At 54.7% G+C, this 60,948-nt stretch overlaps 1 protein-coding gene across 1 annotated transcript; it reads right to left on the bottom strand.

Annotated features, from left to right (window-relative positions):
- Nucleotides 1–1,834: 1,834 nt before the first annotated feature.
- FLT4 (fms related receptor tyrosine kinase 4) lies at nt 1,835–36,172 on the bottom strand. The gene is made up of 30 exons (XM_032197158.1): nt 36,121–36,172; nt 35,221–35,317; nt 28,744–29,018; nt 24,642–24,754; nt 23,592–23,754; nt 23,157–23,296; nt 22,446–22,614; nt 21,629–21,746; nt 20,841–20,992; nt 19,928–20,090; nt 17,993–18,137; nt 15,242–15,350; nt 14,172–14,531; nt 13,842–13,988; nt 13,048–13,179; nt 12,632–12,738; nt 12,340–12,475; nt 11,431–11,535; nt 9,834–9,947; nt 9,515–9,603; nt 9,078–9,225; nt 8,428–8,522; nt 7,817–7,939; nt 7,365–7,476; nt 6,898–6,997; nt 6,364–6,469; nt 5,297–5,436; nt 4,506–4,626; nt 3,621–3,706; nt 1,835–2,206 (listed from the first exon to the last, which is right to left on the bottom strand). Exons 1-30 carry the CDS (start codon nt 36,170–36,172, stop codon nt 1,987–1,989), a joined length of 4,137 nt encoding a protein of 1,378 aa, XP_032053049.1. The 3' UTR covers nt 1,835–1,986.
- Nucleotides 36,173–60,948: the final 24,776 nt, after the last annotated feature.

The following is a 60,948-nucleotide window of genomic DNA, read 5'->3' as shown; positions in this document are numbered from 1 at the left end:
CTGAGACAGCTTGGCTCAAGCCGGTCCAGTTCTGTGCCTCTTTTTGCCATGGAAATCACAGCCATGTCATCCTGCTGACATGAAATGGGAGGGGAACATCGGGTGCTCTGCACAGGCTTAGGGAATCTGAATGACAGCCATGCTTTTCCCCTGTGCTAAATAAATTTTCCCCATTACACTTGTGCAGACAACTATAATTAAGACTTGGGAAAGTCATCCATAAGGACTCACAGGCTCATGTCAGGAAATACCTTCTGCTGTAAGAGAAGTACAGTTTGGGAAAACAGTGTGTCTGGCAGGAAACACAAGTTTTAGAAGTCCAAACCCTTGCCTATATGCACAGAGGTGTGGCCTGCAGGCAGAAACTCCCCGGTGCTGAGATGCCCTGGTGCAAGGAGCTCTGCCAGCCCCTGGCGTGTGGGAGAAGGGAAGATGACAAGCTGTTCAGCCGAGCCTCTTCGCCCAGACTCCTGGTGGTGATGTAACCGTGCTCTGTGGCTGAGCTCTTGCATTATGAGCAGGATGGAAAGAAGTAGGTGGAAAGTAGTGAGGCAGCAGCACAGAAATCTGTTGAGAGGGGCTGTGGAGGTTCCCCAGAGCTCTGATTCATGTGGCATCTTTCAGAAATAAAGGGCCCGAGCGATGAGATGCTTCCTCAGTAAATAAATGTTTGTCAGTCCTCCAGAGGCAGGTACACTGCGCTGGTGGCTCTGCAATGGAAACTGGAGAGGAGCCCATGGGGCAGAGCGTGCATCCGTAGAGCCAGGGGAACCAGGGTGGCAGGGAAGGTCATGGTGCAGAACTGTCCATCCAGAAGGGTTAGGGCTTGGGCCCTGGCCAGGCACTGCCCTCTGGTGCTCAGCGATGCCAGCACACGAGGAGATGCAGCCCAGAGCACCGCGTTGCTGGAGCTGTGTTCCTGCCATTGTTTCAAAACCCCTTGCAGCAACTTGAAAATAAACATTTCACTCCCTACCACTTACATGCTTTTCCTTTCAGCAAACAACCCGTTTTCGCTCTATGTTTAGAAGCCAGCTGAAATTAACACAGCTTTGCTTTAATTTCTCACTCCAGCAACAAATGATTTCAGCGCTGCTCTAGAAGGGGAAGGCAAGAGCAGGAGACCTGTGAGCAACCTGCTCTCGGCACAGAGAATATAAAACCCCATCTCACACACGGCCTGCAAAGACAGTGGCTATTTATCTCACTGGGAGGCCTCCAGCCATCAGCTGGTGACCTACTCAGCACTGGCTGTGTTGAGATGGCTGAAGAAAAAAAACTGGTAAGGCAGATTGACAGGTCGCCAGCAGCTGAAATGAGAGGGGTGTGGGTGTTGCTTGCAGAGGATCTGGAGGCTGGGTGTACGCTGGTGCCTCCCCAGAGTGAACAGCGTGCACGAACATTTACAAAGATCCCGTGGGATCTCTCTGTACCCCTCTTCAAAACGTCCTGCTCTTGCCGCTAACACCTCTAGGGATTTCTTCCCTTTGATTCTGCTCTGCGACTCAGCAGCTGACATCATGAGGAGAGGAGGAGGAAGCAATCCAAGGAAAAACATTCAGGCTGCACACCAGGAAGAAACTCGAGACTAAGGCAGATCTATTTATATCTGACCTGAAACGGGCTTTCTGAATGGGAAGCTGATCTGAGCGGAGGCTGGATGCTAGGCAGAAGGTGCTGTAGTGCTGAACACAGGCACCCACTCGCCAGGAGAATGCATCTGTCTGAGCCACAGAAATAAGAAAAGAAACCCGAGGAATCAGCAAGGTGCTCTCTCCAGTTCCGGCACAGAGAAGTTGCAGCTGGAGGTGCTGCGTGGGCCGTCAAGCTGCGGTTCCAAGGACATCAGTGTTCCCCAGCTGGTTTTGGGTGGGTTCCCTGCTGGGGCTGGGTGTAGGTTGGAGGGGAAGCTCTGAGTGACCCCGATGATGTGCCTGGAGGGTGGAAGGGGATGCCTCAGCAGGGCGTCTCCGGGGCCTGATGCCGTTAGTACTGCTCGGAGAAGAAGGAAGCGTGGAGAGCAGGGGGACTGGCCCCCTCTCCAGGCGGGGTGCAGCTGCCATCCTCAGAGTGTTCTGACAGCTCCCCGTATTCACTGTTGTAAAAAGTCTGGCCTCCGACCTGGGACCCGTACAACGGCCGACATCTGCCCCGCAGGTCTGACTGTTCCCCCGGCAGCTCTGCAGTTCCTCTGGGCCCTTTACTGCTGCGAGGGAGAGAGACAAAGGCGGTCAGTCTGAGCCCTCCTGCAAAGCCTCTGTCCTGCTTAGAGAGATCCCAGGTTCAGGAAATATCATCTGTTAATACACGGGGCAGCAGTGGGGTCAGAAACGGACACACACCTTCACTTCAAAGCACACCACCAGGTCTTGCTCTAAACTTCAGCACAGCCCATACGCGTTATAAAAACCCTGTTTGTAACCCAACCACAGAGTTATTTCACCTCCTCTAGATAGCTCTGGGAAGCCCAGGGAAGGGTTGGGACCCCAATGAGCAGGGAGAGGCAAGAGACATTACCTCAATTGCTCCTAGGCCTGGCAGGAGTAAGAGAAGCTGATATATGCCAACAGCTAGGATGGGGGAAAAGAAACAAAGGAAGACAACAAAGAGGATGTGGGAGGAAAGCAGCAACCACATCTCTGCGCCTGCCAACACCAGGTGACTGACAAGAGGTCACAAGAGCAAAGGAAGGGACACACTCAAGGGGAGGTTTAAGGGCAGTGTTTGCTAGGGGATGGGCCCTCAGGAAGCCTGTGGTGTAGGAGACAACAGGAAGGTGCCTTAGGGAAAAGAGGACAAGGACAAGAAGCAGGAGACAGTCTGATACAGCAGCAGAGAGGCCACAGGACTATGGCTAAGGGCAAGGACAATGACCAGCCTGGTCTGATGTTGGGAGGGAGAGGAGGAGAGGCTTGGGGCTGGCCTTGTCTATGCATGTGCTGACATGGCTCACTCAATACAGTCACAGAGATAAAGTCTCAGCCTGCTCTGGCACCGAGCAGAGATGAGCAGGGCATGTTCTCACTCAGGCTCCAAGCGTGGGGCAAGGACATAACCACCCGTAACATCTTCAGCCCTGAGAGCGCCAGCTTGACCTGCCAGCCTCAGTACCAGCATGGTCCTAAGGCCTGGACCATCCCTGCCATGCCATCAGGGCCCTGTAGCACATGGGTCAGGGCTGAAGGAAACTTGGCAGGGCTGGGGTGAACCCCAAGGAGGTGGCAGCCACGAAGTTTCCATCCACCCCACCTGCCACTGCTTCAAGAAGCCCTGATACACTTCACCAGAAAATGCCAATTATTACTGGCAAAATAAAGAGCCTTGATAACACTGTCATGCCACTGTGCTTCATCATCTTAGTCTCATGCCTTATGGAACCTGTTTTGGTCTGTTGAAGGCATAGTTTATATTTTTAAAACCTAAGAAGCAGCATGCAGGTCTGTTATTGGTGCACTTTGCCTCTTGTTAACGTGTGCATGGACTTCTCTGGCTCAGAGCCCACAGCTCTGCTGCTGCGGAGAGCCCCACGAGGCATACCCTACAGAGAGCTGCCAAGAGCTCCTTCTTGTCTCAGGGCATTTGGCAGCAGGGAGATCTGAGTGGCTAGACTTAAGGAGTACCTGAATCCACCTTCTTTTCTGTGTCGGTTTTCTATCCTCTCAAATTCCTCAGATGCCAGAACCATCCCACTGTCTGTCTGATTGTCCTGGAAGGAAGCAACAGGAGTTATCAGTAACATCCCTGTCAACTGGTCAAACTGGGAAGGGAGGAGGAATCGTTTGGGAGATGAGATCATGTGTATCTGTGATGGGAAAAAGGGGTGGGGGCATTTTACTTCCAGAAAGACCAAGGAGCATGCTGGTGATGTTCTTAGGTGACTTCTTAGGTGCTTTTAAGCCACACGTTCAAATGTAGGATTTGTGTGGGAAATTCAATGCTACTTTTGGGGTAAAAAAGAAAAAAAAAAAAAAAAGATTGCTCCCTGCCTGGAAGATGCACTACCATGAAACCAGTGAGAGGTGAGATTAATGGTATGATTTAAGTTTTGCAGCCACAGGAGATGTAAGTAAGCCTCAGTTCACAGAGGCCAGGAGGGCTCCTACTGCACACTGCTGTGTAAATCAGGATAGGGGAGCTCCAGGTGCAGACGAGCACCCTGAATTTCTCTAGTCGTGGCTGGATTTCAGTCTGCTTAACCAGGCTGTGATTACAGATTTGAGAAGGGTGAAGAGCAGGCTCTTCTCTGAGATTCTTTGTAGTCCTTGCTTGCAGATCTAAGCCTCCCTATTTCACAGTCAGAGTAGGATCTGTGCTACTGAAAAAGCCCTATGTGCCAGGTGGAGAAATGAATGTGCATAGGGCTGGACAGACTGAACAGGAATGACGCAGACAGACTGACATTAGATAGAAGTGATTTTCCTTCCATGATCTTAAAAGCGAATGTGTAAGGAAACAGCTGAACATTTCTTTGCCCCTCTGCTCAGCCTCACTCAGGTGCTACTCACCGGGTGTGCCTTGTACATTGTGTGTGTCATGGGAAACTCTTCAAATGTCTTTATCCTGGATGGACACCTGATCTGATTTCCTCCCGTCAAACAACCAGGGAACGAGACGCAGTTGTAATATCTGCCAACAGAAGCGTACAGCATTCAGTAAAACCAACAGAGCCAACGTCCTGAACAAACAGGAGCTGAATTCAACTTCCTCTCCCTGCAACCAAAGTATGCAGGGAGGCAAATGACCCAAATGGTGTGGTTTTGGAGGAGAATATGGTCACCTTAGGCCTCTTGTCCCCCTCCTTATACAATAGGGAGCACCCAGACTTCCTGACTGCATCAGGCACTGATTACCTCTCCACTCTGGATAAGCAGAGTAATGGCACATAGATCTCAGGTGAAAACCATCACAGCTCCCTGGAGATAGGAAGCCTAGGCCTAACTGTCTGGGTTAGTTAGGAACAGACTGGTTAGGATAATAACAGAAGGGCAGAGACTCATCTGACACCTTCTTTCCTCATCTACCTGATGGGCTGGGATGCCTTTGGCAGGTAGGATGTGATGCTCTGTAGTTCAAAGCAAGAGAAAGAATGTCAGCCTCAGATGCTGGCGACTCTTGTTCCTCAGCAAAGGAAGGTGATTTTGTTTTTATGAGCAAGATACCATGGCCTAAGTGCTTGGATCACACCTGATCACCCCAGATTTTTCCAACCTCTCACTACTGGGTTCTCCTCAAGCTTCCTTACAGCTCTGGTCACTGGCTGCCTGCTGGCCTCCCTCAGCCCTTTTCAGGGGCTCACCTTGCTGCTAGGCTGTGGCAACGTATCCTCATGTCAAAGTCCTCTTCGTCTGAGTTTTGCTGGGCAGAGGAAGGCACCTGGCAGAAACCGTCATCTTCGGAGCTGTGAGAGTCGTTCAGTGGGATGTAATCCTTCCCTTCCTGGGGGGGAAGAACAGTGAGTGGCTTCACAAGAAGGGGAGGCCTTTCCTGCTAGAAAGGGCTCTACAAACAGAAACTATCAGAGCTGGGAAAGAACATGCCTATTTTATGTCTTTTTTTTTTTTTCCTCTCAGACAAAATATCTGCCTGGAGATTTCTGTGCCCACTGAGTTATGTGGCTGTGAGTGTTGCAGGTCCACGGAGGTGTGTGTGTGAGCAGGAAAACAACACAGTCCGCGGGCACCTACACTTTTCCAGCCTACATGGACAAAGCACCGTGACTTAGTCATGCCTGTGCTGGGATCCAGTGCTGAAAGGCTAAAATCAGAGGGGCAGGATAGGTCAGTACTCGTTTTTAAGCATTTAGCTCTCATCTTCAGATAACTTCTGATAACATCAAGAAAAAGTTAATAGCAGAGCTGCACATTCATTGCAGTTAAAAGTGCTGGTGAGTTACTGCATGGCAGTGATTAGTAATAGTTTCAGAGAACTGTGGATATCTGACTGCTGTAATGGAACAGTTGTTTAGTTCACATGGCCCTGACATTTAGATCTGAAGATAGAGTTTCAGAAACCTTGGTGAAGTCCCGGTTTTCATTATGCAGTCATGTGGGAGGCAGGAGTGCCAGGGCCTTGAGTCAGCTGAAAAATTTCAAATAATCATCTGGGGATTAGGATGGAAATGCTGGAATGACGACTGAGAGGGCACACGCCCTGCAAGGAGTGGGGCTATTTTAGGATTCAGTGAGAAGGCTACTGCAGAAATCCTGTCTCCAGTACCCCTGGGGGACAGACTTGTCTGATCCAGGAAACACTGCCTCATCCCCTGGCCTATGCAAAGGCTTTGCATTGTCTGGGGCGTCAGAGGAGGGCACAGTGGGGGAGCTAGCAGTCTGGAGCTGTATGGGGACACAGAGAGATTTTCACCTGCTGGACGTTTTCCTGAAGAAGGTTCCCCAGGATCTCCACCAGGTCGGAGAAAGTTGGTCTCTCCTTGGGATCACCGTGCCAGCAGCTCAGCATGATACGGTAACTGCCGAGAAGAAACACTGGTCTTACACCACAGAAATCCCCTCCTACCTGGCCCCGCAGCTCCTACCCATGTGGTGCCTGCTGGCACAGTGTGTGCTTGCGGTGTGAAGAAAAGCTCGGTACCCAGCACATTTTGTGCCATGGACGTACAGGAAGGGGGCTGCAATGGGGCTGGATCATTTTGTGTTGAATATAACTGTTAGCTCAGACAGAGCCAGCTTGGTTACACCTCAGATACCATCCGGACAAAGCACATTGTCCGCTTACAGAACCATCCCAGTGTGGGTATGCAAGGGGCTTGGTGTTCCTAGATAGCTCTGTCCTGCATTCAAACCCTGGAGAGGAGACGTTGGCTCAAACCCTGGCTGAAAGGTCTCTGCATCCCACAAAGGGGCCTACTCTGCCCTATCCATGGGGTGTCTGACTCACATTTCTGCTGTGGCGTACTCTGGGGCTCTCATCCTGGTACCATCTTTGAGCCTCTGGCAGAACTCCTCGTTGATCTGGACTCCAGGGTACGGAGATGCCCCTAAAGGAGGTTTGAAAAGGGGTGAGAAGCGGGAACATGAAGCGTGCCAGCAGAAAACAGTCCGTGTCCTGAGACTGCCCTTCCTCCCAAAACACACGGGAGCTGTGGTCACTTCTCATGCACAGCCCATGTCTTTGATGCTGCTTGAGACAGGCCCCTCTGCCTCAGCGGGGAGGAGGCTGCCTCCCGTCACCCTGTTCACAGTTATGACCTTCATATTTCATTTGCCCACACTGATGTCTTCCCCATCACTCCTCAGACATGCTGCAGAGTGCCAGAGGCTCCTGCACAGACTGACCCACCAAGGTGCTATGTGGGAGGAAGGTCCTGCCTCCCTCAGCAGCACGTGTCCCTCATTAGCACTCACCGAGTGAGAAGATCTCCCAGAGGAGGACCCCAAAGGACCAGACGTCACTCTGGGTAGTGTAGACCTTGTCGAAGATGCTTTCTGGAGCCATCCACTTCAGGGGGAGGCGGGCCTGCAGGAGGGAGACAAGGGGCACAATTGCTCATTCAGGAACCAGATCCAACAGCCCTGAGCCTCCCTCCATGGAGGACTGGAGGCTTATTTAGGCCAGAGGGAGGGAAGAAGACACTGAAAGAGTACAAAGATTGAATAATGCTGGAGGGCTGAGGGGCAGAAGGAAGGAGACGGAAGTCTGGTGGTGGTGGAGGGCTGCACCTCCATCACCGGGCCAATGGTCCCTGGTCCCAGCCACACAAGTGGTTCCACTTCTCCCTTTTTATCTTTTCCTCAGTTTATTCTATCCCCAGAGTAGTTTATGAACACCTCAGAAGAGGTACAGTAATGGCACTCACACTGCCCTTCCTGACATAATCAGGGTCCTTGTAGATGTCCCGGGCCAGGCCAAAGTCGCAGATCTTTACCACGTTGTTCTCTGACAGCAGGATATTGCGAGCTGCCAGGTCTCTGTGGATGCACTGAAGGCACACAAAGAAGAAGGGGCAAAATCAGAGGGACAGGAACCACCATCATAAAGAGCAAAGCACCCCCCACCCCTATCCTTCCCTTGCCAGCCTGAGCTGTAATAGGGGAATAGAGGAAACAGGGAGGTGCTCCAGACAAAAAAAAATTAAAATGAGATAATTAAGGAGAAAATGAAATGCAAGAGGACTAAGTTCCCATCTCTGCACTGCCTGAGACTTCTTGAGGGGCATGAGGCAGATCACTGAATCTTTCTGTTTGTCCCTTATAAAGTGGCTGCAGGCAGTCCCCCTGAGTGCAAGGCTTTGCACAGACAAATCACAAAACAAGTTCACACCGCAATGCTAGAGACTGGGACACAGCCTGTCAAAGAGCCTGGTTGTTCATGGGAGAGGCTCTGTGATTACAGGGACAGACCTCACCAGGCCTCTTCTAGTCAGGCATGCACAAAAGAAGAAAGGAGCAGGGGAAATGCTGAGCTCACCTTTCGGGATGCCAGGAACTCCATGCCACGTGCTACCTGGAAGCTGTAGCAGATCAGGTCTTCCATAGTCAAGGGACTTTGCCACAAGTCATCCACTGCCCAGGAACACAAGAAAATGGTTAGACAGTGAGTGGTCTCTTGTCCTCCTTGCCCCTCTCTAGGACTGCAGGATACAAATAGCCCCTGCTGAGATACAGCTAGTGCTTGGTGCTAACTGGAGAAAGTGGCTCCCATCTAGGATTTTCTGCCTGGGTGGCAGAAAGCACACAGCAGGAACCTGTTCAAGTGTGAGGAGAATGAATCCAACTTCCAGAATACTTCAGTAAAATGTCTGGAAGGGACTTTGAAGGTCAGCTCATCATTCCTGCCCTAGGTAGGACCCACTGAGGAAACCCTTCAATTTTTCTTTCTTTAGGGTAAAGAACAAATTTTAAGTGACTTAATCCTCCCTTTAGGGTTTCCAAAGACACAACAGGTGAATATAATAGCCCTGTTCAGGGAATTGACACATAATAGTGGAGTGATTGGTGTTGAAGCTGGGTCCCAGCTGCCCACTGTTTTGCTCTCCCCATTCCCAAGTTAGGCAAGTCTGGCATTTCCTTGGTGAGGAAATACTAGGTGAGGAGCCACTGCCAAGGCAGGGGTATTACCTTCCTGGATCGGCTGTGCTGTCTGGCTCTTGTGCATCAGAAAGCGGTTGAAGATAGCACTGTCACTAGTCCTGGAACGACTCCTCCTGTCTGCTCTCACTGCCTCCACGATGGACTGGACCTGAATACGCAGCCTGGGAGACTTCTCCTAGCAAGAAGACCAAAACAAAAACCTCAGCAGGCAACACACACTGCAGTCCCTGCACTCACAAGCTATACATCCTGCTCTTAGATTGTAACTCTGGTCTGGAAGCACCCATTCCCCACTTCAGACAGAAATTTCTTCCCTGATGTCACCCATGAGCCAACATCACTGTGTAAAGTTGACCTGCTGCTAGACAGTGGGTGTTTGTCTCATTGTCGGGTTAATTTCCTGGCTGCATGTCTTCTTTCCCTAGCCATGGAACAAGTCCCTAGGGACAAAGGAGGTTACTTACCCTGTAAGGACTGAACCCTTCCCGCTTGGTCCGCAGGTAGTTGGAGAGGTTGCCATACTTGCAGAACTCAACAATAACCATGAGAGGACCTGAGGAGAAGAAATCAAATGTCAGAAAGAGGCAAGGACTTGGAATAGTCAGAATTTGCCCCGATTCACATTATATGCAGTGCTGCTATGCTGCAGCAACAAGGCTAAGCGCACACCTACACACTGATAACGTCCCCACATGTCCCTGCAGTCACTCTTGTGGCCAGCAGAAATGGCACGGGGGACAAGCACTGATCTCTGGGAGCAGCCTGTCACCCTGGGATATTTACCATTGGGTTTGGTGCAGGCACCCAGCAAATTCACCACGTTGAGGTGATTCCCGATGTGAATGAGGATCTTCAGCTCTGACATCAGTGCCTTGTGCTCACTTGCAGTAGCTCCCTCTGGAAACACACAAACCATGTCATGATGATGCCTCCTTGCAGCTTTTTTTGCACCCTTTCTTAGCACAGCGTTAATGTGAGCCTTTCTGGGGAGGTTGTGACCCCAAAGCCTTGGTACATTTTGTTATTGTATGTTTCCAAATGAAATGGCAGAGCCTCCCAGGATCTCTGCTGTAACGCACAGGGTGCTTCCTGCAGGTGCAGGGACCCAAGCAAACACAACCTGCGTCCAACAGTTTTTTTCCTTATGATAGTTGTGCAGGAAAAAAAGATTACTCGAGGCTTACATACAGATGCGCATTTTTGAATCTCTGCCCTTTTAGCCTCCAAGCAGAGATAACGAGCTATAAAACAGTTTTAAGGAAAATTAGAAACAAAAAGACATTTGAGTCTTCTGATTGTGACTGAAGATAGGAGCTGCCTCAGAAGATCTTTTTATAATTCCTCTCCAACAGCAAACAGCAGCATTGTGCCCCTGCCAGCCCTCTGTACTGCATTTTCTCTCTGACTGCCTAATTTGCTACAATTCTTGCTTATCTGTTTTACTCTAAAGGTGCATTCTCTGGTTTTGTGTGCATTTTTCATACTTCTCTGCCTTCCCCACATGCATTTTGCCTTACTTGGGAGTTTGCAATTTTAGTTTGAGATAGAGAACCATCCTCCTGAGCTGCAGCTGATGGGCCAGGTAAGAGCCATGCCTCAAAGGATTGTAAAAAACCTTGTATGGCCAGGCTTTGCTCTGCAATTGTCATGCAGATCACCTGTCCACCTGCAGTGGTAAGTGCTGCCGAGACAAGCCACGGTTCAGTTTCTATGTACAGGCCAGTGCTGACCGGGGACTGCCTTGATATTTTGTTGGTTGCCAAATCACAGGATAATGTTCTGGATGCCTGTTTGAAAGTGCGGCTTAGAATCTCACTGTGGATTGAGCAAGCTTTGGATGCAAAGCCAATTCAACCCTCCTAAGCTCCGGAGCTGTAGCGTACTTTACCCAGCTCTGAACCTGGCCCATAAACATGAAATACAGGAATGTTTTGAGGAAGGCAATTAGGAGCAACATTTTCTTTGGTGACCTGCCAGAGAGGGGCTCTGGATTCTTGTTCTTCCTTTGAGACAGATCTTACTCTTTGCCTTTGCAGACAGTTAACTTTCCTTGAAAGCTGAGTTCCCCAGGTCCCTGCTGTCTGCTCCACCACTTGCCTCCCAGTGCAGCTGAGTGGGGCTAAAGCATTCACGAGGGAAAGCCAAGAAGATCAGATGTGTAGAGGCCAAGAAGCCATAAATTAAAAGACTGGCTCCAGCTCCTCTCCCCTAGCTCAGCGCTGGCTCAGGCAGAAGCACCCAGGAGTGCTTAAGGGAGATAAGGCATTTGTTAAGGCCCTGGAAAATGTTTTATGCAAAAGTCAGTTATTTACAAGGTAGGCTGTCTCTGGCACCCTTTATATCCACAAGGACTATGCATTCTGCTTTGCTGTCCACATACCTTTCAGCATTTTGACTGCTACAGTCTCACAGCTGTTACTTTTATTGATTCCAAACGCTGATGCTTCCACCACCTTCCCAAATGCACCATGACCCAGGACTTTACCTATGGGCAGAGAGAGAGGCAGTGTGAAAGAAGGCAGGTGCAGCACATGGAGAATGGGACGAAAAAACAAAAAAACCCTACAGGAAACCATGGGATGAAGAAAGAAAAAGGGTTATAAAGGAAAAGGAAGGAGTGCAACATATGCCCTTTCCAGGTGGCTGCTTGCTTTGGTGGTGAGAATAAGAGAGAGGATGAGGGGAGGAACTGAGACAGAGCTGGCATGGACAAAGTGGAGGAAGGAAATGGCCCTGCAGAAGCGAGAGGCTGTTTGTTGCCCTCAAACGGGCCGTGTGGGAAAGGTAACTGTGACACCTTGCAGCAGAACAGCCAGGGCTAACGTCACTGCTCAGTGCATCAAAGGCAGTCTGCAGCCCTTTTAACCCTCCCAGACAGAGGGAAGGGACTGCAGGTGGGTGTCTCAGCATGAGGAGAATAATGGCTGCGTTCCTGGGCCTGAACTCAGGGTACCTCCTGTGAACTGGGCTGCTGTGCCCTGATCACCAGCTGGAGAACATAGGGGTGTGATTTAAAGCATGCACAGAGGTCTCATGGTCTCAGAGATGCCTGTGTGGCTATGCTGGGAGAGTCTGGGCTTACAGTTGGCTCAGACCTGCCCGAAGTCAGACCCAAAGAGATTTTCTCAGGCACAACTGGGCTTCAGGGACAGTACGGAGAAGAAAACAAGAAGCCTGAGGCAGAGAGGAGGCATTAATTACACAGAATTGTGTGAGAAACCTGGAGGGTGAGTTTGAAGGGCTGGTGGGAAGCCCTGGGTGCAGGATGCAGCGATGGGGCTCAGCTCACCTAGGCGCAGGCGGTCTCGTGGGAATTCCCACTTGCTGGAGTCATAGGGCAGGTACTCGCACTGCTCCTCCAAGGGCACCTCGCCGGGGTCCATGATGATGGAGAGGTAGCCAGTCTTGATGTCTGCATGGGCAGGCTGTGGGGATCAGCCAACACAGCAGGTGAGGAGATGCCTCCTTCGCCTGCCTCAACCTGCTGTCGCCTGGCAAAGGCCATTCTCTGTCCCTTCTCTGTCCCCGTCTTTACTACGGCCCTTACATGCCCTGGGACAGAGACAACCACAACCACGTACCCTTTTGATGTTACAGAAGATGAGGATAAGGAGGATCCAGAAGAAAACAGCGATGACCCCAGTCCCGATCAGGATGACAATCTCCACATTGGTCCTGTCATCAGAGCCTGTGGGACGGGAGTGAATTGCAGATTCAGAGATGCCTGTTCCCTGCCCCAGCTCGGCTGTCCCCTTCTTTAGGATGTGGAGAGACCAGGGAGGTATTTCCCCTCATGCTAAGCCTGTCTGAGCAGGCTGACTTTGAGAAGAGCAAAGTAGCCTGACACTTCCCAAGCTAAATATTCCCTGGACTACAGATGCTCTAAGGGACTTTTATTGTCCCACTGCTGCCTGGTATCTCAGGGAAGAGGCATGGGACCTTGGACACACTCCTGTCAGATGGTTTCATCCCCAAGGGGTGTTGTGGCTGCTGGTACCTTCTACGGAGACACTGGCCGAGGAGTTCACACAGCCCTTGGCGTTGCAGACGCTGCAGAGGTAGAGCCCAGCATCCTCCTCCCTCACCCTCTGGATGCTCAGCCGCTGGTTGAAGTCCGCCAGGTCGATCCCTGTAAGGCATGGAGGGTTATGGTGGTCACTCACAGGAAAGGGAGATTTGTACATGAACTCATTCAGACTGAAAATAAAGCTTCTATTTGTTGGCTGTTTTATTTTAGATGACAGAATGAAATCACGCCAGCTGGCAGAGGATCTCCTCTGGGGCCTTACAGACCAAAAACTACCCTAGAGGGGCCTTCCTCAGGCAGTGTATGGAGGGAACGAAACCCCTACAGACACTGCTGGATGGCAACAGTGCTCAGGCCATCCAGATGGTGTGTCAAGCTCTGCTTCACCTCCAGGGCCTGCTCCTTTCCCTCTGCTATGTGCGTGAATACCTCCTATGTTCCCTCCATGGGTTATGGGTTGGTCTCCGCCTTAGCAGAGATGCCCAGAACTGAGCTGAGCGTAAGAAGAAAAATGATGCATCTCCCTTTGCTCTCCACCTGAACGTACATGTGCACAGACAGTGCTGAGCCAGGCCCTAGGGCAAAGACTCGGGCAGCGAGCATGCACCAAACCAGGGCAGAACATGATTAAAACCAGAGCTCAGACAATTCAGAGAACCAGGTGCCTTTGCCTGGGCACAGCAGCTCCCAGAACCCAGCAGTGCTGAGCTCTCTGGCCACCAGCCACGATGCCCTGCCTTTGGTTCATCCCCACCTCACTGTACCTGACACTTCTTCCACCAGCTTCTCGTCTTTGTACCAGCTGATGTCAGGAACGTGGTTGCCGTCCACCTTGCAGCGCATCTCTATGGAGTCGCTGACATTCACCCAAATGTCTGTCAGGTTCTGCTTGAGGCGGGGGATCTCCAGGGCTGGAGGAGCAGCACAAAAAGAGGAGGGGAAAATGGGAAACGGGTTGATCAAAAGAATTCATTGTGGGTTTTGGGTGTCTAACCCCTGCTTGCATGGCTTCTCCCAGGGATGGACTGGGAAGCTGACTGCAGCAAGAGCTCCAGCTCTCCTCCATCACTCCCACCCGTCCTGCTGGCCCTCACCCTGCACAGAGATGTACTTCTTGTGGCAGTGCTTCTCCCGGGTCTTGCGGTTCTGCACCTCACACACGTAGTCTCCCTCCTCGCCCAGGGAGATGTTGGGGATGGTGAGCAGCAAGGTCGCGTCGTTGGAGTCAGGCTGAAAGCGCAGCTCCCCTTGCATCTTGGTGGCATAGTGGTGGACGTTCTTGCAGTCCAGCACGAGGGGATTGCCCTCCTCATCGTGGAGCTTGGAGAGGTTCAGCCGATACCACTGCAGGTTCTCGTAGGTGTAGTTGTCTGCGTTGCAGCTCAGCTGTAGGTCCTGTCCCTCTATGGGCTCTTCTGAGGGCTGGGATTCAATCTCGAACCCATCTGGAATAGCTTTTGGGAAGGAAATGAACATGTGGATGAGTTTTCTTGGCTCAGCTACCAGGCACATTGAAATTGTCTCCTTGGGCTCAGCTGTCTAAGACCCTGCTGTCCTCAGTGGTTGCAGGTATTCACCTGCCTCCACAAAGGCTGCTGACAGCACGGGTACTGCCTACGAGGCTTCTGGGGTCTCTCTAGACAGGCCTGAAGATAAACCCCTGCCCACTGCTGTGCTCCTGCTGGGTTCCCTGTCCCCAGCAGGCACTACCAGGCTCCTGCCAGCACAGGGTACTGCTGGCAGGAAGCTCATGTGGCCCCATATGGGCCAAGACCCCAGCCCACGCTGCTGGGCTCCAGCTCCTACAAACTTGGCTTTCTCCCACCACCAAAATCCTGTGGGGACCGTGCCAAGGGCTGGGGCCAGAAGGACCCTGTCTGGGAGTGGTTCTGGCAGTGCCACTAGAGGATGCTCTCGGACCAGGCACATCCCTTAGCCATAGCCACACCAGCTCATCTCCAGATCTGATTGCGTTATCTGCTGCCAGGGCTCCAAGCTTTTGCTACTTGGCAGAGCTGTGGGGCACCCCTGCTCTCCTGCTGCCTTCCTGGTGGCTGTGTAAGGTGCTACGTGTGAAGGAGAGGATCTGGCAGGTTAAGGGACCTGCCTGTTCCAGGCAGAGAGCCCAGCCAACACGTGTGGAGGAGACATCTGTGGTACTCACTGGTCACGTAGAAGTAGATCAGTCGCTCGTCCCGACCCACTTTGTTAGAGGCGATGCACTTGTACATGGCTGAGACGTTGGCCTCCTGGATGGCCAGTTTGCTGACTGTCTGGTGGGGGAAGAGAGCATCAGAAGTTAGGAAGGATGAAGAGGAAGAGAAAAGTAGGATCAGCGCTGCTCTCTGGCAGACAGCAAAACACACAACAAGCCTGGACCCAGAGGGCAGCTGTACCTGGAAAAGGGTTAAGCAAAAATAGGCTTGTGTGTATTTCAAGCCTCATCTGCTGGCTCTAGCAACAGCAGTGTGGTTTTATCCCCAGTTTCTGCTCCTTTTCACAGAGCCCAGCCAGGGTGGATGCACCTCCATGGGAGCAAACTGCTTGCTATGCCCCTCTGGACACCACAGGGACAAGCCTGTGCCCAGTATGGGAGACGTGAACGTGATGAGGGGATGGCTAAGCTCCTGCCAACCTTTCTGACAGTGGGGAGAAAGGGAAGGGACACAGAGACCGGTTCCCTGAGCCCTCTGCAGTTGGTTAGGTGACTGCTCAGGGTCCCACAGAGCTCGGTGAGATTTACAGGTACTTACAGACCTGTTAGTCCTCCTTTTATCCATAAGTGGAAATCAGCCCTCTGGAAGCATCCCAGCTCTCACCACTTCAGGAAAAGCTATCATCCGTTTACATTCCAAGTGTGTATAGACGCAATCCTAAAAGCTTCCTCATCTGTCCTTCCAGCAAGACATGAGTAAGGCTGGGCAAACAGCCTGGCTGCTGTCCTGGGAGCTCGGTCCCAGGAGATGCTGCCTCCAAAGGAGCCAGGAAAGGCAGAGGGAGAGGAGGGCGGCTCTCCTCCTCCCGGCTCACACTGCACACATGTGAGCTGCCAAGTGTGTTACAAGCACTCCCCTTAGAGGAGATCTGCAGTTTGAAGCACAGGTTTCTCCTTCTCTCCCCCCCCCCCCAGTTAAATTACAAGGTAATTACATGCAATGATCCCTCTAACGAGACAATGCTTAAAATGCAAAAGATTTAGTTCCTATAGGGAAAGTGCTTTGTCTTTACTATTCACCCCATACACTTCGGAAGGGATTTTAATTCTGAGTGGCAATATATTAGCTTGTGTAAATCAGAAGGAGCAGACATTCACTCTGTGCATATTCATTACAGCTCAAGTGACCTTATTACTAGCACTTTTGTACGCTGCCTTTTCTGTTTCCTGGGAATATTCACTACAGCTGAAGTGACCCTACTGGTGGCACTTCTGAGCGCAGCCTTTAATGCTTGGGGATTTTCCCTCTAATGGGTACCGTTACATTTAAGCTGGGTTTGTCTGCATTTGACATCATCCTGCCATCCAGAGTGCACGGCCATGCACTGCACGCATGGTGGCTCATTGTGGCCTTTATGGGCAGAATAAAAACCAGAGGAAGATGGTAAAAGAAGACAGTCAGAAAAGAGGAGGAGAGGGAGAGAAAGGAGCTCTGGGGATATACTGGAAGAGCTCTCCTCTCCTGGAGTTCTTGCATGTCCCTGGTCTGCACAACCTGAGTGGGACCTGCAGGGCGGTTAGCACCTAACAGACAGGGAATGAGGGCACTGCTGTGGAACAGGAGGAAGAGGGAAAAAAAAAAAGAGGGAAAATGAACGTGGGAAACAGCAAAAGGTCTAGAGAGACAGAAGAACCAAGATGAGAGTCACACTGGGAGGGGGACACAAGGTCATCTCACCCAGGAGCTCCCGGCACCCCTGCTCCCTTCCCCGGGGGACGCTGATCGCTGCCTTTCCCTTCGGCTGCTCTGGGAGGAGCAGCGTCTGCCCCTGCCACCCTTTTGGCAGAGTGACGAACTCCCGGCCAGGCCGGGGAACGGGAAGTGCCTTTGGAGGTGTGTAGGAAAACAGGAAGTGACTTTCGGAAACGGGGGCCCATTTGTTTGTTCTGCATCCCTCTGTGAGCAGCCGGTGCCCGACACCAGCGGGAACAGGAACCCTGCCGCGGCGCGGGGCACAGACCTGACACTTGCGGCTACCAGAGGGACAGAAAGAAACAGGCAGCGAGCACTGTCCAGCTGTTTGCAGGTCACACACTACAACGAGGGAGAGATGTTCCTTCCAGAGAGGAAACTGTGTGATGGAGAAGCGGGATCTGCAGGGCACGCGTGTGCTCTCCCCCTCACAAACCTGCTGCGGGTGGACGCCAGCGTCTCCATGCCACCCTCACCCCATGAGGAAGGGGGCAGCTAGATGAAATGCCCTCCACACACAGGGATGTTCCCGAGGCCAGAGATTTCTCGTTCATTGTGTGGCTCCTGCTCTCCCTTCCCATTTTCACAGGCTGCTCTTTGGGTTTGACTCCCCCAAAAAAGCGCCAGCAGGAGGACTCAGAAATGCCCCTGAGAGCCCCCTCAGCCTCACCCCCATGCTCTCCCCCAGCTGGGTGCCCCAAGTTCAGCAGTGATCGGTGTGATCTCTCCTCTGCAGTCAGCCCCAGTGGGAGCCCCTCTGGATGCAGGGAAATTTCTCAGAGACGACAGCTCTCCCTCGCCCTGGGGCTGCCTGGTACCGCAGAGCCCCAGAGCCGGGGATGGCTGCTTCTGGTTTACTTTAGCAGCAGAGGTGTGAAGCACTCCCCAAATCCATCTCTGCCAGGTTCATTTCCAGGCCACTTTTGCGGGCTGATAGCGATGGATGCCACCGAGGCTGCCTGACTCCTGCTCCCTGCTCTAGGATGGGGCTGGGGCTGCAGCCTCACCTTGTTCCGTCCCTCCACGAACTCCACCCAGGTGTCGATGCTCTCGATGGGGTTTACTGCGTCCTGCTGCGACACATCTTTCCAGTCCTTGCACTCGGGCATCCGATCTCGCTGGTGGCGTCTTGCTGCCCGGTGCCTGCTGTTGCTAATCCAGCAGCCAGGGAGGAACAGGAGAAAGAGAAGAGAAATGGAGAGAGGGTCAGCTGGGAAGAAGGCAACAAAAATATCTTTGTGTCTCAGAACCAATGCTCCTATTCTCCGACTGCAAAATTTCCTGGGTCTCTTTTAGTGTGCTTTATAAGAGCGCTCTGCCATCACTAGTGAGGCAAACTTTATCTACAGATATGAAAATTGAAGCAGGAACCAGATGTTGGTGTCCCAGGCAGTGTCTTTACCCTCAGGCCGGTGGTTTCATAATCCTCTGCTAAGGATGGAGATCGGAAGGAGAGAAAACTGTCTGTGTGTGCCTGGGGCAGTTCCTGGTGCCACTTAGCTCAAAAAAGAGACTTGAGGCCTGGCTGGGACTGTGACTCAGGGATGTCACAGCCTGGCTGGGTGCTGGCCTGGAGAGCAGAGTATGCAGCACCTGAAAGTGTACCTGCTACCCCTGATCCCACAAAACTGGGAGGGAAACATCCCAAGGAGAGATGCTGCTGGCATTTCCCGGGGACGTGGTGATAGCTCTTTGGGGCTGAGGCAGGCAAGCAGGGAAAAGAGCCCAAATCTGTCAAAGCCCCAAGATGCTGCAGCTTGTAGGGAACTTCTGAAATGCAGATGGAGCAGGGAGAAGAGGGTCTGCCCAAAATCCAGGGAGGAAGGTGAGGAGGGAAAGGGCTCACAGTGGCAGGGAGGCAGGGGGGAGCTGAACACCCAGGAGCAGGGGCAAGGGCGCGTTGCTGGCAGTGCCGGCGGAGCGCTCAGCGGGGTGAGCACACCGGTGAGTTGTGTAAACAACAGGAAGCCAGAAAGAAGCCTCCTGCATCCTCTGGAGCTAAGCTAGGCAGAAACACGGCGGCCTTGGGAGACACTGCTCATAACTCATGGGCCCCTCTGCTTCCTGACAGGGCCACGGTGTGCTCGCATGCAATGGAGAGCACTCCGGTGTCCCTGGCTCGACAACAGCCTGCACGGGGCTGCAGGACCTGGCTTCCTCCAGGCAACCTGGTGTCCTCTGCCCTGACTGCTCTGGCTACAACTCTCCGGCATTCCTTTTCCCTCTTCCTGCAAGGCCACAGCTAAAAAATACCACTGCAGCCCTGCCTCGTGCTGCCCCCGCTTCCTGGGGAACAGGCAGCGGGCACGCACCCTTCCTGCCTATCCAGTGGTGTTGCTGGCACCACCACCCTCCGGACAAGCTGCCTGGCAGCTGGCAGAGAGCTGGCACTTCCCCTGGATTCTGAACTCTTACAGACCAAAAAACCACAGGGACCTGGGGGCAGGAATGGGGCAAGCCCCGGCTGCTGTCTCAGGGGCTCACCAAGGGGTTGCGACCATTTCTCCTACAATCTGCCTCAGTTTTCCCATTCGCACAGCTCTTGGCAGACAGCCTGAGGGGGCTACAAGCTTTGCCACCAGCCAGTGGGTGTTACTGCAGGTGCTGTGAGGTGTGGCTGGGCCATGGACATCCCCTGCCGGACACAGATGGCTGAGAGGGCAGGGGAAGCTGCGGAAACACTTGGTGCCTGGGACCAGCCAGGCTGGGCAGAAGTCCCACGGGCAGCACAGCAAGCAGCTCTGGTGTGATCCATTCCACTCTATGGGGCAAGTGGATATATGGCACTCTGAACCATCAGCTGCTGCTATCCTCCTCTCACCACATCACGGCTGGAAGGACAAGAGTGAGATGGGGTCTGGGACGCAGCCAGGGTCACAGGGAGCCCATAACTGGTGCTGGTGGCCTGGCAGGATGCGGGTGCTGGGAGAAATAGCACTTACAGGCTGCGTCGAGAGAACATCCGACAGGGCATCCACGGCCTCCACTGCCACTGGATCACCTCCGGTGCTGGGATGCCATAGACCGTGCAGGTGAGGGCCTGGGAGCTCCTCCGGGAGTAGATGCTTGGGGAAGAGGCTTCCTTCTCGTGGATGCGTGGAGGCACTGCAAGCAGAGGGACACAGTGAGGGGCCCCGGGCTCAGCTGCTGCATCCCCAGGCTGGGCACAGCCCTCCCCTGCCTATAGAGAGACCAGGCACTAAAGGACTGCGGCTCTCAGGGCAGCTCCCCAGGAGCTCAGACCTGTAAGGCAGAGTGGGTTATACTTAGGCAGATTCAAATGATGGCATTTCTCCTTCCTCTGTGGGGTGTGACTGTCTGGATACTGCAGCGCTCCCAGTGCTGCCTAGCAGCCCCCAGCACAAGGTTACAGAGCCTGCTGGAGACAAATCCCCAAGCAGCAGCGCCCTTCTACTGCTTCTTGTGCTGGCCCCTGATTCCTGCATGACAGCAACCAACTTCCACCAGAGAAAAGCTCCCCAGGAGCCACGGGACACCCAGGGAAACTGTTCCAGCTGCAGGTTCCACGTGGGTTGCAGCTGCCCTGCTCTCAAGTCCCCATCAGTTAGGATCACCTTCAGCAGCAGCCCCAGCCGCCGTTGGGAAATGCCCTGAGCAAGGACATACCCTGCCCAGAGCAATGCAGCCGGGAACAAAACTGCAGTGTCCTGATTTCCACTCCTGTGCTGCATCACCCAGGCCACAAGGAAGCAGCCCTGCTGTAAACAGAGCATCCCTCCGATGATGTAGGTACCGACTGCTTTAGCAAAGCAGCAGGGACTTGGTCTCGGAGCACCCCAAGGGCCAGGGCCATGGGCTCAGAGCTCTCCCCCTGGCCCCAGCCCCCTCCCTTACCGTTGACAATTAACTGGAGGCTGATGCGCTTCTCCAGCCCTGCCAGCCTGTTCCTCAGAACCAGCGTGTATGTCCCAGCGTGCTGCTCCGACACATCCTTGATCTGCATTGAAGATTGAGATTGCTTGGGAATTAGCTTCCCGTCCTTGTACCTGCGGGGAGGCAGAGACAAAATGCAGCCACGGAGAGGAAGTGTCCCACCGGCAGCCAGGTAGGGGCTTGCTGGTCCCCACCAAAGCACGGTCCTCTCTCGAGGGTCCTCTGGGCCTTCCTCAGACCTGAGTTACAGGTCTGCACATTGTCCTTTGTGGATATGTGTGAGGTTGGCAGTGTTGTGACTTGGCCTCACGCAGGGCCCAAAAAAGCTCCCAGCTAGCTCTGGAGGAAGCGCAGTGGGATGCAGGACACAACCTGCCTCTGTCTCGCTCCTCTGGGCAGCTGTGATTCCTGCTGCAGGGGCATGAGGGGGCAGCTCCTGTGGGAGCTCCATTTGGCCTCTCCAGACAGCAGAGAGCTGCCAAGCCAGGCCAATACCTTTGCTGCTTCTCCCCCATATCTCACATCCTCACCCTCAAGCTGTGCTGCTGAGAGCCAGGGCAAGTGAGCCATGGGGAAATACCCCAGGAACATGGGCAGCCCCTCCGTGGGTGGAAAAAGTTGACATTTAGGACAACCTTGGCCTCAGAGAGACCTAGCAAGGAGGCTAGGCTAGGATTTCCTATTGGGCAGGGGGAAGGAGAAGAGAAGAGGAGAGGAGAAGGTGTCTTGGGCCAAGAAAGGTGCGTTACCACTGGAAGTCTGGTGGGGGGTAAGCCACGACTTTCACGGGCAGCTTCACAGCTTCGTCTCCTGCAGTGGCTTCTATCACTGGGCCCTTCCTCCACTCCACGTTGATGAAGGGCTTTTCTGCAAGAGAAGAGGCAAGTATGGAGGAGGAAGCACAAAGACTCAGGCTGTCACCAAGCTGTGTGCTTCCCACAGGATCAAACAGCAAGGACCAAGGCCAGCTGGGGCACTGTCGCAGCACAGGCAGAACCGACTTTTGCTGCTGTGATGAGGAAGTTAAAATAACTGAAATCTGCTATAGTTCCCTCTTCCCAATTCCTGTTCCCAGCAGAGCCCCTGTTCCTGGAGCAGAAGGGGACAGAGGGATGGGTGCCAGGCAGCACAATGCTGCAGCTCCAGCAGCTGACGAGCTGCCTCTGCCCCTCTGATGGAAACCATCAGGGCTGCAGGGAGGCTGGGCTGACCCCGACTTTTCCACTGCCAGGAGCAGACTGCCCAGTGCTGATGGTGCCTTGTGTGCCTGGAGGTCACATCATGCCTTCCCACTATCATTTGGGCCAATTTGATGTTTGCATTTCTCCCTCTATCACCACACTGGGGCATCTTGCTGAGTGTGAGTGTGCTCCCAGTGCAGTGCTGCAGCGCAGAAGGGCTGAGGAACTGGGAGAAGGCTGGGTTCTCACTAAAGCAGAGTGGGATGGAAATGCAGGAGCCCCACTACTAAGCACTGGGTCGAGCCTTTCCTAAGAGATATGGGGATTACTCTGCCTGCAGCTTGGCTCTGGCCGTGGCTCTGCAAGGGAGCAGAAGGCAGCTTACCGTGCACAATGACATCGGTGCTCTCCTCCAGCATCTGGGCGCCGTTGGTGGCAGTGCACGTGTACTTGCCCAGGTCCTGCTGGCTGACATTGTGGAGGGTGAGGATGCTGGAGAGCTCTGTGTGCGTCTGCAGGGACCGGCGCTCCGGCTCTATCACTGCTCGCTGTGTCTGGTGGGAGATTGCAGAGAACAGGGTGTGAAAGATACCAAAGGGTTAGGGTTGTGCAGGTGGGATCCTCATAAATGCCTTTCTTGCTGTCCAGTGTTTGCCTCTCCCCAGGAAGGCATCTCCACCACTGACTGCAGACGGAAAGGCAGTGAGCCCTGTGTGACTGACTGACCAAGGCTGGGTAGGAGTTTAGCACAGGTTTTGCTCTGGTCTGCAGCCAGGAGCTAGGTTGGAGCCATGTAAGTATGTGAACACCAAAATGCCCTTGGGGAAATCCCTTGTTTCACGGTTCACAAGAGCCAAACTGCCACAGAGTGAAAACACAGGGGGAAGGGATCCCCTTGCAGGCTCTTGGTAAACCTGGGCTGTGAGGCTAGAATAGCTCCTTTTAAGCCAAGGATGCTTGGTCTGTAAATACACTGGTGGAAATGAAGCCAGTATTTGCCCTGCCAATGATGCCAAGGAGAACAGTGAGTGTGCAGGATGGGACAACTCAGAGGGAAGTGTTCCAGTGCATGGGGAGCTGCTCTGTCTGCCAGTACCTGTTTGCCAGGGTAAGTCCACTGGAAGCGGACACCAGAGTTGAACTCGGCCCACACTGTGCAGTTCAAGACCAGCTTCTCTCCCACGAGCAGCTCCATGGCTTTCTTGGGGTACAGCTGGATGTCGTACAGTTCACTCCCTGATGCAGAAGAGGCAAGGAAAAGACATTTCTGATCTATTCATTCTCTGAAGTTGGGATCTTCTCAGAAAAGCAGTACAAAACAGAAAAGCAACCTGAGAATCTGCAGCTCGGACTGTGCAGTTACAGGAGGCTTGGGCGTGAACTTGTGCTGCTGAATATATCTCAGCATGGCACACAGCAGAGGAGATATAAGCACACTGCAGAGTCTATGGAGCTAGACAGGGCCGTAACAACCCCATGAACTACACCAGAGGACTGCAGACTGTCCCCCCGCACTTTCCCAAACCTTCACCTGCTATGTGGATGATGAAGAAGTTGGATTTGAAGACCTTCTTGTCGATGACAGTCTCACACTGGACGAACAAGGAGTCCCTGATCAAGTGAGTGGGTACCTGCACACCTTTCTTGTTGTCCCAGAAAACGCTTTTCCTGTCGGGGTGGATGAGGGAATTTTGCTGGAAAAAACAACATGTTTGCCAAGTGAAATGAAAGGGTAACAACATTCCCACCCCACCTCTTTCATGCTGGCTAACACCTCTCTTTGGTGGAGCGAAATTATGCAGCATCACGCTACGCTGGCCTCCTGCTCTCTCCCCCAGAGGGTTTGTCATCTAGGAATTGCAGCCTCCCCTAAACCCCAAGCGGCTGTATCCTGCACTGCGAGCCTCCCCATCCGCGGAGAGGGCCAGAAACTTCCAGGAATGGAAACTGATAGTGATAGCTAAGGAAGCTGATGCTGATGTCCCAAACATCAGCCCAATTGGGATGAGGGCTGACCTTGGGTAGTGTCCTTCCCGGGCAAGGCAAAGGCCCCTGGCCCCCGGAGTGTCCCTGGAGGCCTTTGTACAATAGTAACACTCATCCTGGAAGGATGTATTTGCATTGTAAAAAAAAAAAAAAAAGAAAAAAGAAAAAAAAAAAAAAAAGGTATAAGCAAGCTGATAATAGAGTTGTTTTTAGTCAACAGCCCCAGAGAGCTGCAGCCTCCTCCCCATGGGGATGCTGACCACCTAGAGGGTTTGCAGATCACAGAGACCAGAGCAAAGAGGCGATGCTATGGGATTAAAACAAAGTCACAAAGTCTTGTTTTGTTTCATAGAGCTCCAGGGAAGAGGAGCACGGTTGGCAGGAAACCCACAGGATCTGCCCAAGGGAACTGGACAACACTGCTTCAACCAGCAAATAAAACGAGGAAGCCAGTGGCTTGTACTTTCCACGGAAAATGTATCCCATGCATTTTCCATTCCTGGCAGTGCCTGTCCTGCTTCCACTCAGGCAATTAAAAATGCACAACAAATGCGGTGCATGTCAGTCCCCAGCCTCCCACTAAAGGAGCTCTCACCGAGATCAGAGTGACGTTAAGGTCTGGGATGGACACCAGGCATGGTACCCAAGTGTTCTCCTTCTTGCTGATGAGGAGCGTTTCCGGCTTGTTGATAAATGGCTGTTCGTAATCTAAAAGACATAAGGAAAAGAAAACTAAAAAGAGGCAGGAGAAGAAGTGGGAAGAGGGAGGAACCAGAAGAATAGGAGGCTTGCTGGCTTTCTTTGACGCAGCATGAGCTTGCCAGAGGGAGTGGTGCTGAGTGGGTCAGCCCCACCTGCGATGTGCAACAGCCAGCAGAGACACCCTGAACGCAAGGGGAGCAGCCTGGGTGGGTGCCTGGGCTGGCCAATTCCCCCACACCAAACACTGGAGCAAAACACTGGTGGAGTGGCACTTCTGTGCCATTTGGGCAGTGCTGGAAACAACCTCCCCTTTCCTGGTCCCTTTGAGGTCTCTGCCTGGGTCTGACCCTTTGTGAAAGCGGCGGTGCTCAGCGCCTGCCCAGCTGGTCCTGTGCATGGCCCCGTGCTGGGGCTGTGCCGCCCTGGCGCGGCGGCAGGCAGCGCGACCTTCCAGGGCGAGGAAGTGATCCGCAGCTAAATGGTATGCAGATGTCATCCTGCAGCCATCCCGGCCGGCAGATAAACAGATGAGCTGAGATTTCCAGGGCTGCCACCCCGCTGCCTCCTAACTGCAGCAAGCACAAATATTGACAGGAAGAGCCAAACCGCCCGAATTAATCAGCAAAGTGACTTGGAGAGTCCAGGGGCATCACACTGAACTCCTCCACGTGGAGCCAGCACCGAGAAGGAATGTGTTTGGAGAGGGGTCTGTCCTGTCCTGCTCAGCACGTTGCCTCTGTGGGGCTCATTGTGCCAGGCACCAGCTAGACACAGAGCACCAAGAGCTGGCAAGCCAACAGGGCAGCACAGAACACTGACCCTGTTTTGGGTTCTTCCTTGCTGGAAAGAACTGGTGGAACCAAGATGCAAAAGATATTTCTATCCTAAGCTGTGTCCAGACAGAGGGTCAGAAGGGTGAGGCTTGTCTTGTAGTACCTCACCTGTCTGGCAGTGCTTTTCTTTAAAAATTATATTTCACTTTGAAGGGTTTTCTACTCTTTGGACCCTCCCACACAGGGCACAGCAGCAGCAGCAGCCCCTGAGGTTGACTAAGCGGGATGAAGACAAAATTGGAAGAGAGAGTGAATTACAAGAGTGCTTGGTGTCCCCTGGCAGTGCCTCACTGATGGATGATTTCTTCTGAAATAGCAGCCCCCGCCTGCCCACTTCGACAGGGACACGTGCATCAAGGGATGCTCTGAACGCAGACTGCTCCCTGGTGCCTCTGATGCCTGCTCTGGGCAGCATCTTTCCTCTGTAAGAGTCACGTCTGTGGAAGCATCCACCCAGCATGTGGTCATGTCTGGATTCATTAAAGGAAACCATCCCCTGGGTGAGGGGGGGTCCATAAGGATGCGGTGGGTCCCCACCTGGGAGATCAAAGATGAAAGCAGTGATCCCCGTTTGGGGATTCTGCTGCTCAAGTCACATTAGGTCCAACTCAATCCAACCCAGTGCTCCCACTGGTAAGTGCATAAAGGAATTTATTTCATTTTTTGGTCTATAAAACCGCTGCTTCAGTCATAGTCAGGCTGTAAAAACCTGCTCTGGGTGAAACGTGCTTTTCTACAGCTTAGGGGAAACAAACCACACACAGGAAACGTGTTGGTCAGCTCTTAGTGAAAATACGGGTGCCCACAGAATCCTTATCTTTGTTTCCTGGGGTTTTGTACTAGCACAGAATTGCTGTCTTCTGAAATCACAGATTTGTTTCAAAGTGTGAACATGTTCCTCATTCCCCTCGCAAGCTCTGGGCACGTGAGAGGGAGGAGGCACACAGCTGCCAGAGGTGAGAGGCTCTGAGGTCCCCTCCAAGCTCACAGGGTAGCCAAGAACTGACTGATTTACTGGGCAGGTCCTGCTGCCAACAAGCTCGTGATTCATGCACTACCTCCCCTTCTGATCACATCCCATATTTTCTATAAGGCTGTCTTAATGGGTCGGATGGGAACAATTTAGCGTCGTCTTCATTAATATATGCTAAGCCTTATGAGATGGGGGCTGTACGTATCCTATTCCACCCTGATGAGGCATTCCGTATGGTTACAGCACTATCTGTAGGTGTAATAAAATCCACACCTAACCAGACATGTGGGAAATGAGACATGAGTTCACTTGAAAACTGAGTTGCAGGTAACATACAGAAGAGCCCATGTTTCCAGCCAAACTCAGATATTTTGCTCCTGGCAATTTCACCAAGCTCTTAACATGAGAAATGAGGCTGGTGGATAAACCCGAGGTCTGATCGTGCTGTCTCCGAACATCCCCAACACTTACATCAGCCCTTCCAAACTCTCCAGGGACAGTTCCACATTGCAGCCCAGTTCAGCAGGAACAGGCAGGGTTTTATCTGGATGCTCTGCACTGGCTACGGTTACCATATGCCTGGGTTTTCCTGGACATGTCACTTCTCCTGCCTGGGACGTCTGTCCAGGCGGATCCTGAGGTTTCCTGGATGTTTGATAGCCATAACAGGGCACAGCCTGATCGGAATGAGCGTGAGCATGTGTTTTGTAGCCCTGTGCAAAGCAACACTGGGAGGTGTTGGCTGGATCTGCTGCACAAATGCTGTCCACAGGCGCCCTGTGAGTCCCATGCACCCTGACAGCATGGGATTTATCGCCCCTAAGCTACATCCTACATGCACACTTGCTGTTCTCTGGTAAACAGGAGAACCATTACTGAGCTGTGGATGAGGCTGGAGGTGAGAAAAGGTGGACAAGGGGACAAAGAAAGTGGCATTTGTAGGATTGCACATCCACACCTGACTTGAAACACTTGGAGATTCAAAATCCAATTTTTTTAGAAGGGAAATCCACATGCATTGAAAAACCAGGGTCTTGCAAAAGCACACCCTGCATGCAAGCCTGTTAGGTTGTACTTATTTTCGTACACACACCTAAGCAGCTCTCTGCCTCCATCCTGATGCAATGCTCAAGAGCATCTGAACGCCCCGGTCCGACTCACAGATGTCTCCTCACAACATTCCTGGGACCCAGGGAAGGTCTGTCCTGTTCTAGGATGCGTAGCAGAGCCCCCAGTAAGACGAAGCAATTGCCCAAACAGACTCCAATTCCTGTCCAGCAGCTGCCCAGCTTTTTCTGTTGTGCCCCTACGTTTTTCTGTGCATAGTTGCAGAGGCAAATTTGGCTTTGCCCTGGGACTTCTGAAAAACGCATCTCGTGTGTCATGACCTGCCTGGCTCGTGACAACTGCACCAACTAATAAATGGGGGCGGAAAGAGAAATAGCTCAGCCAACTGTTTCCAGGGGACAGTGCTCATTTATCTTTCTGGAGTGTGCTGCAAGCGGTGGGGGAGACAGCGAAGGGGGAGCCCCTGGGGCACACAGGGAAGCCGAGAATTGGCCCCACAGCCCCTTGCTGAGCTGAGGTCTGGGCTCCAAGCTTGGCAGAGAGCCCTCCTCCTCAAAAACACATCTCTTAACCCTGTCTACACAAGGCAGCTCCTGTGCAGACGAAATGGAGAGGAGCGTGTGGGGCTGCCATAGGGGAGCAGCTCCAGGGTCATTCCAGCTTGGGGACAGGAGGAGGCTGCACACAGCGAGTTTGTGCTGCTCCTCCTCTCGGTCTCAGCTTTATGGAGCATTATCATCCCTAGCCCCGTTCTGCCTCTAGCATCTCTGAGAGCCCCCAGCTGCCCAGAAGCTAACTCTTGTGCTTTTTTTAGCGGCAGAGCGTCTCTGAGGCCTGGCTCTCGCTCCTTAAATTCCTGCATTCCAGCCTGGCTGGAGTGATGCCCCCAGGCCGGGACATAATTGAATCCCAGGCGCTGCTGCCATCCCCCAGAAGTGGACGGATATTGCTTTCTCCTCAGTGCGAGGAGCCAGCCCTTGGCCCCTTCCCCAAGCCTGCTGCAGCCCCACTCTGCCCTGGGAAGCTGGCGGGCACGTCGAGCTTTTTAAGCTTTCGGATTTTGTGCTGGTGCCTGGGCTGCACCTGAGCTCCCCCAGCACGCGCCGCCGGATGGCTCTTACCTCTCACGAAGACGTAGGCGCTGACCGCTGTGGTGCCCTCGATTTTGGCATCGATGTACTTGTAATAGCAGCGGTAGTAACCCGTGTCGTTCGCCTGGGTCTCCGTCAGCACCAGGACTTTGCAGTACGGCTTCGTGCCGGTGCCCTCGCAGTCTTCTTCCCGGATTGCCCGGCCAGCACTGGGGGCTGCCGAGGCCATGAGCTCCGTCTCCTTCTCCTTCCCCGTGGGGTCCACCTTGCCCCCAGGCCACGACCACTCCAAAGGATGCTGTCCTCTGGACGTGGGCAAAAAGGAGAGTTAGCTTTGGGGCGAGCAGAGTGAACGTGGTGGGGGTTTAATGGCCCCGTGCTCTCCTCTCACGCGCATGCACGGCTCTGCTCATAACCCAAATAGCTGCTGCTCTCGGGCTGTGGCATGGAGGAACAGCCCTCCTCCACGGAGAAAAACAGGTGTGAGGAGGTGGCAAGCAGCTTCACTCAGCACCAGGCAAGCAGAGGCTGGCCCCCTTCCCCGGGTCACCTCCTGGGTATGCAAGGTATCAGCCTGCTCAAAAGCAAGTCTCCTGCTCCCATGACTTTGCCCTACTGATACTTAAAATGGTACCGGGAGCCATACAGGGCCCTGAGGGAAAGGATCCATTTATTCTCTATTCCCTCTCATTATTAAAAGGGTCCAGAGCTATTAAGAAAACACACGGATGTGATGAGTTCCCTTGGCTCAGTGCAGCTGCTGGCTGGGACTCATGGGGTGATGAATGGAGTGGGAAACAGAATGAGGGAAGGAGAGCAGACTGGAAAGAAAACGAGGAAGAGAAAAGCAGGGGGGAGTCAGGGATAAAGGAGAGCGAGGAGAAAACAAAGGGAGGCTCAGCTGATTGCCTTCTGTTCAGCTGCCGGCTGTGTTTCCTTCCCTACTGCCATGGGAGGGGGTTCCCTGCCCTGCCCAGCTCTCTGCAGCCCCCCGACCCCATCCTGCTCCCCGCTGGCTGGGGCTGCTGCCCCTTCCCTTCCTCCGCAGACCCGAGGACAGGCACCCAGCTGCAGGGCACGACCGCAGAGCCCGTTTCCCAGCATTGCACCCAGAGGGGCCCAAGGACAAACAGCAAAGTCCAGGAATTGCAAGAAACCTCCAGACAGAGCGTGCTTGCGTGTCTTTATACACGGCCAAGGATCTCCAGTGCAGGAGTTTTGTATACGCACATGTACGCACGGGTGCCCTACCACAGCTCGCTACAACTGCACTTGTTTACTACAAACAAAACAAGCTTTTATTCCGTGCTGGAAGTTTCCTCCTGTGAAATCAGAGCCCCTTTCAGAAGATGGCCCAGTGCACGCTTGAAAGTTTGCCAGTGTAGCTGAGAGTCACTTAAGAATGCGCGGAAAAGAAATGGAAAACAAGAAGGCATCGCAAGAGACAGCTGTGGGGTAAAAAATGGCTTTTTGTCGCACTGTTTGCTCTACTAGGGGAAACTGGGTTCATCTTTTATGCAAGTTGGGAATGGGCATGTTGGCACAGGCAGCTCCTCTGCCAGGGGACTGCCAGGGCAGGTCTGGGGCAGATGCTTTTAAGCACAGCCAGACCGTGACTGTCATCAATAGCCGGATCCTGATGGCAAGGGACAGCGAGGAGGAAGCAAGATAAGGTGCCATGGGAGGGCACAATGGCTCAGACGCAGTCAGCACAGGATTTCTGTCCAAGCGTGGTGGAAAGACGTGCCCCTTTGTGTTCGTCTTCAGCAGCTGATTGGTCTTCCTGCAGATTTTGCTCTTCCAGCTCCCGCTGCCTGGCTCACCGCAGATGAGTTTGGAGGTAGTGTGCTGCAGTGTCCCCGTGCCACCAGCTACAAGGGCTCTGGAGGCACTGACATGCTCCTGGGGACGGCCCCTCTAACACAGCTCAAACTTCTGCAGTCATTAAAAATGCCATCAGTGCCTGAGACAGGGCAAGAACTACAGCCCTGGCAGTTTGTGCACATGAATCACAGCAGGCTTTTCCAAGGGATCAGTCTCACAAACGCTTCAATAAGAACAGAATTGTTGAATTTTGAGTTTTTCCCCTCCTATGCGTGCACGCGGAAAAATAATAGTAGATCTCATTTCCAAACCAGTAACATCCAGTGGCCTCTGCGCACACCCATTGCTCCTGTGCCATGTCCCCACTGCATCGGGTGCAGAGTGCATGAGAGCTCCAGGTCCCAGTTGTGCAAAGGAGCCCCAAAGCCCTTTGCATTTGCTCAAGCATTTTTGGCACTCTGCGTGGAGCAGAGTAATTGTACAAGTCTCCAGCGTTTCCGCTTTCAGTTTGTTTACCCGCTGGGATTTTCACGCATTATCAGATCCACTTGTTTTTATTAACCATCAAGGCCAGCAGTAGCTGAGTGACACGTATTTATATAAACACGGATGGGCCAGTGCAAACAGACCTGACAACCAGCCTGCGGGCGGCTCTGAACTGAGGCATTCCTTGCATCATGCGCTGCTCAACCAGCTCCAGTGGGGACACAATGCGTAGCTGTTAGAGTCCAAGTTAGTGTCACTGCTGTGTTAAGAGGACTGGAAGAAGGCAGCGATGAGGGCAGGCCAGGCTCACCTGGATTTTTCTCTGAATCTACCCTCTGCATTTGGGAAAAGATCCAGGCAATAGTTTTGGACTGTTCCTTCCCTCCTATTTGTCACCTTTGAAGATTTTTTTTTTCTTCCAAGTTGTTTTCTTTCAGCTCAGTGATAACATGTCTCTGGGCGACGGAGCCTGCTGATGCCAGCTGGAAACAGTTGCACCGTAGGCTTCTTTACAGCTGTTTTCCTAAATCTTTTCGGGACAGATGCTCTTCAAAGGAGACATTACAATTGGCACCACTTTTCTTCAATCCTCTTTGAAGCTCCCGAGTGTGGTATGATGGGCAAAGCTGGCTGTGGCTTAGCTGGGATAAGACAGATCCCCCCCTCAGCACCACAGAGGATGCTCACAGCAGCCACACGTACGTAGGAGAGAGCAGCAGGTGCTGTGTGTCCCTGCACACTGCCCCAGAGCAGCCATGGTGAAGCATTGTCTTGTCCTCAGGCTCCTAGAGCCTCGCCGCAGTGCTCATTTCCTCTGCAGGAGCCAAGAGGGCTCCAGGGTCAAATACTTCCTTTCTGCTAGAGTAGGGTTTGTGCATCCACAAGCATCTGCAAGTCGGCTCTATCAACAAGTCATTAGGCAGCAAAGGACACCCTTGCCCTCCCCTTTCTAAATACCAGGGCTGTGTGATGCTCCCTCTCCAGCCAAGTGCCCAGCACCTGCGGGATACGATGGGATGGTTGGGGCCGGGCTGGCACAGCCAGGACCAAGACAATTCCTCCAGAGGTTTCTGCTTTTGTGCAGCCAGCTCCTGTGGGCTCTGCTCCAATATTCATGAGGCAGAACGGCACAGGCTCTCTGCTTCTCCCCAGCACAGGCTGCCGAGGGCATGAATGCAAAGATTCACAATACGCTTTCCTTCCTTCTCAGGATGGGAGCTAATAAAAGACGCACTGTCCATCGACTCCTTCACCCTGCTGTGCCACATGCCTCAATCAAGACATCACCGTGGCTCTCTGCCAGCCCTGGCATGATCTGTATTTTTGGGAATGCTCCTACACAGGTCCCCTGCTCTGTACAGACTTTTCAAGAGTGCGTTGCACTGGGTGATGGGGGAAATGTGCCTGCATGCAGGGACATTTGAAAAAGCAGAGCATCCAGTGACTCCTCGTGGGTATGCTGCATCTTTGGGCCTCTGTTAAACATGCCCAGCTCCAGAAGGATCACTTATCCCATGGCCTGGCACGGACTCCTGTCACCGATGAGGCGAGGCGGGCTGTGGGTCAGGAGAGGGGCTGCAGAGCTGCGGGTGTGTGAGATCCAGGCTGAGCTGCAGGGGAGCCTGAGAGCGCAGCCGGCTGCGGGACTCTCACGCTCAGTGGGTGAAGCTCGAGAGGTCTCTGAGGAGTCTCACACGGTGGGGGTTTGAGCTCAGCTTTCTGCTGCAGCACTGCTTCGAGCGCGCCCGTGCTCCTGGCTCCAGGGCAGCTCGAAGAGCAGCCAGAGGACATTGTTCTCAAGGGAAGAGCAAGGTCAAACTGAAGCCACCTCCAACGTGATGCTCAGCAAAGAATCCCTGGATCCTGGACATGATTTTGTACTTGTTTCTGCCCTACCCTGCCCCATCACCCTCTCCTTTGCCTGTTCTCTTGGTGGTCTGCGTGTTTTTCCCTTTAGCTCCCATTAACACAAGCCAGGTTTTCCCAGGGTGGGCCATGGTCCAGAGGAGAGGTTGGAGTAGCAGCTGGGTGTAATTAGAGATCCAGGGACCAGGAAAGATTTACTTTCATTCAAATGAAGTAACTGTGTCCCACAGGCAAAATCCTCTCCTCAAGACATCAGACAAATTCAGGCTTGAGGGCTCACAGGGAGATGGGGAACCTCTGAGCTATGCAGGAGGTGCTGAGACTTGTCACCTGTGGATGGTGTAAAGGACATTGTACAACCCCAGAGGAGCACATCTGGAATAGCAGAGGCAGGGGACAGCCAGGGAGCACATGGACAGAGGGTGTGTGGGTTTTAGTACTGTTTGCAGATGGCCCTGCTGCTCTTCAGATGTCCAGTTCAGTCACACATAGCATCTGTGAGCCAAGGGCAGGAATGTTCCTTGTTTATCTCAGCTGTGTCCATGCCAGTACACTCTGTGGATGCTGCCTATTGAGCCTGAAAGAGAAACCTTGGCACTTCAGCAGGAAATGGGGAGCTTGCTGCCTCTTGGACAGCCTCTGCAGCTTGTATGATGTTCCCTGAAAGGGCAGGCCATGCAGAGTCAGTGCTGGAAAAAAGGATTTTTTTTTTTTCTACTTCGTGGGATTTTCCTTCACACTAATTGATACCTAACAAGTGCACAAGGAAAGGGCAATCTTGTCCTTCCCAGTCCAGGAGGGTGACCTGAAAAGAAAGGCTTTCCAATTCATGTTGCTAAATAGGTACTTTCATGCCTGACTGCGGAAGACACTTTAACAATACCTTGAACTTCAGTATGTCTTTTAGCCTTGGGTCAACCTGCAATCAACAGGGCTGTCCCTGTTATGGATGTCAACAGGTCATCCTTCGGCTTCCCTGCCTGAAGCTGCATTAACAACACAGATGTGTTTCGTTGTACACGGTGAATGTGCAGTGGGTGACGGTGGCCAGAAGTGTCTTGGGTGGCCTGGGCACACCTTGCTGGGTCTGCTGCACACAGGGTGTCCCTATATCTAGTACTACACGTGAGGTACAACTTGAGAGGACTGCCAATATCTCTCTGGGGCTATGGCACATGGGGGAAACAGACGTGGCCTTGTGTGCTAGGGCAGCGACCAGGCAGCATGAACAGGCACCCTGCTCTGTGGGAATCAGAGGGGTCACCCTCCTCAGGCCACCATATGAACAAGCCCATGAATGCTTAGCTTCCCAGACTAGGTGGAGTCAGTTCAGTATGGACATAACAGTCTTTCCTCTGTCCCTATTCCCTGGTTATGAACGGATTCACAAAGTAAGAGTAATGCCATCTGTTCCAGGAAAAGTTAAATATGTTTGTGACAAGACATGAACACAATACAAGCCAAGCGTTTGTAGTAATTGCTCTGTGGTTATATATAACACAGAGAAATACCCATTTGAGGCCCCGCTGAATTTATACCCCCATTGGGCCCTAGCACTCAGATCCCAGGCAGAGATCTACTTTCAGCTGCTGGAGGGAAACTCCAGCTTTGTCAGAAGAACTGACCCCCAGCCTTTTTTTTTTTTTTTTTTTGGTTCTTTTCAAGATAGGTAGCGGTGAGAATACACACAGCCAAATGCTCAGCATGGGACAAATCAGTTTAGACACAATACCACAGACCCACAGTCTCCAAAGTGACCAGGGATTCTCTTGGTCCTTTCAAAGAAATATTCACCTGGCCTGGCTGGGGCTTCTCTTCACCCCTGAGCGTACAAGGCAAAGCATTAAATCCCAGAAAAGTTGGCAGCCTCTCACAGCAACCACTAAGTGTAGCTTTGCCTTCTCCCAAGGATGTTTCTCCATGTCCCCCAGATGACCTGCCAGATTTAGAAACCAGAACTCCAACCCTAGCAGTCCCTGATGAGGTGAGAGCAAGCAATGTCACAGAAAAGACCAAAAGAGTTAGGAAGCCAGTTTCCCCAAAAAACTTCCAAGGAAGCTGTCAGATCATGCAAGTGCTTCTCTACCTTCCTTCTGCCTGCAAGACTACAGCAGAGGTTATCACCATCTCCTTTGAGACACCTTCAGCTTCTTTTTCAATTAATTAATTAGATGAATTCACACTGGGTTAATGTGGCAGACTTCTAGCCAGCCGTGATAATTTGCAGGTATGCTGCAGCTAAAATCTCTCTGATGGGCTTTCCTTCCCTGGTCCTCCAACACCTACAAGGTACGAGCAGCCTAGGCAGAGCCGTGTATGTTTGCAGCTTACCTGCAGGTGATGGTCAGCGTGTCCTTGGCGTTGATGACGTGTTCCTCCTCGGTGATGCTAAGAGCAGGGGGGGTCATAGAATAGCTGCTCACGAGATCTGGGGAGAGAAAGGAGAAAAGGGATGATGCAAACATCTGCTAGTCTTGACCCACCACTGTGGGCAGCAGCTAGCTGGGCATCACAAGCCCAGACAGGAGCAAAGCCTCTTGAAGGAAACATCTCCTACAAGACTGCTTCTACAAGATAATTTAATGCTAGCTCACCGGGACATAAGAGATTCATTTGCAGCCCTCCTAGTTCTAGCAAGCAGCTCTTCAACAACATCTTGAGAGCCAGGGCCTGACAGCTCCTGGGTCCAGATGGATAGACTAGCACAGATGAAGGCCAGAAAAATAATGGAAGACCAGAAATCAGGGAGTCCAGTGTTGGTTGTTTCTTACCAGGTAACTTAGGCTGAGTTCACTTGGACTACCGCTCTGAAATGATCGTATCTGCTAACCAGAGAGAGTCTTGCAGGCAATTTTTCTGTACATATGGAGTTTGCTGTAATCAGGAGGGACAAAAAAATCCACCTGTGCAGACACCACAAATACAAAACTCTTGTATTTGTACAGAGAGGCTCTCAGGAAACAGCAGACCCTTCTCCTGCCAGGCCCTGTAGTTACCTGAAGGGGACTGTACCTTTGGGGATTACAGCAGTGCCCTTTCCTTTGCACCACAGGAATTTCAGCAGTGAAATTATCCAGGCTTACAGAATGCGCAAATAAACATTATCACACACTTCTTCTCCCAGCTTTTGTCTGGGAGAGTCCCACTTCCGGTGTGCTTGCATCTCCGGCATGCAAGACACGCACCCTATGTGAGCTCCTCATGGACAAAACATCTTGAAGTACCGGTTACTCTCAGAGACGTACCCGTTGTTTTTCATTAGCATGGTGCTTCTGACCGTCATTACTTCATGATCTTTATCTTAAAACTCCAGCTTCTGGAGACGCAAGATAATTTAAAAGAAACAGTGACTGCAAAAGCAAGCAAGCAAACTAACCAGAAATAGAGAGGGAAAAAAAGAGTTGTGAAATGTGAAAGTGCGACTCAGGTAGATGCTAAATGCTAATGAAGAGAAGATTGCAATAATTGTTGCTAGCTTGATTTTCTATGGAAGTGTGAGGTTTTTGCACATGTGCTCTGCTCATGTCTGTCTCCTTCCTTCATACCATTTAAACCCATTTATCAATTACAAAGAAACCTGGCAGAGATCTCAGGCACACGATGTTTCCAGGGGTTTCACAACCAGCTGGAACACCACATGATACCTTGAAACCATGGCCTGAGGACACAGGCCTTGAAAAAGCAGAGCCACACCTGCGGGGAAGGCTCCAAACCTGCCCCCAGCTCCTAGGGACACCAAATGGCCGCCAGCCCCTCTGGCACCAGGCCTTTGAGGGGCAGCGTGAGGAGCCAGGGCTGCCGGGAGAGGCCGCTGAGGGGGACACAGAGGGACGTGCCGAGCAGCACCGCCCGCATGGCCAGGCTGGGGCCGCCGGCCTTGTTCTCCCCAATTGTTCTCCATTTCCTTCCCGCCCTCACGCGGCTCCGCAGCGGCCATCCCCGCGGCTGCCCCCATGGCAACGGAGGGGAGCAGGCCATGTTCCCCCCCCTCCCCGCCACCATCTCCTGCCAGGCACAGGGGCATCCCTTGTGTGCACATGAGTCGGTGTCAGCCCAGCGGCTGCCCTGGCCCTCCTCTGCCTGTATGGGGTCCCCACATCATGTCCTACAGACACCGTCTGTTTCAGTGACGAGTCAGCCACGGCAGCAGCCATGGCTTGGTGTTCAACCAGCGTGCTGGGCCGGCAGCGCTTGGCAGCCCCCGCGGAGGACACCCTGCCTCGCGCCTCCACCTCCCCTTCCCCGAGGAAGGGCTGGGGATGTCACAGACAAAAATGCGCCCCGTGGCTGTGAAAATAAACGAGCGCATTTTTGGTAAAATCCCTTCAAAAATGTAACGAGGTTTATTAAAAAAGGCGGGGAGAAATCTGACCGCTAAGCTGCGTTTCCTATTAATGCCGGACACGCTTATCCCCGTGCAAACACAGCTCTCCAGATGGCTACAGCCTGTGAGTCCATCGCCCCAGCGAGCAGGGGAAAGACCCGGGCTCACTGTGGGCCTGAACAGGGCCAACAAGCTCATTCATCTGTCTAGTGCCCTGGGCAGCAAGCAGCAAGCTGATCCCCAAAGCCTGGCACCACCTGAACCACTAAACCCATGGGCAGGGGTGTCAGGAGCCTCTTGGCTGATGCTGTGCAAGTGCCTGCACTGCCGCTGGGGCTGGGGGTGGCAGGATGGCCGCGGAAGCGACCCCCTGCCTCCCTTCACGTGCCGCTCGGTGACCTGCTGCAAACAGCGCTGGGGGGTGGAGGGGAAGAGAGAAAAACTACGATCTGTGCAGGTTGAGGCTGTGGGATTCCTGCAGATGCATCCTGTCTGTGGCCCTCCACAAGTACAACAGGAAAAGGAACCGCGGCTCGCTCCGAAAGCGCCGCGGTGCAGGGTTAGGGACGCTCCTGCGGCTGGCGGCCAGCTCCAGGCTGGCCCTGGTGGCCCTCCTGCCCCTTCACTGGTCTCAGGCTGATGGCAGCTTTGAGGACTCCTCACACTGGGGCTGGCACCTTGCTGTGACAGTGCCCATAGCCACATGTAGCATCCAGCCAAGGCAAGGGATGCACAGAGCCATCGGCAGACTACAAGAGCATCTTCAAAGCCATCAGCTTTCCCAAAAATCAGTCTCTATCCCTCCTCGTGCTTGCTAGCTGTATCCATCCCCCTGCTACCCCTTCCCTCCCCGTGGGAGTGACTGCCCCACCATAGCTCTCCCCTGTGCCTCTCTCCCCCCAGCACTGATCTGGGCCATTAAATCTCTGCTAAGCGACGTACAGATGGTTTGTGTCTCCAGCAAATCCCACGGCATGAAGGAGATGTCTCCAGAGCATGGAGTGTCCCCTCTCCTCTGAATCCCTCCTTCCCCACCTCCAGCCCCGGCAAAGCTTTAGATAAAGCACTGAGCAAACCTGGCTTGCTTGTGCACACCAAAGTGCGTCCTTGCGCGGGGAGAGCATTAATGTAATTAAAAAGGCATGCGGCAGCCCCGGCAAGCTTTGTTTTTTCAAGATGGTTTCCAAGCAAGTTGGCAGCAGGATATTAAAATAAACAGAAGGGGATTCATGGGATGCAGGGAGAGGAAGCAGGATCCCACAGCCACTCACACCTTGTCTATTTTCAGAGAAGCGTGTTTCCCAGCGGTTTTCCTAGCCTTGATCTCTCAGCACACAGCTCTGAAAGGGGCCAGGCTGCACCTTCTCCTTATCGCCACTGGCTCCATCATTTTCTCCAGCCCCCTCCACCCCTCTTTCTGCACCCCAAGACCTCTGTAGCTCTCGGCATGGCAGGAGGGCCGTCCACATGGTGCACAGCCACGTCCCATGCCCTGGAGCTCTGCCTGCCTGGCTGGGAAGCCAACATTCCCCTGGGAAGCTTTACGCACCCCAGGATGCCTCACAAAGACCTAGGGGCCTGCAGGCTGCTGCTCCAGCCTTGTGCCTGCCCTCATCACTTTCCACCCCTGAGCACATGCTGAGTTTTCCCCTGCGATGGCTGCAGATGCCTAAATCACCGTGGAGCAAGGCCTGCACCACAGCCAACCCTGCTGCAGCAAGTGGTGGCTTTGGAAACCCATGGAAGGGTGAGGGGAGGTGCAGGCATGGCACAGCTCCTGCTCTCCGTCTGCTCCAGCTTGCAGGAAGCCCTGTGTTGGATCCTGCCTCTGAGCCCCACGCACCACCTCAGCCCCTCTCTGCTTCCCCTTCCCTCCCCTCTCTGCTGAGTCGGCCCTGCTGACTGATTAACGGGGCGCCTTTCCGGAGAGGGATTTTGTTCACACTCTGTCCTTCTCGCTGACTTCCTTCCCCAGTGCTGGGCTGGATCGCTCTGGCTGCGGCTACCGCATGTCCCCAGCTAAACCAACACACCGTGTTCCTGCCAACAAAGTTAATGCCTTGGGGTTTTGTGACCAGAGCTGCATGGAGCAAAGTGCCCCAGGACCTGCTCTTGATGACTCCATTCAGGCAGAAATTCCCAATCAGTGAACACCCCTACTAAACAAGGCAGGAACTCAAGATCTCAATGTTTTCTATTAAAAATAAAAACAATAATTTAAAAAAAGGCAGATTTGCATTAGCTAATCAAATCCCCAGACCAAAACTCCAGGATGACCCCCTGAATTTACCCATATGCTGAGACTGCAACACAAGGCACCACGGATAATCCTCTTTTGGCCTTGCTGGGCTCAGGCAGCTGCTCTGAGGTGTCCCTGGCAGCCCTGGGATTTTTCAAGGCCTGGTGCTACAGGATACCCCATCGTGGCTCCTTTTGCACGGCATCTCCCATTCCTCTTGGATCCCACCCTCAGCCTGAACCCTTGACTGCTCCAAGTTGCTCCTGCAGGCTGCAGACCCAGTGAGGAGACTTTTCCTTCACAAGCAGGCCAAGGCACACACTTGGACATGCCATCACACACCGTAGTTACTACGTGAGCAAAGACCTGCTCCTGGCAAGCCAACGATAAAATACTTGTACCTCGCAGGCAGACGGGAAACAGGGAGTGAAGCTCCCACGTGGAGCAGCTCCTGCTCACACACAGGGCAGGCATCCAGCTGCAGGCAAAGCACAGACATCACGCACACAGGCAGAGCAGTGGGGGGAATTTGGACGCACAGTTGTCATCTCCTCCTCTTCCTCCTCCCATTGCTCACCAGCACGGAGGAAGGCTTGTTTTGCAGAGAGGTGAGATATCGCACGGGGATGAGAAATGAATGGCATGCTCCAGCTGCCGTGGGGATGAAACACGAGGTGTTTTCTCTCCAGCCTGCCAGTGGCCAGGGTGACACATGGTAGGAAAGGACACCGAAACGGAGCTGGCTCTGCCAGGGGCTGCGAGAAAGGGCAACAGCCACCCATGCTCACCATGGGGCCAGGGGAAGGATGGAGGTGTTGTGCTAAAGGTTTCCACGTTGCCTGCAGAGGCGTGAGCAATGAATACATTTAAAAGGATAACAAGAGAAAGGCAGACACCCCCCCAGGCATTTGCAGAAAGGGCAAAGGAAGCAGGTCCGTCTTTCGTGAACTTCATTAGTACTCCTTTTTCTGCAACCCATGGTTGACTAGAGCTTCAGACCTGTCCCAGAAGGGCTTAGACACAGAGGCCGTGCTCTTCCATATGCAGGATCACCCCCTCTGCACCCCGTGTTGTGCTAGGATCAGCATTGCTGTCCCTGGCACACTACCGACCCTGTGCACCAGGAGCTCCTTCAGTTCTGAGGCCTCTCTCCCAGCAAGATGATGCTGAGTGAGACAACACTCCCCTGGCCAGGGAGATTTCCATCCACAGACCTCAAATCCCTGAAATGCCATCACATGCAAGCATAGTAGAGCTGTGCCCTCACACTTTTGTGGATACTTGCAAAGCATTAGGTGCTTCTCTGCTCCAAAAAGGGCTGCCTGTCCTCCTTCAGGGGATGTAAGGGATTAATAATTACAGGAATCCAATCAATACTCACAAAACGTAATGGGTGTTTGAGCCCTGCTGTCCAACACAAAATCATAACAGCCACTAAAGGCTGCTCTGGCCTCAGTGCACGCATCCCAGGGGCTCTTTTGCCTCTCAGTACTTACAGACTTAACTGTTTTTTTTCTGGCAAGGCACAAAATTCTCATAACCCCCGTGCTGAGGGGGAATGAGGCGTGAACCCTCCGGGCTCCTTTAGCTGTTGGACTTGCAAGCTGGTGACCACATCAGGGGACAGAAACAGAGGAGCTCATCTCCAGAGCCCCTTTTGATAGAGCTGGGCACATCCTCAGGAGCCAAGTTACCTGGTGTCCATCCCTGGGTGCCTCCAGGTGGGGATTTAAACCAGGATATCTCACAGCCCAGCTGCTCGAGGCAGCACGGTGTGCCTACACCCAAAGTGCTGCTGTCGGGACTGTACTGGCACAGCCACCCACACCCCGGGGACCTGCCACCACGTCCCTGCAGCATCCCAAAGGCCGCCACCGAGCTCCCGTCTGGGGGTGTTTATCTGTCTGCCTTTCTCCCTCTCCCCCCCGCAGGAAGCACTATCTCACCATCTCCCTGCTCGCTCCGGCCCGGTTTCCTGCTCCATCCTGCCAGGTTTACCCTGCTTTTTCCTCCTCCCCTCCCCCTGCCCCCTTGCTCTCAGGCCATGTTTGCGTTTCTGTCTCCTGCCGCCTTTCCTCTCCCTCCCCCCGGTGCTCGCTCCCTACTCCATCCTCCCCGAGAGGCTGCGTCCTGAGCCAAAGTTAGCCTCTGTCAGGTACCACATGTCCGGCCTGGGGCAGCGGGTCAGCCGGGGCCACCCTGCAGACCTCCTCCAGGATCTCTGCTGTCAGCAGCCTCCCCGCGCCCCGGGGGAGCGGCTGTTTGCTGCTCTGGCTCGGCCAGGGATGCTCCCGCACATCAGAGAGCCCGTTTCCCCTCGCAGCCGCCGGCCCACCCTTTCTGCTGCTGGCCAGGGGCTGGCCAGACGCTGCTTTGTTTGGTCCTTCGTTCCCTGGATCGCTCCGGGTTTGTTGGCTGCCTGCTCCTGCCCGGAGAATCCTTTTCCTGCCTTTGAGATAGAGGATGCTCGAGCCATCTGTGTGTTTTATTTCCTTGTAGAAACTAACAAGCCGAGGATTGCTTCCTCTCCCTGACATTTCGGAGGGCAGCTCCGGCGCAGCGGGATGCGTGGGGAGGGGAGGGGGAACCCAACGCCTCCAGACAGGAATGGGACCTATTCTGCCCACAGGACCTGCTCCCCAAGGGTCAGAAATCCTCAAACCTCCAAAAACACATGTGGCAGCTCCCACTCTGACACCACCTCTGCAGGACCCCAGGGCAGAGCAACCTTAGCATACACGGCCACCCCTCTTCCAGTGGCCCCTATTGGGTGCGTGGCTAAACCGTGGGGGTTTTTAGGGGAATGGTAACAGCATTAGCACCAGTCATTATGCCTTTTACCTGAAGGGATACCATAGATGGTCCCCAGCCCCTGTGAAACAAGTGGGTCCAGATCTGGCACCTGGTGTGCAGGCACTGCCAGCACAAGTGTGTGCTCAGGATGAGCTGGAGACATCCCAGAGGTCTGGGATGAGCTCACAGTGCTGCCACTTCCAATTAACCCACCTGCAACTGCTCAGCAGGATTCAGCGTTTACTTCCAACCCACCTCTATCCAAGCAGGACCCTCACTGGGCTGAATTACGTCTGGCCACAGTGGGTACAGACCCATAGGATGCTACAGAGAGAGCTTCAGCCACCGAGAAAAAATGATAGCCTATATAACAACACAGGGTAAGCCACTAAAAGAAATTGTTATTCTCTGCTCCTCGCACTGTACCAGGTGAAGTTGTGAGGCAGATAACAGGTACTTTTTTATGCAACTCAGCTAAACCATGGATTTTGCCACTGTGGGACATCCATAAAGAGATTCCCAAGGAGACAGATAAGCTCCCAGAGGATAAGTCACCACCAACCTACACCCAGTGTGCTGGGTGAAACACCCAGGTCTAGGAGGTCCTAAACCACCCATTGCCAAAAACAGAGCGGGTACATCAGCAGGAGCCCCCTGCCATGCTGAGGTTTGGTGACAACCTGGGCAGAGCCCCCAGCCCAGCCCCAGCACCCAGGCAGGGTGGGCACAGGGAAGGGGGAAAGCCTGAGAAATGGTGCTGAGAGCAGGGTCTCTGTGCATCCTCAGTTTTGACATCGTTAACGACATCTCCACCACCAGCCGATCCCTGAGCTGTACCCTGGTGCAGTGCCCTTCGAAGTGAGCTGGAGATATACCAGCAGGGAAGAGAGGGTTCAAGCTAAGAGAGGCCTTGGCATCTACCTGTCGGTGGGAGATGTGGAGGCAGCTGACCGGGAACTCAGGAAGAAGTCAGGAAGAGCCCGAGGGTCGGCACTAAGCACAGAGAGAAAAAGGCAGCAGCGTTTTGAAATACAAAAAAAAAAAATCAAGTTGCAGGTTTGCTTTTTCCTTGATGTGTGTGGGCTTAATTGCTGGCCTTTGAAGTCTGGCTCTTCCTAAGCCTGTCGGCTTACAGATGGGCTGAGCAGGACACCGAAGCAAACCCCATACACCATCAGGGCCAGCTTCCCCTGCCAGCCCCCTGGCCAGGCTGGGGCAGCCTGGCACACCGTGCTGGGCTTCTTTGGGGGGCCTGCAAGCCATGCAGCTGGACTGGGAGGCACCACGCCAAGCGGAAAAGACCTGCTCCTCCGTCTCCCTGTCCCTGGAGTTTGCATCCAGATGTTTGCTACTTAGCTGTGAATGGAAATCAATGCAGAGCCCTCAAACCACGCAGCTGCCCCGGGGCTGGCAGTGCCTGTTCTCCACAGCATGACCCATCCTCAAGCTGATCTCCGGCTGCTGAGTGTGGGAGAAGCTGATGAGCAGGGCAAGTGGGGAAAAAAACAAAACTGTTCTGCAATTAGATGATTATCTTGGCCCTGGAAAACCTGGATTCAATCCTCCATCTGCTCCAGGCTCCCTGAGAGCCCATCACGCAGCCTCTTTGCACCTCCATCCCTGCCCTCCAGAGAGGGTAGAGCATCAGGAACTGAGCTGCTTTAGCTTGGGAAACAAAAAAGAAAAAAGAAAAAAAGTCAAGCAAAAAAAAAGAAGGAATCCTTGCAGCTCCTGATGAAAGATAACATGGAACAAAGAAAATAGATTTATCCCAGAGCCAATGTGACATGAAAAAGCTACATTAGATGAAGACGGGTCCAGAAAGGAGGAAGCGCAAGCAAAGGGCAGGAGGAATTTTAACTTCCTGATCATCAAAGCTGGGTTTTCAAGCATCAAGTATAATCTAAAAATAATAATAATAATAAAAAAAAAGCAAAGGGAAGAGCGGTCATGGGCATGAGAGAGCCCTGCTGCCTGGGGAGCTCGAGCGCACGGGCCCCCCTCCACGTGCAGCTCCTCACATGCACGCCCGCACGTGCGCAGCTGCACGACCCCTCTGCCTCCTCTGACGGGGTGGGCACGAGGGGAGGCAGGAAGATCACAGGCACATGCTTCAAAGGAGAATTAGTCATCAGAGGTAGCGGCAGAGGAAGGAAACCTCAGGTACGAGGTCAGCCGTGCACAAGCAGGGAAGGCTGCTGGAAGAGCTCTGAGCACTCGCTGCAGATCTAAAAGCCCTCCTGGCATCCACGTGAGCAGGACGGGAGGTGCTGGTCCCTGGGGTGAGTGCTGCTACAGCCATGTAGGAGATAAGACAGTTCAGCCTGCCTGAAAAACACTGCACAATGGGCTTTCTGCCATCCTTGAAAGCAGCTGGAGCTGGCCAAACCCAGAATCTTCCCTGATGTGGGTAATAAAAAAATCTTACTCTGCTCTCCACAGGGTCTCCAAGAGGAAAGGGCTCTGCAGGAGAGTGCGGCGAGGCTCTGCCAGCACATAGGGTTCTGCTGGGTTGCTCCTCACCCTGGGTCAGTGACTCCACCTGCTCCCTGCTGGGCTGGGAGACATGAAGATGGAGAAACTTGGGGTGCTGTGAGGACAGCCAGCCCCGCGGGGCTGCCCACGGTGCCGAGGGCACGGTGCAAACATGCACGCTCCCAGTTTCTCTTGGCGCATGGCTTCGACCACAAGCCAGGACCCGCTGCAGCAAGAGATGATAATCATCAGCTCCCACAGCCAAAGTGTATCGGGGCATTCGCGTCACTTGAGATTAGCTGGCTGTTCAACATCTGCACAGATTTCTCTCTCCACCTCCTCATAACACCCCTCATGCAGATATGAAACTCATTTCATTCCCTTCCAAGAAAGGCTGAGTTTGAAATGTCACACTCCTTATATCACAGCGAGATTCTGACAATGAAACACCCAGCCTAAATGGCAGCATTGGACTCTGGTGCTATTTGGAGGCCAGCAAACTAAAACACCTTCTGCTGCTTTAAAAAAAAACAAAAAAAAAACAAAAAAAACAGCTTACAGGAGGGTTACCAAGTTTCATAAACACCCAGTTACTCCCTTGCTCATACCCAGAGGCTGACTTGTTTTCCCGTTCAAAGGTGTTTCCCTTGCCGTGCAGCTCAGCGGGGAGAGCACGCAAGCAGCTGCGATGGGAAGGAAGCGTTTACACATGCTAATGACTTCCACCGAAGGAGCACGAGGACTAACAGGGGGGGAATTGTGCTAAAGAGCCTCCACGCCACTTCCTCGGCTGTCCCTGTTTGGTCACCGTGCCGTGCCCAGAGCTGCAGCAGAGCCTGAGGCAGCCTCACCGAGCGAGGGGAAGATGCGTTGGCTTGGACAAAGGCAGGAGGAGCCATTTGGCAGGAGAGAGGAGGCAGCAGGGCCATTTCGGCAAAGAACCAGACCAAGGGGCTGAGGACAGGCATGGGTCAGGGGACCGGAGCCTCTCCAGGTGCCATTTGTGATGTTTCAACATGGGCACCTCTCACTGAGCTAACACAGGTTCCTAAGTTCACGTGGGGCCCTGTTTAATTTTCTGTCTTATTTTTTTTTAACCTCCTATTGTATTAAGAAGTGTTTTTCTTTTGGCAAAGGTTACTGCGGGGCCAGTGCCGTGCAGAGTCTCCTGCCTTCCATCACCGCCGTAACCTCTGAGCAAGAGCTTAGCCCAGCCAACGCTGCTTATCTTTGACGAAGGCAGGTTTGTATTTCCACCGTCTTATAAAAGAGAGATCCCCCCGCTCCCCCTCTGCCCCGGTACATTCTTTGAAATGCCACCCAGGCCTTGTTATTGCTGGGAGGCTGGGGAGCCAGGGATTAACAGCCTCAGGCTGCATTAGGCTTTATTTGTCTAAGCAGCGAGGGGTGAGAAGGGGCCATAAATATTGTGAAACGCTGAGTGTTGCGGAGCAGCAAGGTTGGGCATTGTGCCTTGAGGTAGGCACAGTTCTGGAGCGACCGATGACATGGGAAAGGTCCCTGCCTCCCTCCAACATGGGAGGTTTGGGGACACCAAAACCCATCCAATTGTGTTCAAGCCAGGGACACCATGCTACTGCCCATCCTTGTTGTCTCCATTAGTGCTCATAGCACATGAGTGAGCAAAAGCAGGCATCAACCTGACCAAGTGGCTCTCCCAGCTCACACGCTGGGACATCACAGCATTGGGAGGAGCGGAAGGATAGCGTATGCCCCATTTTATCCCAAAAGTGGAGTCCTCCGGCACACCACCTTAGCTCAGCTTCTGTACACAAGCACTGCTGGGTATCTCCATGTCATCCCAGCACAACAACCCCACACTGTCCGCCAGCAGCTCGGTGATTTTCACGGTGTGAATGCACACACCTCCTGCAGGAGCATCTCACACCGCAGCCGGCCCCCTGCCCTGGGGATGTGCCATTAAACTTCTGCCCTTTGCTTCCCAAGGGCTGAGCGCTGCAGCGCCGTGACGGGTTGATGGCCACTTAGACCAAATTACACCTCGCTGGGGACTGCTCGGGCCGGGCCAACCCACAGCGAGAGTGATGGATTTCTGTGGGCGCTCGATGCTGTCACCCCTGCTGGATGCCATTTTGCTCGCTGCCATCACTCTGAGCTGGCAGCTCCCAAATCCAAGTATAAACCACAATTCGTGCCCAAACTTCCTGACTCGGTAAATACCAAGATTTACTGTCGTTGTCCAAAGAAACTATTGACTTTACCCTTACTTCTGTTTCTCTCTCCATATATATTTAGGTCACTGCATCTAACATCCATCTCAGTAGATGTGAGAACTTCAGAAATGGGGAAAAACAAGTCACAGGTGGGGAGCTGAGCCCCAGAGCCAGCCCTTGTGGTCAGCACACGTGTCTACGTGGACACACACATATTTGTTACCCCAGCTGATGTGGGACCCACGCACCTTTCCCATGTGGGGAAACCCCTGAAGTGTTTTCCAGGCCCTGCTATGCAGCTCTGTGCTTTTTATAGCTGTTTGTGGGGGGACACAGGAGAGCAGCAAGTCTTTAAAGACCTGTTGATGCACAAAGAGCCCACCCACCCCTAACTCAGAAATCCAAAGGACCCTAAAATCCTCTGTGGGTCTGAAGGATGCGCAGACCAACCTTAATGCACACGTCCAAGCCCCATGGGCTCTGCCCATCCTGCCAGCAGCCGAAATAGCTGACCAGCCAGCGGGACTGGTGCTTTGCACCCCCAGCAAGGATGGGGACGGTGACCCAGGCAGGAGGCCTAGCTGCCATCAGCCCTAGCACCAGCCCCGCAGGAAAGCCATCATGAGCTTGCAAATTCTTTATAAGCTTCCCACGTGACACAATTACCCAGGGGCCAGATCCTGAAGCCCTTTTTCTCTCTTTACTCAGACCGGTCTCCACTGAAATCACCACTGAGGCACAGGCCTAAATGAAACCGAAGGACTTCAGGATTTGGCCCAGTAATAAAAACTTCCTTCCTTTGTCTACCGCTCGCTCTCACAATCCCACCACCTCCTGGCCTCGTCTCCAGAGACGGGGGCCATCAGTTATTTTGGTGCAGGAGGCTCTTTCACTTCACCCCCTGAAGGAGCCTGTCCATCCCTGGCACGGAGGAGCTGAACCATGGTGCGAGAGGGGCACGGACGGTGCCGTCTCCGGGCACCTCCCAGGGGCAAATCCTTTGCCACTGCTTTGAGGATGGAGCAGACCAAAAATAAGCCTCTCTCATCCCACTGGCTGCAGGGCAAGACTGTGCATTAAACTTTGAAGTGGCTGCGGCTGGGCGAGGTGACGCCTGTGCCAGGAAGGTGCAGTGGGAAGTGAGCTCACTTCGCTGTGCTGGGGACCGCGCATCACGCTAGGAAGTGACGCCACAAGAAGCGTGCGTAATTTTAAACAAATAACTCACACTATGAGTTATGCTGCTTTTTCTGCCCTGGAATAGCCAGGGAGGATGCCAGGCCCTGTTATATCCCATGAGGATTGAGCTGTGCCCTGGGCAGGAGGCTGGGGCTCCCGCTACCTCTCCACAGCCGGCAGGTTTGCGCGCACCCCTGGCACTGCTGCAGGTGGCCAGTGCAGCAACACACCTGGCCTGGGAGAGCAGCTCCCTGCACACCCATCTCCCTGCCATATGATCACAGAAAGCCAACACAAAAGGAGTTTGAGCTTAGCTGAAGAGAGAAGCATTTAGTGCCGAGGTACCAGCATCGCTTGCTGACCAGATCCTCAGTCCTACAACTTGCAGGTGCTCAGGTGGGTGAGCTGGGCAGGTAGGGGTTGCTCAGAGGGCTCAGAAATTACTCCTGGGAGGTCCAGCCGAGGTCTGCAGTCTCACAAGAAGACTTTTAATATTGCTCAGCTAAATCTGCAGTGGTCAGACACGCACCTTGGAGCAGCTCACTGCCCCAGGGAACACGAAACTCCCAGAGCAGCAGAGGGCTGATGATCCCAGGGCTGCGGGGCCATGGTGGGCTCTTTGCATGGGTCCACATGAGCCCCATGCCACTCTGCTCAGCTGGCTCACCGTGCCTGGTGTCCCAGCACGCAGCACAGCATCACCGATCCATGCACTGCACAGAGTCAAACCTGGCATCCAGCGTCCAGTCCGGGGGTAAGGGCTGCTTTGCTTAGGGCTTGCTCTTTAAAAAAATAGTCTCTCTGTACATTCTGCCCTTTTAAAATACATTAATTGCCATGGAAACAATGCTCTTATTGGTATGGGAGCAGCCTGGTGGCCTCCACAGATGCGAGATAAAAATCAATGGATACATTGAAATACAGGCTGCATTTCGGGACCTTTTGTGGTTTTGGGGCTGGTCACCATGGGCACATATATGAAAATGGCTCAGATACTAGCAAGATGCCATCTTCCATGGAGAGAAAGCAGGGGACGGTACAGCAGGCAGTAACATCTTTGCAATGTTAATCTGCTCAGCTGGAGCATCCTCGCGGGGAGCTGGTCCCAGTACTGATGGGTGTGCTTGGCTACAGCTCCTGGCACTTCTCGAGCCCATCTCCTGCTGATGCCCCCCAGCACTGGTTGCCATTCACATCCTCATTGCCTGCAAGCAGAAAACCATGCCTGGCCTCGAACCCTGGCCACTGGGTTCATTCCACGCCTCCACTCTCCCCATCCACCAGCTCAAACCCTTCACCAAAAATAAGAAAAAACCCACATATATAATATATTAATATAATATTTGCCTCTGCTTCTTGGCCTTGAGAGCATTTTGAGCAGCACCGAGGGGGGCTGCACACACAGCAGCCCAAAGGGAAGGGCTGCAAGTGCCCTGCCCTCCCTACCCGCAGCCAACCCCCAAACCAGGGTGCAAAGGGCACCCCCAGCTGCCCGGCTCTGCCCGCCCGGCGAGGCCAAGCGCTGCCCTGCTCCCTGCCGTGCCGCCCATCATAAAGAGGTCCCTGAGCTGTTATCAGGCAGTGACAGTTTCCGCCATCGGATTCCTCCTGTCCGTCAGGAAAGCTAAATAAGGAACATCGTTCAGGCGGCTGCAGGAAGAGGGGAAATGCAGGGACATCCGGCCCAGCTGCCAATTTTTCCTTTCCCATGAACCACCGCTGACCTCCGCCAGGGAGAACCTGGACACCGAGCCTGGCACCGGCACCGCTCGTCTTGGCTTAACCCTTCCCCGTGGAGCTGCCCAAGGTGTGCCCGTGTGTGCAGCCATGGGGGGACAAGGTGGGCGCTGTCACCGCCACCAGCACCGCACGCCGATGCTGGCTGGCTCCTACCCAACCACGTCCAGGAGGAGGTTTAACCCCTACACACGAGGTTTGGCCTCTCTGATGGGTCTTGAGAGCATCACTGAGCTGCTCTGGTTCCTTACACGCGCCTGCTCGCTTCCCCCTGCATGGCGCTGTGGGTGGTTGCAGGGTTGAGCTTATTTCCTTGCTCAGCCTTCTGCCACCAGGCTGTGGTTTCGGTGGTTTTCCAAGCTCTGCGGAGAGCTTTAAGCAGCTCTGGGCTGCCTGCAGGAAGGTAAAAATCTCATCTGTTCCCTTCATCTCTGCTCATGCCAGGGCTCTGCCCATCAGCACCTGAGGACAAAGACCAGAAGGGTCTGCAGCCCTTTTTCTTGGGGATACCCCTGGGGTCCTTGCTCCTCTCCCTACACAGAAAGTTGTGGGTTTTGCTTTTTGTTATTTTGTGCTCAACCAGAGAAGCACTTGCTCAAAATATCTGACTTGCCTTTCCCCACCACCCCGTCCCGTATGTCCGGAGTTTTTTCATGACCCCCTAAGCTGATCCTCCCTCATTAGCGCATGACGTCCGTCCCACGGCACCTCCAGGCTTGGCCCGCGAAGGCAGCGCTGGAGATGCTCGCCGGGGGGAGGCGGGGGCAGAAACGCAGCAAGAAAAACAATTAGCACGTGGGAGAAGTTGTAAGGTGAAATACAAGTCACTGGCTGAAACCTGTTTCTGCTACCTCAGCATGGAAACGGCTCCAGGAGAGACTCCCTGGTTAATATTCTCTGCTTATAAAACTCGATGGGAGTTTCGCCACCGGCTGCCGCGGGGCCAGGCTTTCACCCTCCCCGTGCTGAACTCGCACCTCGAGCCCGAGAGCTCTGCCTGCGGCTGCTCCACGAACAAGTGACCAAACCAGGCTGCGGGGCCCTTGCCTCCTCGCCGACTTGACCGCGGGCCATCTCCGCTTCCACTATTTCACGTGAACAATGAGGCACCGCAGATGGGCAGTAATAATACTTTGTGCCGAAAACATCAGAACTGTTTTGACCGGAGTGAAAGAGCCCCCCTGGGATCCGGAGAACCCTCCCTTGTAACAACGTGAAACGAGGAACAAAGGTCTGGGGTAGCCAGAGGCAATAAAACCCTGGAATTAATTTAACCAGGCACTAGATGCCAGTGCAGCTGCAGCAGGATTTCTTTTGCTAATGAAGGGCTAAAGATAAGCCCAGCCCCGGTGCAGGGCAAGGCTCAGCCCCAGCTCCGTGCCAGGTCATGGGTTTCTCCGTGGGACCCTCCTGGAGCTGCATGCCAAGATCCCACCAGGTGGGGAGAAGCAGGAGCTTGAGGCAAGACACATCCAGGTGCCTCTGTCCCACATTTTGCCAAGCTCCTCATCCTCCCACCGCAGTGACCCACTAGGAGCTGCTTTCTCCTGCTGAGCAGGGATTTTTGCAGCCCTCCACACCATGCCCAGCCTGTCCTGCCCAGCGGAAGAGCCCTGTGGTGTTTAGTCATTCCCCACACGGAAACCTCAGCTGCTCTCCTCCACTCACGGGCAGTGGGATCTGGCTGTTGCGGGGCTCTCTGCTTCTCCCTGATCCTGCAGGACCCCCTGGGATCCCCATCGCCATGGGCTTGCTGCAGCTGTGGTTGGTACAAATACTCACCTCGCCCCCATTGCTTGGTGCTGTTTCATCCCAGCAGCCTAAATATACAGATGGAGGTGATGTTCATTTGGAAACTCCTCCATGGGGTGAATCCTGTCAGGCTCACGCTGCCCCCCAAAGCCACCGAGACCCTGGCACCCATCAAAATCCTCAATTCTTCAGCAGCCATTCTGCAAAGCGACACCCCAAGCGCCATAGATGCCTCTCACGGCACTGGAGAAGCGGCTGCCAGGCCACGGCCCCCTCCTGCTGCCGTTCCCGTGGGATCATGCTCTCCCTTTCCCTCCCCAGGAACTGCCCCGGGATGCTGGGAACAGCGTGTTCCCTCCTGGCCGGGAGCACCTGCCCTTCCCACGCCTGCCTTGGAAAATTCTGCGTGGCTGCGGGACGGAGACCTCGTGCGGAGCCGAGCGCATGGGCGAGGGGCAGCATGGGGTGGGCCACGCTGCAGGAAGCCCCCTCCCACCCAGCCCACGCTGGCCGGGGACATTGTGCTGCTGGGGGAGCGCAAAACCCCGGCCAGATGTCAAATCGAGCTCAGCAACAAACATCCTCGTGGCTGTTTGTGCAGGCAGCGAGCCGCGGGCTCGCGTGCCCAAGCCAAATCCCAGGGCGGTGATAGCAGCCCATTCATCCAAAATTATCCTTAAGCGAGCAGCGGGGCACGAGGGCCCCCTCCCCAATCCCCACAGGCCGCGGCCCTCCCATAACCCGCCTCCCCAGCTCTGCTGCACCACCAGCGAGTGACTGGGGTCAAGCAGAGCGGGGCTCGTTGCGCACGCTTGGGCTTTTGCGTGAAAGGGTGTTGCTGGAACGGCCCCGTGTTTATTGCTCGCAATAAAGCCACCGCTTCGGATCCCAGCTGCGAACGCAAATGTTGCTGCTGGCACGGCCAGGCGGGGCTGTCGGCACACCCGGCCGGGGAGGTCCGCAGGCAGCAGCAGCCAGCACATTCGGCTCGGGTCCTACAAAAGCAGGGCCCCTTCCCTCACACCTAGGGGATACGGTGCTCCACATGGCAAGGTTGTTTGGCTGAGGGGTGGCCAGCAATCCTCTGCGCCCACAGCATCGTGGCTTGGTGCTGGAGCCCGGGAATGCATCCCCAGGATGCTCCCCCCATCACACTGTTCTTTCCAAGGGGAGCACCCCAGCTCTGCTCCATTCCAGGGCCACCAAGGAGCTGGGGAGCAGCAAGAGCCCTTCCTCTCCCAGCAATGAACCCTTTAACAGGGTGATGGGGTGCAGGAACAGGCAGGATGCACAAAGCAGAGCCAGAACAGACCCTTCACGGCCCCCAGATTAACTATTTCATCCTCCCCAGGTGGAACAATCTCAAATACACATTCCTATTTCTAAGAAGGGCAGACATTTGCACCCAGTTGGGAGGACATGAGTATACGCACTGAAAATTGGTCTCAGGTAAAGCTGAAAAAAAAGGCGGAGAAAGGGGGCTTCAGTTTCCCCTTTGAGCTCCACATTGCCCTTCACCGCTGCACTAATCAGGCAGTGCTGGAGAGCTTCAAAGCCCTGCACAGCCCCGTGCTGATGAAACCCACACCTCCCGCAGCCACACGCCGGCCACAGCCTCTCAGGCACCGCTCCCTGCACCTCTGGGAGATGAAAGGACCCGAGACAGCCACACGCTGCTTTACAAATTGCTAACAGGAGAGCTCTGAACAGCTGCAGCTCCCACCACGATGCCACCAGCAGCGGGTCCCTGCCTGCAGAAGCTCCCCAAGCTTTTGCAGCCCGCCGTGGCATGAGAATCAGCTGTGGGGTTTTGGGCAGAGCAGGGTCACAGTCCCAATTTCTGCCCGTACCACCCCTCTGCACCACTGCGGCCAGACCTGCAGCCCGCCCGCGAGCTCGTCTCGACGACAGCAGCAAACGCCACTGGTGACAGTGAGTCACTGAGCTGAGGGGAGAGAAAATTCCATTTATACTCCCCAAATCTATTTTTCCAGGTTCTTCCTGCACCGCTAACTTTCTCCTCCTGTAAATTCTTTACCCACGCGAGCCCACCCGGCTCAGCACTGCCCCACGGCCCCCACTCCCCAAAAGGGCTCCGCAGCCCCCTCTGTGCCGCGGTCCAGCAGCCACCTGAGCACACACAGCCCCGGGGATTCAGCTCGCTGCCCACCAGCCTTTTCCCCCAGCGCTGTAGGAAATATTTCACCAGCCACCTGCCCTGGGGGGCTTCCCAGAGGGAGCAGAGCCACCAGCGAGCGGCTGGGGGAGGACAGCGGGGAGACCGGAGGGCGCGCACCGACCACCGCCTCCCGGTGCCTTCCTCCCCAGCGCGCTGCCCGGCGCTCCCCAGCGATGCCACCGAGTACGAAACAGAAATAAACCGGGCGGGGAGCCGGCCTCCGGGTGCTTCCCCACGCGGAGAAATCCCTGCTCTGAGAGTCCCACGCGGTTCCTTCCCGCGGGAGGTGCGGGGAGGTGGCGGCATCCCCCCGTCCCCTGCGTCGGGGCCACCGGGCGGGCACCGGGCGCGCCCCGTCGGGGCTGGCGGCCACCGGGGCGGGACGCGGCGGGGCTCGGGGATCCCGAGGAGGGCAGCGCCGCTCCCTGCCGGCTCCGGGAGACACCCGGAGGGGGGACACTCCCGGTGCCCGTCCCGTCGGGGCAGCCCCATCCCCGCGTCCCCGGCTCCTCCGCAGGTGCCGGGCGGGCAGCTCGCATCCCCCGGTCGGAGCACGGAGCCCTCGCGGCTCCCGCAGACGCTGCTCACCTGCCTCCGAGACAATGCCGAGCCAGAGCCAGAGGGGCAGCGTGCAAACTCTCTTCATCTCCGGGGCTGCGGGCAGGCGGTGCGGTGCGGAGCGGTGCGGAGCGCCCCGCGCCCGAGCTCTGCTCCCGCCGCGCCCCAGCTGCGGCGACGCGCGGCGGCGGGCGGGGAGGGAGCACCGGGGCCGTTTCCTTTTCCTCCGCCCGCCCGGGCCGCCCGCCGCCCTCCGCCGAGCCCGCGGGGCGCCGGGCGGGCGGCGGGGCGGAGCGGGGCGGGGCGGGGTGGGAGGCGGCGAGGGGGGGGGCGCACCTGAGGCTCCGGGCACCGGTGGGGCCGTGGGAGGGGGTGCGGGGGCTGCGGGGGTGAGAGCATCCCCCCTGCTCCGTGAGCATCCCCCCTGTGTGCATCCACACCTGCGTGGGTGCGAGCATCTCCCCCGTGTGTATCCACACCTGTGAGCATCTCCCTCGTGTGTATCCACACCTGTGAGCATCCCCTGTGTATATCCACACCTGTGAGCATCCCCCACGTGCATCCACACCTCCATGGGTGTTTGCATCCCACCCGCCCCTGCCTGCCGACATCCCCCCACATCCCTCTTCCACGCGTGCACCTGGGTGCGCAGCCCGAGCTCTCAGACCCGGGGAAGGCACACAAATGCCCTCTCCCATCAACATGCATACACCATGTGTATCTTGTCTTCACGCCTACCAGCACACTCCCCAAAAGCCCGCAGCTATGTGTGCACACCCAGGCACGCAGTCCTGCACACCGTGGGGGCACCCAAAGATGCCCACATGCGTTCTCACACCTGTGTGCATGCTTGCACCCCTGCTCATGTGGGACAGCGCTAGGGATACCTGCTTATGCTGTCCATGCACACACACTGTGATCAGTCTGAGGCAGCCCTGGTGTTCCCCAGCACCACTAAGTGCCACACACCTCACTGCCAGGGCACCCCCACACTCAAACACACAACCCCACAGCCAGACATCCACCCAAATCCATGCACCCCGCGATGCACCATCTCCCACAACCCCCAGACACTCCTCTTTTCTCTCCTTTCCCCTTTCCAACCCATCTTTCACACCCTGGGACATGCTCATCTCCCCACGAGAGGACGGTGGCAGTGGTGGGATGCCAGCTGGGCCTGGAGGCACTGGGTGCCGTGGTGCTGGCAGCGGGATGGCACAGCTCCCCGTGTGCTCCCCTGGCTGGCTGCAAACAGGCTGTGAATGCCCTGAGGTCAGGAGCGATGGCACAGCTCCGGGAGCGTGCTGGCACGGCGGGCACAGCACCAGCACGGTGGGCACAGCACCAGCACAGTGGTCACAGCCCCTGCTGCCTGCCCACATGCCCACCAAACACCAAGTAGATAAATAAACACGGCCCCATGCTGCGCCCCAGAGGGTTATTGATTATACACGCTTGTAGACACACACACAAAAAAAAAGGGAGGCTGAATGAGAACCATGTGCTCGTGGCTTCTAAAAGGCAGGAAAACTTGTTGTGTGCTCAACTGCTCTTGCTGCCAAACCTGTGGAAGGGATCGCCCTGTCCCTCTCCTGGCGCTGTCAGAGGGAATCCAAGTCACGGTGGTTATTTTACCCAGCTCCCCCGACCCAATTAATGAGTTTTTAACCCTGAAGTTGCTCTCCAGCACACTCCTCCTCGATCCTGAAGGAGTGGAAGGTGTTGGTGTCCCTCCATCCCAGGTGGGTGCCAAAGCCTGTGAAGTTTCTGGAGGGAGATTTTGAAAGTTCCCCAGTGGAACTGGTGATGGGACAACGGGGCAGAGCCGAGGGGCAGCACCACCGTGGGGTGAAGAGCTGAGACTGTGGGATCAGGTCCTTGAGACTGCGATCAGAGATGGGGCAGCACCCACTCTGGGGACCACAGAGAGCACCCGGCAGCGGCGTGTGCCTGAGGCACGAGCAGGGAGGCAGCGAGGTGTGCGTGGGGACAGGGGGATGAATCACATTGCTCCTCTGTAGGGGCAAGACGCCAGATGAAACCCACAGCCCAAGGGCTGCCTGGAGAACTTGAGTGTAGGAAGAGTCTGACCTGGGGCCGGGGGGTTCCTCTGCCACCCCAAAACTTCGGGGATTTTGGCAGCCGGCTCCTCAGTCCGGGCGGGGAGCAGCCCGTCCGTGCTGCCATCTAACGGCAGGACGCGGGGGAGGGCTCACCCCCGCCGCAACGGGGAATTTTCCATCACAAACACAGGGTGACTGTGGGACCGATGGGACCTTTCCATTGTTGCCGCCCTGGGAAACAAAAGGATCTTATTTTAACATCTTGCCCCCCTCCCAGCACAGGGGGACGGGGCACCCAAGGGAGCAGCGGCTTCCCAAAAGTGCAGGGTAAAGGACACGGACACGTTGCACGGACATGTCACAGCCTGAGACGTGGCTGTGCAAAAGCCAAACTGGGGTGGCTCTGAGCACACCCAGGGGCAGAATGACAAGGTGACTGTGAGGAAAACGCAGCCGGTTCCTGGGGCAGTGGGTGCTGGAGCAGAGGTGGCTGCTTCTCACCCGGCTTGCCCCGGGGCCATCCCCATCATGAGCCCCTCCTGCCCAAACCCAGGGCCAGGCCCTGCGGTCACTGCCCTCACACCGAGCCTGGGGTTTCTGCTTCATTTATTAGTGAAACGTGTTTTTGAGATTGCACCGAGGTGCAGGCAGTATTTACGCACCAGGCTAAGGCTGCACGTAGAGCAGCTCCGAGCAGAGGTCTCCCTGCACGTACAAGCACAGCGCCTGTGCTCCGTGCCGGGAGAGGCTCTCCAGCCCCCGGCCTCCCTGCCAGAGCCTCTCCCCTCCCGGCAGGGCCAGGCGAGGATTTACATCCCAAAACGGGGCTGGGAGCAGCACGCTGTGGTCACAGGAGGAGGAGGAGGAAGGACGTGCTTCCTCGGGAGCTGCTCAGCCCGGGAGTTGGAGAGAAGGAGGTTTTGCTGCTCGCCAGCTCTGCCGCTGGCACCGGGGAGGTGTAGGAGGTGGCAGCGATGGCACATGTCGCAGCGAGCTGCTCGCAGCCCATGCTGCTGCAACTACACATGGGAAGCACGGGAAGGGGTGAGCAGCAGAGCCGGCTGCTTCCTCCTCCTCCTCTTCCTCCTCCTCCCTGCCGGCTGCGCTCCTCTCCTGCCAGCACCGCTGTCGCCGCGCCCCGGGGCCAGCTGCCGCTTCGCCTGTGGTTTTGTGCAGCTCAGGGACGGGCTGGGTTTCAGCAGCACAGCTGCCTGAGCATCTGGGGACTCATCCTGCGTGGGCCATGCCCTGTTCTCTCCAGCTGAGCGCTACGTGCCCTCCTGCCCTGGGACGGGCATTAGGCAGCCCCAAAACCTGGTACATTCCCCCTCCAGGAGCCCAAGCCTGCCGTCCCCCAGGGGAAGTGTTTCCAGCATGGGACTCGGGTGAAGGTGTTCGGAGGGCTGCAGAATGCTGGTTCCTGCTGCCAGCACTGCTCACACCTGGTTTAAAGAGCTGCAAAAAGCTGAAAGCCTCAGCAAGGTGTCTGGGGAATGCTCCAAAGGGCTGGCCAGGCACTGGCACCCACTGCTCCTAAGTCCAAACCCCTTGTTGGGATCTGAAAAGCACCCAAACCCCCCAGCTGCTTGAATGCAGAAGAACCCACCCTGCCTCCAGCACTCGCCCCAGCCCAAACACTGCCAAACCCTCACCCCCACCCTGCGTCCCCCGGCGCTTTGTGCCCCCCGTGCCGCAGGCAGAGGGCAGCCGCCCGGGCTGGAGCTGAGCTGCTCTGTGCCCTGGGGTGTGCCGACTCCAGGAGGGCAAGACCCTGCACACCCCGAGTCACCAGGAGGCACAACGGGAGCCTTTTAATGATCGTTAATGCTCATTAAAGCGCTGTGCGCCGAGCTCCCCCTGCCGCCAGCCCGCTGCCCGTCCCCAGCGCGCGGTGCCGGCGGGCGCAGAGCAGCCGAGGGCACCCCGTAACATCGCCCCCCCCCACGTCTCTGCAACCACCTCCCGCGGCCTTTGCTGCTTTTACACACGAGAACAGAAGCAGGGAAGGGCTGGCAGCCTAAATTCCACGTGGAGGGGGATTTTTTGGAGCACATCACCTCATTTCCCCCAGTGCTCGCAAGGTGCACGGGCTCATGCTGCCCGTCCCGTTGCCGCAGCAGGGGCTGAGGAAGGGGCAGTAACTCTCCAAAGGTGAAGAGCTGGGACACGTCCTTGGCATCAGAGAAGGCCACGGTGCCCTCCTGGCAGCCCAGGAAGACCCCAGCTTTCAGGGAAGCCAGGCGCACCCAGGGGGTGGCAGTGGCCCCAGACTCTGTCCTGTTCCTCAGGCTCCATGTCCAGGAGCCATTCTGGCACAGCTTCACCTTCACCACCCAGTCTGCAGTTTCGGCAGCCACCCCCAGGTCCCACTTGGTCCTGCCTCCCACCCACCCCTCCCAGTAGGGCCAACCACAGTCAGAAGAGCACAGCCCAGGATGCTGACACACTGCTGGAAGCGCTGGGGGCTCCTGGGGACAGGCTGGGCTCATCCCTACTCCATCACTGCCATCAGGTCTCCGGAGAAAAGCAGCTGGGGGGGGCTGGCTCAGGGTCTAAGGTGAGTGTGGCCGGAGCTGTGAAGTCAAGCACCGTGTTTGCAGGTTGTGAATTCCCTCTGCAGAGCATCTCCAGCCCCTCAGCTGCATCCCACTGTACCAGAGCATCCATCCCTTGCACCCCAGAAGATGTAGTGCATGGAGGCACCGTGGCTGTCCCCGTAGTGCTGCAGGTCAAAGGCTGGCACGGTCTCAACATGCATGTTCCCCAGGGAGCACGTGCTGGGGAGCAGCCCCCTCCTGGCACAGCACCAGCTCTTTGCCGAGCAGTTTGTGATGCTTTTAAAACTCGAGATAAGATCCCTCTCCCACCTGGTCCCAGCCAGGGACAGAGATAAGCTCCTGAAAAGGGAATCAGCTTCTTTCATGCCAGGCATGTACCTGATATCCAGGCTCTCCACCTGCAGACAGGAGCAGAGAGAATTAGCAGTCACCGTCTGCAACTCATGCAGCTGCACAAATAAACCCCTTGTCCTGCCTCCTGCTGTCACAGAGTGGAACCAAGCCCCCAGGACCCAGCCACCGTGGGGAAAATTGGCTGAGCACTGAGGACAAGGTGATTTCTTGGAGGTGACAGAAGGAAGAAAGCTCTCAAGTCTCATTACACCTACGTCACCACACCCCTTGTGGCTAAAGCCTCCGGACTCAAAGGGGTCAGGCAGATAATCCAGAGGGATGGCAGCAAGAGCAGCTTCCAGGTACAGACTGGTGCTCCTTGAGGACACTCCCCATCCCAGATTTAGGTCCTAAAACACTTTGCCTCATGCTAGGGTCTACTGCCTCATGCCAGTAATTTGCTTGCATGCAGTACTGGAGCTTTTACTTTTCCAGAGTTGTTTTTTTTTTTTTTTTTTTTTTTTCAGTCTCTAGGAGCAATCTTAGCCCTCATTACTTCCCTGAGGAGTGCTTGCTGAAATGCACCTCCCTTTCTACCGTCAGGAAAACAATCTCACCCAGCGCACACCTCCAGCTTTGCCAGCCGTGGCACCCCAGCCTCTTTATGCTCTAGCAGATGCCGGTGCTGACGCACCCGATCAGACAACCATCGACCCTCAGTTTTATCTCACCTACAAACCACTTGTGCTTTCCTTAAGCCCTCCCTTTCTTGGCTTTCAATACCTCTGTGTCACTCAAGAAGGCAGCTCAGTTTGTGGCTGTTCTCGCTTCAGAGATCAGTGATAAGTAGGCAGCCTGATACTACGAGCCCGGGGAGAAACACTTGGGCTCATCACATCCCCTCCGAGCTCCGTGATGAATCCAAATACAGTCCTTGTGGCAAGGCCACTGCTTTCTCCCCGCTCCCTCTGCCTTGCTGCCTGCCCTTCAGACACAGGAGAGGTTTTTACAGCTGTCAGGAACTAACCACGCTCCCAAAGAAGCAGCCTGCAGGGTGAAAGTGGGCTTGCACTGGAAACAGGCACCGGGCAGGCTGTCCTGACCCAGCTCCTTCCCCTTCCCTGCTCTCCCTTTGCCAGGGGGCTGTGGTTTCACTCGGGTGGGCAGCCAAGCCCCACCTCACTCCCCCTCCTCAAAGGGGAAGGGGGAAAAAATATGGCACAAAGGGCTGCGGGGTTGGGATAAGGACGGGGAGATGGCTCAGCAGTTGTCATCACGAGCAAAACAGACTCAGAGTAGGGAGATTAATAACGTTTATTACCTCTTACTAACAAGCTAGAGAAGTGAGAAACAGAGGGAAGAAACCAAAAACGCCTTCCCCCCAGCCACCCTGTCCCACCTCCTCCCCCCTGAGCAGTGCAGGGGGACGGGGCATGGGGGCTGTGGTCAGCCCCTGACCCCTGGCCTGCGCCGCTCCTTCTCGGTCCCTCTCTGCCCCTGCTCCATGTGGGATCCCTCCCACAGGATGCTGTCCTTCCCAAACTGATCCTGCAGGGCTTCCCCACCCCTCTGCCCCCCTCCAGTATCAAACCCTTGCCACTACACAGGGCTTTGTAGCTTTGTAGCTGCTGCCAGGCCCCGGGGTGCTGCGGCACGCAGCAAACACTGGTGGAC

Source organism: Aythya fuligula, chromosome 14 (genome assembly GCF_009819795.1).
Source record: "Aythya fuligula isolate bAytFul2 chromosome 14, bAytFul2.pri, whole genome shotgun sequence".
Lineage (NCBI taxonomy): Eukaryota > Metazoa > Chordata > Aves > Anseriformes > Anatidae > Aythya > Aythya fuligula.
The sequence above is the reverse complement of the archived record's forward strand: the minus strand, read 5'-3'. Positions and strand labels throughout refer to the sequence as shown.

Excerpts from the sequence above, each read along its gene's own strand:
- FLT4 (XM_032197158.1), bottom strand. The coding sequence starts at position 36,172 with ATGACGGTCAGAAGCACCATGCTAATGAAAAACAACGGGTACGTCTCT. Across the intron at positions 23,755-24,641 it reads TTAACGTCACTCTGATCTCG|CAAAATTCCCTCATCCACCC; the intron begins GTGAGAGCTCCT and ends TGTTTTTTCCAG. Across the intron at positions 18,138-19,927 it reads ATGTTCTCTCGACGCAGCCT|CAACAGCAGGCACCGGGCAG; the intron begins GTAAGTGCTATT and ends CTGCTGGATTAG.